The sequence below is a fragment of the Theobroma cacao genome, chromosome 6, assembly GCF_053813885.1.
Source record: "Theobroma cacao isolate CCN51 chromosome 6, ASM5381388v1, whole genome shotgun sequence".
Taxonomy (NCBI): Eukaryota; Viridiplantae; Streptophyta; class Magnoliopsida; order Malvales; family Malvaceae; genus Theobroma; species Theobroma cacao.
Genome location: NC_142644.1, coordinates 10,625,835 through 10,697,923, shown reverse-complemented (window position 1 = coordinate 10,697,923; position 72,089 = coordinate 10,625,835). Strand labels below are relative to the sequence as shown.

At 31.4% G+C, this 72,089-nt stretch overlaps 1 protein-coding gene across 2 annotated transcripts; it reads left to right on the top strand.

Moving 5' to 3' along the window:
- The first annotated feature begins 39,961 nt into the window (after positions 1–39,961).
- Positions 39,962–65,821, top strand: ACA9 (autoinhibited Ca(2+)-ATPase 9). 2 transcript variants are annotated; one of them, XM_007023748.3, is made up of 34 exons: positions 39,962–40,338; positions 40,739–41,019; positions 44,073–44,189; positions 44,272–44,311; positions 47,300–47,415; positions 47,505–47,636; positions 47,736–47,825; positions 48,582–48,651; positions 48,864–48,934; positions 49,028–49,111; positions 49,192–49,269; positions 49,346–49,417; positions 50,759–50,842; positions 50,926–51,008; positions 51,094–51,202; positions 52,407–52,462; positions 52,590–52,632; positions 52,739–52,822; positions 54,186–54,323; positions 54,800–54,865; positions 54,946–55,044; positions 56,999–57,109; positions 58,352–58,519; positions 59,614–59,673; positions 59,882–60,046; positions 60,168–60,284; positions 60,787–60,885; positions 61,018–61,155; positions 62,172–62,272; positions 63,279–63,324; positions 63,503–63,640; positions 63,857–63,964; positions 64,917–65,008; positions 65,338–65,821. In XM_007023748.3, the coding sequence occupies exons 2-34, from the start codon at positions 40,846–40,848 to the stop codon at positions 65,441–65,443; spliced, it is 3,255 nt and encodes a 1,084-aa protein (XP_007023810.3). In that variant the 5' UTR covers positions 39,962–40,338; positions 40,739–40,845; the 3' UTR covers positions 65,444–65,821. The 2 variants fall into 2 exon arrangements, with proteins under 2 accessions (XP_007023810.3, XP_088663722.1); XM_088807596.1 differs by having other exon boundaries at positions 40,689–41,019.
- Positions 65,822–72,089: the final 6,268 nt, after the last annotated feature.

Genomic DNA, 72,089 nt, shown 5'->3' with positions numbered 1-72,089 from the left:
TCTTAACTTGTTTATTCTTTAATTTACTCTTCCAATTATTATTGACACACTTTGATAGAAAGACAAATTTATGAAATTTATTTTTAGCTTGACTTGATTAGAAGCTTGTGAAAATTTTACACTAGTGCATTTGGCCTTAAAGAGTTTGAAAATTTATTTTCAACTTGTTTGGTCATTACTTTGCTTAAATTACTTTTGGCATGTTCTAAAGTGAAAACAAATTTGAGAACTTGTCTTCAAACTTGCCTCCATTAAAAGTTTAAATTTGTTGAAAACAATTTTTCAAAATCCAATTCACCCCTCTCCGGGATATTTTTCTCATTATTATAGAACTAACACTTTTAACCATTAGTATCAGAGCTTGGACTCAATTTTGTAGGTTTAATAGCCTTTGGGTGATCCTTGTTAGTTCCAAGACATGGTCGTGAACTCTATTACAACAATTATTGGTGAAGGGCAATCAATTATATACCCTCTTTTATCTAGTGGTGAGAACTACACCTATTGGAAAATTAGAATGAAGTTCTTTGTTCAAGCCAACAATTATGATGTTTGGAGTATAATTGTTGATGGTTCATACAAGCCAACCAAGGAAGAAAGAGAGTGAGATACAAATGGCATAAACATGGTACAACTGAATGCTAAAGCCATGCACATTCTCCTTTGTGCACTTGAGGATAAAGAATACAATAGAGTTTCTAATTGTAAAAGTGCCAAAGAGATTTGGGAGAAATGAGAAGAGTTGTATGGGGGAGCAAAGAAGGAAGTGGAATTGGATGAAAAGAGCTATGAAGGTCAATGCTCAACATGTGGCAAGGCAATTAGAGATGAGGAATCAAGTGAATTTCAATCTTCAATCCAATTCGAATCATGCCTGATGGCTCTTAAAGAACTCAAGGTAAACTTATCACTTTGTGAACCCTTTTTATGTTCTTTTGGTGAATTGCAAAATGCCTTTGAAAAATTAGCTTGTGAATTTGAGAAAATGAATTTAAAACACAAGAAAATAATTTCAAAACTTAGCATTGGAAATGAATTTTTAATGAAGGGAAAAGATGATTTGAAAAAGAAAGTGAAAAATTGAAAATTAATTTTGAAGCTTGCTAAAAAAAATTGACGTTTTAAAAAAAAAGAGAATTTAGATGCAAAAATGAAGCTTGAAGGATTGACAAATGAAAAGCAAAAATTTTTCACAAATTTCACATTTTTAAAGATGACCAGATGCAATTATTGCAAATTTTATGGTCATTATTCGTGCACTTGTCCAATTAGAAAATGTTTATCTTATAGGATTAGACACGTGTGGATTCCAAAAGGAACTATGTGTAATAAGACTAACTTTCAAGGATCTAAAGAAATTTGGATACCAAAAATCAAATGAGAATATTTCTTGTAGCTGTGCTAGAGAAAGGAGGAACAAACTTTTGAAGATTGAAAGCTCTCTAGACATACAAAGAAAAATGGGTGATTTCTTTACTAAAAGTCCTTTATTTGTTAAATTATGAACTTTGATTGTTTGCTCTTTTTTTTTTTTATTGAATTAATTTAACTTGATTTCTCAAGTTGTTTGCTCATTTTTTTATTGAGAATTTTGGTTGTCTATGTTGACTCCATGAGTTTTTTATGATAACAAAACATTCTCATTTATTAATGTCTAACTATATTACTTGAGTGTGCAAGATAAAAATGAAAGTCACTTAGTTGAATAATCACTTGGAAACAAACATCAAAACTCATCAGAATAAGAGATCACAAAATGAGTTACAAACAGAAGCCTTTTATTCAGACAACCAAGGAAGTTAGTCAGCTAAAATCCAAAAGTGAAGTTAACTACTCCAAAGACAGTAAGCTCTTAATTGGTTAACGTCTTACTTAACCGATTAACAGAGTAAAGCAAACTGTGAGACAGAAAAGATTTAATCGACAAAAAAGTATGGTTAGCCAGCCAAAAGCTCACTGTCAGAAAATTTGAATTTGAATATCTGAAGACAAACTAACAGCTAAAAAGGATTTTAAACTGTTTCCAACAGTCTGAAGCTATCAACATCAATCAGAGTTTATTTTTCAAGTATAAAAGACATTTCCAATGGCTAAGAAGATCATGAGATGCTTCCAAGAACAAAAAGAGCACAAAAATAGAAAAATCCTCTCAATTCTTCTTGTGCTTCACTCTAATCTTTGTAATAGTTTTTAACACCTCATTTTGTACCATTCAGATCAACTTAGTGATCATAGTTACACCTTCAAATCTATATTCCTTGATTACTTAGAGTGTGTGAGACACTTTAAGGGAATTAGTCAAGCTTAAGTTAGCTTGGTTGTTTTTAGGTTCTAACTCAACCTTAGAAAAGTTAGATTTTGGGTTTTGGTTGATCCCATGAAAAACCATTGATGAAAGGTTGTGGCTGAGCCTATGAAAAGCCATTGTAAAAGCTTGGTGGATGCTTGGTAAATCAACTAATTCTAGTGAATTGATTTGAAAATCCTTGATTAGAACAACAAGTTAGTTGATGTAGGTCAAAAAGACTAAACCATTATAAATCTTTGTGCATTGTCTACCTTCTTTTATTTCTTCATTTCATTCTCCTTTAAATCATTCTTCCATCTCGTCCTCAACTTTTCATCATCTACCTTTAACAAGCTTTTAATCAGAAGTTAAGTTTAGTGACATTTGAAAGTGCTATTCATCCCCCCTCTAGCACACACTTAGGGACAACAGCATATTCTTGCTTGAATATTAAGAACATAGCTCTTTGTTTACTATCCTTTAAGCTTTATTGATAAATCTTGATTATGCAAAATTGATTTTGTGCTTAAAAGAAGCATAAGCCTAAAGATTGATTATGTGCTTATGTTTGATCTTGAATATATCATCGTGCTTACTTTTGGAAAATTGCTTTGTTTTTCCTATTTATTTGAGTTTTATTGCTAGTGGAAAATTGATTTGATATAATTTCCTCATGCTTTGTGAAAATAATTTCATATTATTATGTTTGAACAATAATGATTTTTGACCATAAAAGGTTTCATGTTGATGAAATGTGAAGTGGCTAATATGATTAAAATATTGATTTACAAAATTGCTTACTCTAGTAGCATAAACAAGAAAAATTGAGTTTGAAGAGTTGACATTTTGATTTCCTTGTATCTAAAATAACTTAACCACTCGAACAACCTTGCTTTGTCATTTAAGTTTTGTTTTTTTAATGTATCAAGTTGATTAAAATTGAACATGACAATTTTTGACTACTTGAATTGGTTTTTCAAAAGCCAAATGAGCTTATATGAGAAAAATGTTTTTCATCCTTGTGTTTATAATGATTTATAGTTTGAACAAGTTGACTTGTTTTTAATGGATGTGCATGCTTGCTTGTAAGTTTAAATGGTCAAAAAGGCATTTTCGGTACATAATTGTTGGATATTTGAAAATGACCCTTGGCATGTATAAATATAATTCATTATGCTCAGTACAAATTTCATAAATCATTTAAAGTATAATTGAACAAAATTGAGTGACATTGAGCTCATGATTGTACACAAAGCATGTCTAACTCAAACCTTGTGTATTTCATATGTAAAACCTTTTGTTCCCTTTGATTTAAGTTTGTTTATTAATTCCTTGATTTTGTTAATATAGCTTGCTTGAGCAAAATTGGTTTGATATATATAAATTGCACAAATTGCTTTTTGCTTAGTATTTTTCTTATGATTTGTGAAATTGATTGAAAAGGTTTTCTTGAGCATAATATTGAGTATGAAAAGCTAACATTGATGACATGTTTCAAGCAAAATGAACAAATTTATTTACAATGCTTGTCATCCTTGAGGTTACAATGATTTCAATAATATAAAACTTGAACAAGTGTGCCTTGTGTTGAAAATGATATTATAACTTGTTCTTGTTGCAAATGAATGCATGATTAAATGCTTAAATGACCTCGAGGACATTTTTGTTCATATGTTGAAAAATGTTGAAAATGTTAAATTTGATGCTTATTATGCTTAAACAACTCCCAAAATGTGTGTTGTACATTTTTACATCATATTCATGCATCATGATGAAAATTGAGCATGCTTAAGCATATTAAAGGCATAATGTTTAAATGAGCTATCCAACGTCTTAGTGTTTGAGCACAACGAGCAAAGATTAAAAACAAAATAAAAGCCAAATTTTGGTTTCACATTTTTTATCAAAGAATCTTAGGCTATACATGTCCAAAATGATGTTTCAAGTGTTTTTACCAAACATTTCAACTCTATTTTACTCAAAAGTCAATTCTTGACCCTGTCACAAGTCTTTGGAAGTCAAAAAATCTAAATTCTTAAGCTACAGCAGGTCATGTATTGATATATCCTTACATGTATCGACACATGCAAGAGCATGTATCGATACATATCAAAATCTATCGATACATTTCGTTTAGTAGCCAAAATGGATAAGTTTTAAAGCCGTAAAATGCCTCATTACTTCATTTCTTGTTCTTGTACTAAATTCTTTCATGAATTTATTTTCAAAGATAATTCTTGGTTTCTTAAAACATGCATTATGAACACTCTCATGATAATTTGGTGCAAACACATGTTTTATGAAGCTAAAATTTAAGTTGATAATGATAAGCTATTGAATTGTGCTAGTTAATGAACTAATGGTTGAATAGTGCATATTTTTAACAATGAAAAATGCTGAAAATTAATAATCATTGATAGTATGTGCACTTATATCTCAATGCTTGAAACTTGGCTTAAATTAAAGCATTTAACTTTCTTACCTCAAGTCAAAAATTATTTAGACTTATAACTGACATAGTTGAATTTAAAGCACATTTACATGTTAATTATGTCTTTCTTGAGCTAATGAATGCTTGAATTGATCTACTTCTAAACATGGTACTCATATTGATCTTATAATTTCTCATATGCTTACAATGATAAAATTGGAAAATGAGAAATTGCTAGCGACTGTAGAATTTATTTTTTTATCATTTCTCATATGCTTACATTGAAAAATCATTTTTTAAGAACTAAAATGTTTAAATACTTAATGTCACGACCCAGAACTCCCATCGAGCCCGTGACAACCATCGCGAAGCCTCGACAGACATTCTTCACCCCGAATGCCGATCGAAACCTCGCAAGACTCTCATATAAGCTTTCGCACTTCCCCGGTGAGCAATAGTTATCAAATATCGTAATTTGAAGGATTATGAGTCATTTCCAAATCAGAACATAACATATTGTTTTCTAGCTCACAGGGGCATTTTCGTCATTTTTCATCAAAAATCTCAAAAACTTGCTAAAAATGTAGTAGGTAAGCAGAAAATATATATTTAGTGATTTGAAAACAAATTAAGTATCTAAAACGTTCATTTGAAGTGAAAATTTGACCATTTGAATATAATAAAAATATTCAATAAAATAAACTATTTTCTTGTAAAATAATTTTTTATAAAGCTATCGGTAAATAATTCTTATAGCGTAAAAGTTAATTATATTCATATATACTATAAAGCAAATATTCAAAGCATAAAATTTCTTGTACAGCGACACGTGGGCCCACATCTAACCAAAATGTATCGAAAACTGAAAACCTACAGCTTTTGCCGATTCAAGTCCAAATGAAGGTCTTTGTCAAAGTCAGCTAACTATGAAACTTCCCGAGCCTGAAATGTGAGGAAATGAGGGTGGTAAGATTATAAAATCTCAGTGAGTAAACAGACACCATCTAAACTATCTAAAGGCGAGTAAATGGAGACGAATTAAAATAAGTCATCATACTGTAATTTCATTACCTTTCAACTCATTTCACCCAAATAAACAAATAGGCTTATGATTTCCTGAAAAGCTTATCTCGTGCCAAAAATCATTCTCATACTCAGTTATCAGGGATACCTTGATCGAGGGTTATCCCAACCGAGTCCGCCAAGGCTGTTAAATGTCTTTACATCCGAAATTTTAGTCATGCCTTGGCGTTGGCTGAGTCTCACTCTCACGTAGTGGTTCACGTGAAGTGCACTCAAATCTTTACCTCAGGAGATACTTCATCCAACATCTCCCCCCGGAGGTAAATATATAATTGGGTTACCGTGCCCCTCTCATAGGCAGTCCATGGAAACCCCCATCACTGTAGTGACTATGGATTATTTTATCTACCACCTGATTTATAAAATCTTTTTCTACATGACATGGCAACTTATCTAAACCTAGCCTCTCAAGGCTAAATACACACAGTACAAATAATTCTAACACCAAAAATCAGTTGAGCCATTCATGCTCATATATTGTCATAAGCCATTCAATTTAAAACCATAAATTTACAACACAAGCAGACAGTCTCCAATTACTCTATTTTCAAAATCAGTATTCAATTTTTCAGAAAATTTATAAAATCATTTTATAAAATCACAGTTTCTCCTAAAATATAGCAATTTACCATTTAAACCCATTTTCCATAAAATCACACAATTGTATAAAACTACTCTAGATAATTAAGACGATAATAAGTTTACTCACAAGTCTAGGAGTCGATGTACTCCTAATCCCAATCTCCAAGCACAATCTCTGTACTTTTACTAGTGTAATTTACTCACCACCTATCCACAATGTACAATACATAATTCACCACATCAATGCCTGACCATTATAAAATCAATTCAGGCTCGATGTATATGCATGATATGATATGCAACTTATCTGACTACCGCTTAAATGCGGTGCTGACCTAATTCGGCCTATTACCCGATTAAATGACAATTGTGTCCGATTTGGCTCCAAATTGCTCCATTTCATTTCTAATATTTCAATTCACTAAATATAATTCCAATAATCTAAAATTCAGCCTAACAACCCTCACAATTCTTCTTGAAAATTTCGGCCATTGTGGTGCACTATCACTAAAAATTTTCCCATTCCATTTTCTCACCATAAATCATTATTTCATCAATTTTTCAACCAATTCACTTGATCACAAAATCAATTCATTACTTCTACACTTCACATAGGGTTCGGCCATTGAAGGTTCATGGGGAAAATAGATTCTTTTCTTGTTGTTTTGTTTCTAAACATGCTTAACTAACTAAAAACACTAACATAACTTAGAATCAAATCAATCTAACATCATTCTCTCTCCATACCCATTCCAACCAGCCATGAATTCATCATGAAAATATGTAATTTAACCATGGAAAATGAGGAGAAATGCATGGGAAAGGTAGATCACAAGTCAAAATCAAGAAATTTTACCTTTTGTCACTTGTTTCCTTGAATTTTCACCAATTTTCCCTTGAATTTCTCCACCTAGGGTTTTTGTTTTTCTTTTCTCCCTTTGTTCTTCTTTGCTCTTGGTTTGGCTGGCCATATGAAAGAAATGGGCTGATTTTCATGCCTTTTTTATAAAGAAACAATAAAATAATTAAAACATGACACATGGCATTTCCTTATTGGTTCAAATTTTAAATATTTGACTTTTAATTCTTTAATTCTCCACCACACATTTCTCATGTTTATCCATTTCCATGATGAATAAAATCCCTTGGTCTTGACAAGTGTCGGGGGTGAAAATTTACTGATTTGCCCCCGGGTGACAAAATTACCATTTCACCCCTATACTCCAAATTATACCGAAATTAAAATTTTTTTCACTTCTAAACCTCAAATCATACTCCAATAAGTCCAATGGGGCCAAAAAAATCTTTTCTAAAATTTTCATTTTGTCCCCAAGTGGTAAATGACCATTTTGCCCCTAGATAGTGAAAATTTCGATTTGACTCCAAATTGATCCTCGAACTCCGAATTACTATTTTGAGTCATCCCTGGGCTGTGAAACTCTTAATTTCACCTTAAAATCCCTATTTTAATTAGTTCGAGGTATAAATCGACTTACTTGTACTTCTAAGCACAATACCGACTTTTAAATATTCTTCTAGGGCTATTCAAATATACAATCACTCTATCAATCTCATGTGTAACATGGTAGATAATTTAGGGATGGGCTTGACACTTAATCTAGGAACAATCCTTGAAATATGCTTTATGTGTGTGCTTAAATGATTATTTCAAAATTAATTTTCTTGATTATGCATATGAATTTGATTAGGATGAACTCATTGAACTTCATGAAAAATATTTTTGGTTCATCTATTGTTTTGGTCAAGTTACATATTTACATGATTTTAGATCTTGCTTGACCTCAATGATTGAAGTCTACAGACTTGACTTAAGTGATAAAACTACTTCTAATGCTTAATTTCATAACTCAAGTCAAGTTTGATAACGAAATATATTGTGTGTTGACATAGTTAAAATAATTCTTAAATATGTACTTGAATGTTGACTATGTCTTCCATGAGCTGTATTGTATACATAATCTAAAAGGTGGATGCACAGCAATTGGTCACTTTAGCTTATAAGTTATCCTATAATGACTTAGAACTTCAAATGAAATATGACCTATAGCTTGAGTTTGAAATGGATGCCTAATGTGCTTAGAGTGAGTACTCATTTCTTGAATCTTGAAAATTGGTATTCATTGATACTTGGATGTTCACCTTGAATATATTTTTAAGTTGAGTGCTTTACTTTTTAATATTCCATAACAATTGGTGTCACTCATGAATTATGAGAAATAACATGTACCACATTGAATTTTAATGCTTATATAATTTTTGATTGGTATATGTCTAATTTAAAAAAAAAAAATTGAACTTATGCTTGCATTTCGTAAAACAAATTGGAATCATGATTAACGAAGGAAGTCGTATTTTTTTCTTGTAATCATGCTTGTGCTTAATTCGTCATAATACTCTCTTACATGATTGCAACAAGTGTAAAATGCATTGATTAATAATGATATTTTTTTGCTGTGAAAATTCTTCTTAAATTGCTTGTGTAATACATGATTTAAAGAATATTTCTTGGCATGCTTGCTTGATAATGACTTGGAAGAATGCTTGCTAAAGAATCATTTGATGGTGATTAAGAATGTTTAATGATGATATTTGTTTTGGAATTTCTCCTTGAGTTGCCATTTTTATATGAATTGGAGAATTCCTTGAGAATGCTTGATTAATATTTCTTGGTAATGCTTGATGATGCTAAACGATTGATAATGCTTGATGAAAATTTAAGAATGTTTAATGAAGCTTGAAAATGATTAGGAATGGTGCTTGATGACTGATGATACCTTGGACATGCTTAGGAACTACTTTGCTAATATTTCTTGAAAATATGAGTATTTGATGCATATGTTGAACATCTATTTAAATGCTCATACTCATTTAGTTTCATGAATACTTGAGTACTAGATAAACATGTTGAATATCTACTTAAATACTCATTTATTATGGACTCATGATTTCTCTCCTTACAATAGGTCTTTTAACAGTTGGTAACATATTGGTATAGACCTTAAGATCTTATGTTTTATTAAAGAGGAGTTTATCATTGACATTTAAATATGTGTTGTCCAATGTTTCATTCAATCAAAATTGGTGTCATTAACACTTGATATCTTGAACAAGAATTTATGGTGAAAATCCAACATTTAGTGTTTTTCATCTTTGGTAATATCTTTTAACACTACAATTGATATTGTGCTTTACATGAAATCTATGCATCTCACTTATGCTTTAATTTTGAAATCAACAATTGATATCAAGTTTTTAAGTTCATTTCAAAATATTGGTATCATGCTTTAAGCTTGCTCAATTGTTATCTAGCGTTAAATTAGCATCAAGCTTTATGTTGTCTCTTCTCACTTAAGCTTTAGAAATTTATTAAATCCTTCTTAAATGTGTTTGAGCCTTGCAATTAACAAATTGATATGCTTAGTACGCTCAATGTCTTTTTTAAAAAGGAGCCTTTACTAGTGTTTAGCCAATTGATCTAATAAGCTTTAAAATGATATTGTCCCTCACAATTGATATTATGCTTATTTGTTTTTACAAAGAGGGAGCTTTTACTTATATCAATCAATTGGTATATTGAGCCTTATATTCATTTCTAACAATTGGTAATGGTCAAAATACTTGAAAAATCCTTGTACTAAGGTGTTTTCTTTAATTTAGTCCCTTTACTCAAAATCGTAATATTTTAGTCCCTTGATTTTGAGAATTGCTTCAATTTATTCCTTCTAACATTTTTTATTTAAATTAATTGTTACGGTACTGACATCAACACTAACATGGTGCTGATGTAGCACTTAATGCTGACATCGTTTTTTAGCCTTCTTTCTTAGAAAAGAAGGCTTCAAAAGGTTTTTATAGCTAGGGTTTTTCGAAGTGTAAAAATACTTCAAAACGATGTAGCTTTGAGGAAAGAAAGAAAAAAAAATAAGAAAGAAAAAGAGAAAAGAAAAGAAGAAATAAAACACAAGCAAATTACAACTGTAATTAAGGGTTTGGGTGTGGTGGTAAAGGCTTTAATATAATTACTGGAGGTTTTGAGTTCGAACCTTAGCAAAAGCACATCTTGTTTTGAATAATAATAGTGCCACATGATAGCCTCCTAGTGTGCCACGTGTCAACATCATGATGTGCCGCATGGAACCCTCTTGTTATGCCATGTGGCATCTCGAAACCAAATGTTGACATGAGCTTGTCAGGGTAACGTGGCAATGCCATGTCAGCACTTGAACTCAAGTGTGATGTGGCAATGCCAAGTCACTTTTTGTGATGACGTGATAATGCCACGTCAGCACCGTAACGGTTAATTTAAACAAAAAATGTTAAAGGGACTAAATTGAAGCAATTTTCAAAATCAAGAAAGTAAAATGTTGCAATTTTGAGTAAAGGGACTAAATTGAAGAAAACACCCCAGTACAAGGACTTCCTAAGTATTTTGAAAATCGGTGTTTATGTTAAATATTTGTGATATTATATCTTTCAAAATTGGTATAGTGATTAATGCACTTATTGAATATTCACTTTTAACAATTGGTATGTTCCTTATTGTGCTTATTGTGTTTTGCAAATTGTGCTTACTGTGTTTCTGTCTTCCTTTTTGATATAACAAAAAGAGGGAGAGATATTGAGAAAATCTGCATTTTCCAAAAGGAATGATTGATCTTGTAGCTTGACTCCAGTTTTGAACCTTGCAACTATTAAGGGGGAGTTTTTGAATCTTTCAAAATATTTTAACCTTTCTCAAAGTTTTATAAAAGCTTAACATTTAAAACCAAAGTACTTCATGATTAAACTAATAGGGAGTATTGTTTTACAAACAAATTTTGCTCAAAGTTTTGTCATATCAAAAAAGGAGAGATTGTTAGCTTTATTAGCTTTAAAATGATTATAGTTTTGATATGACAAAAGTGATCAAAATTGCTCCAATGATCTTTGAACTTGTTTGAGTGATCCTTGAACTTGGTTGAATGATTTTTGAAGTTGTTTGAATATGTTTTTGAGCTTAATTTATTAATGTTAAAAACTTTCATACATATTCACTTGAAGTACATAAGTGTTTCCATGTGAAAAATTATCAAAATTACTTGAATGATCTCTGAACTTGTTTGAATGATTTTTGAAGTTGTTTGAATGAGTTTTTTAACTTGTTTGAATAGTTTTTTAAACTAGCTTAATTAAGTTTTGAAGATCCTAAGTGTTTCCATGTGAAGAGGTTTAAAATTATTTGAATGAGTTTTGGAATTTCTTGAATGATTTTTGAACTTGTTTGAATAGATTTTAAACTTGTTTAAACTATTTTTAAACCTCTTTTGCCTTTAATTTTGAAATGTCCAAGTATTTGGCATCAAATTGGGTTCAAAAAGATGAATTTTCTATGTTTTAAGCTATGAGTATAGATACTTTGGTCAAAACTATCGATACATTTTAAACAAAATGGTTATGCCCAAAATGTATGGATACATTTCCCAAATGTATCGATACATTTCAAAATGAACTAGCAGTTTCACATGAAAATAAAAAGAAAAATAACTATTTTATTCACCAAACCTTCTCTAACAGCTCCAAAACCTCTCCAACTATAAAAAAGACTTCTCCAATAGATTTACTAGGCAAAATAAGTGGAGAAAAACATCTTTTGATCAAGAATCAAATCATACAAAGAAAAAAAAGACAAAAAGAGAGAAACCACACTAGAGCAAGCAATTCACGCTCTTCCACCAAGCTTTTAAGCTTTCTTGTGCTATAATTCTTTTGTGCCTTCATTCCCATCTTTTGTAATCATCCTTATCAATATCATACTCTTCCAACTTTATACTTACTTAGCAAAACCAGCCTTCTAGAGCTATCCTTGCTATTCAAAATTATATTTAGAGGTTGTGTTTGATCCTTGTAAGGCATTGTTAAGGTTATGCTTGAGCCTTAAAAAGTATTTTTTACAATGGATTTCAAATTCGTTAGTGAGCTAAGGGAGAGGACATAAGCAAAGAGGCGAAACCTCTATAACAATATTGTGTCTTCTTTCTTTATTTTTCACTCCTTAAATTTATGCATTTACATTAAAGAATTTAGCAAATTTCTTCTTAACTTGTTTATTCTTTAATTTACTCTTCAAATTATTATTAACACACTTTGATAGAAAAACAAATTTATGAAAATTATTTTTAGCTTGACTTGATTGGAAGCTTCTGAAAATTTTACACTAGTGCATTTTGCCTTATACAGTTTGAAAATTTATTTTCAACTTGTTTGATCATTATTTTGCTTAAATTACTTTTGGCATGTTTTAAAGTGAAAACAAATTTGAGAAACTTGTCTTCAAACTTGCCTTCATAAAAAGTTTAAATTTGTTGAAAACAATTTTTAAAAATCCAAGTCACCCCCCTCTTGGATTTTTTCTCATTATTATAGAACTAACACTTTTAACAAAATTAAATTGTTTATTCCAAATTATTCTTAAGGGTAAAATACCCTTACCCCCTAAGGTTTAATTGAAATTACACAAAGATCCATTAATTTCCGAAATGGACACTCTACCCTAAAAAAAGATTTTACGCTGGACACGTAGGTCCAGCCATTAGTCAATCCTTAATAATTCTCTCAACTTGCTGACATGGCAAGGCTAAAAAGATAATTTTACCATTGCTTAATTTTTATAATTACTATTATATAATTTTATTATTTTTTATTAATTTAAAAAAGCTCCCATCTGGGGAGTATCAGAACTCCCCTAGGGAACCCGATCAGGACTCCCTAAGGGATCATTAGGGAGCCCCAATCGGGCCCAAAGTGAGCACCGATCTGGTGCTCCCCTCTCCCTTGGCCGATGCTCCCTTTTCTTAGTGAGTTAGGGAGCACTGATTAGTGCTCCTTTATTTTTATTTTTTTAAAACATATAATAATAATTTTTTAAATTAATAAATAAAGAAAGGGCATTTTAGTCTTTTTATACTTTTTATTGATGGTGTTTGCACTTTTGGGGTAGAGTGTCCATTTCGAAAACTAATAAACTTTCGTGTAATTTCAATTAAAACTTAGGGGGGTAAAGGTATCTTACCTTATTCTTAATGCTTTTAATTATTTAAAGACCAAATAAATTGATTTAGGAACCTAAACATAACTCGAAAGAAGGAGTTTCGTGTAGACTAAGATTGAAATAGCATATGATCATATTAATTGATTTATGTATAGGATAGGGATATACCTATATGCCATTTATAGCCAGAATTAAAGCATGAACTTAATGAGTCTATTTCAATTTCAATTCACATAAGGATATAGTGTTTCGGTTAAAATAAATATTTTTATAAGACAAGCCGGGAGACCTTTATAAATAATTGAGTACTCTAGGTTAGAAATTAAACCTATTGAAACAAGTTAAGGAAGACAATAAGATTTAGATGAAGTGTAAGCGATATTGTAATCATAGGTTTATTTCTATTGATTTTTATAAGATTTTATTTCTGCTTTGATTTTTATTCTTATTAATTAGTTTTGTTGATTTTAGTTTAAATAATTATTTACTTTAAGACCATTTGGATAAAATTAAATTGTGTTAATTTTAATACTTGGTAAAATTTTTAGAAAAAGTTTCTGTGGAATCGATACTCTATTTATAATTATACTATCCTTACGATACGTATACTTACGTGAGTAGAATTTTAACATATATAAAAAAAATATTAAAAAATGAAAAAATAAGACAAAAGTGTTTTAATTTAATATTATAAAAAAATATTAAAAGAATAATTGTGTTTTATTCTTAGTTATGTTTTCTTCCCCTATAAATTTGAAGATGAAAGATAAGCAAATTGAATTACTAACTTTTTCTTTTTTTGGGAGAACTAAATATGCTACGGAAATCTCAATCTTCAAAAAAGATAATAAAATTATGCTGTGCACTTTGAAACTTACATGTGAGAGGAATAACTCAAGTTGTAGTATAAATTTTGTTATGATACCCAAAATAATTATGTATCCATTCAAATTTATAAAATAGTTAAATTTTTGTTGAGCAATGAATTCACAATATTTAAAGTGAAAAGTGAAATTTAAATACATTTCTCATATACTTTTTTTAAATATATATGTATATTGAACTATTACTAACATTTATGTGAGGATGAAAATGGATAGCTTTCGATCTTCAATTAAATTCAATTACCTATGATTTGGGATAATTATATATAGATGTGGGTAAGTTTTTGAAAATAAAATTAATAGTCAACGTGATTTCGAGTGGGGTTCTAGTTTGGGGATTATGACACCCTCTATTCGAAATCATTTATATAATAATTGGTTTTGACTAAGTACTAGGATAAAACACATTTAATGAAAGGAATTTACTTTTCTTAGTTTTTTTTATTTCTCTAAGTTCCTATTATTGTATTTTTAAAACAATTTTATGAATTCTATAAACAAATTTTGTGTAATTTTATGCGTGTTTGGGATTACAGTTATAAGTTTATCAAACTTATTTTTTTTGGTTGATGAATGATGAATTAGACTAGACACTATTGTAATGTGCAGATTCAAGAACTAACGGTTAGACGTGAAAATTTAAAAGTTGCCACTAATTTTTTTTATCTAGGTGCAATGGCCACTTATTAAATTTGTTCTATTCAACGAAATCTTAAATTGATTTTAGATCCCTCTAAAGAACAATAACTTGGTTTACGAATTTTAAAGTTAGATTCAGTAGCACGGTTACACAGGAAAAAAATTAGCAACCCCGTAACGCCCATTCCTCGATGTTGACTCCATATGTTTTTTATGATATCAAAACATTCCTCATTTATTAATGTCTAACTTCATTATTTAAGTATGTATTTAAGTGTGCAGGATAAAGTAAATGAAATATATGATCAAAAGCAAGATTATATAATAAAATAGGCTAATCAATTAAAGTGAAAAGTTAGAAAGAGTTAGTGAAGACATGGCTTTTATAACTGATTATCAAAATGCCTTGATCAGTTAAGGAATGGCTAGGCTACAAGATAAAGTGAAACAAAAAAATCTTAATCAGTTAGAACTAGGCTTAATTGATTAAGTAGGTGCTGGATTAAATCTTGATCAAATAGTGGATTTCAAACTTCTTAGTGAACCTAAGGGAGAGGATGTAGGCAAAGAGGCCATACCTCTATAAAATTCTTGTGTCGATTTCTCTACTTTTCTTTTTACTTGAAATTTAGATTTCTTCTATTGATCAAAAGATCAATTAATTTGTTTATTTTCAAATTGAGCATTTGAATCAAAAAAGGAATTTTGTTTTCTTAAGAATTTTAAAAAGTTCTTCCAAACTTTCAAAACAGTCAAATTCACCCCCCCTTTTTAGACTTGTTCATATTGAGCTTACTAATCTAACAATTGGTATCAAAGCAAAGACTCAATTCTGCAGGCCTAACAGCCTTGAGTGATTCAAAAAACAAAGCTCACCATATCAAATGGAATCCACTTTAGTTGTTCTTGGTGAAGGGCATTCAACTCAAAAACCTCTGTTTTTCTCAACTAAAAGTTATCCCTATTAGAAGAAAAAAATAGAGATGTTCATTCAATCAATTGACCTTGATGTTTGGAATGTAATCTTAGATGGCCCCTATGTTCCCACTAAGGAAATAGATGGAAAAACCATTGTAAAAACTAGGAAAGAGTGGGATGACAAAGAAAAGAAGTTAATACAAACAAATTGCAAGGCATTCAACACACTTCTTTGCTCTCTAAGTGCTAATGAATTCAATAGGGTATCCATGTGTGAAACCGTTAAACAAATTTGGGACAATTTAAAGACAACATATGAAGGAACAAAACAAGTTAAGGAATCCAAGATAGGACTCCTTACACATGATTATGAGCTATTTAGGATGAAAGAGAATAAGACCATAAATCAAATATATGAAAGATTCACACACATAGTTAGAGGATTGAAGGTCTTAGGAAAAGATTTCCCAAATGCTCAATTAGTCAAAAAGATACTCTATAGTCTTCCTAAGTCATGGAAACCAAAAAGTAACAGCCATAAAAGAAGATAAAAACTTAAATGATTTCAAGCTAGAAAAACTTATAAGATCTTTACTTACATATGAGATGACGTTAAAACATGAAAATGCTCTACATGATGAGAAGAAAAATGACAATAAAAAGAAAGGAATAGCCTTAAAATCTAAAATAGAAAAAGAAGAAAAAACATAAGAAATGAGAGTGAGGAAGATGAAGACATAGCAATGCTAACTAAAAGATTTAGTAAATTTATAAGAAAGAACTATAAAGGTGGGAGACCTCTTAGAAGAGATATGCCTAATGGGGAACATAACGAAGACCATGAGTGTAGAAAAATAGGACACATTAATTATGAATGTCCAAACAAGAAGAGTGTCCCAAATAACCATAAAAAGAAAGCCATGATTGCCACTTGGAGTGATAGTGATGATTCTCAAGGTGAAGAAGGTGAAGTTGCCAACCTTTGCTTCATGGCACTTAAAGACTCCAAGGTATGTTCTATCTCTCATCACTTTAGTTCATACACTTTAGATCAAGACTCATATTCATTTGATGAACTACAAAACACATATGATGACTTGGTATTTGAATTTGAAGAAAAGGCATTAAAATACAAGAACATCATATCCAAACTTAAATAGAAAGTGAAATCTTGAACAAGACAAAGGTGGAACTAGAAAACATAGTCAAGGACTTGGAAATTGAAAGATATGAGCTAAAAATGAGGAATGAGAATTTGCATGCTACATTTTCAAAGCTTAACATGAGTCAACAAAAATTGAATGACATGCTAGAAACACAAAGAACCTTCTTTGACAAAGAAGGAATAGGCAATGATGAAACTCAAAAGGAAACTCACTTTAAAAACTTCTTTGTTAAAGAAAATGTGAAATTAGAATATTTCATGAAATGCATTTATTGTGACAAAGTAGGACATTCTACTTGCTCTTGTCTTTTAAGAACTACCACCTTTAGAGCAAAGAAAATAATAAGTGTCTGTTTTCCAACAGGAATAAAACCTCCACATGGCAAGGTAATAAAATTGGAATGGGTCCAAAAGGAACAAAAAACACTAACTTATATGGACCCAAGAAATTTTGGGTACCAAAGTCAAATGTTTGAATTTCATATTTGTAGGAGGAGCTTATTTGCTTAAAGTAAAGAGCACAAGAAAAAGAAAAATGGTATCTTGACAGTGCATGCTTTAGACACATGACCGGAAGCAAGGAATTCTTCAAGGAGTTAAGACCAAAGAAAGGAGGAAATGTAACCTTTGGAGACAACTCAAAAGGCCACATGGAAGGTATTGGTACCATTGGTAAAAATTCTATCTCTCAAATTGAAAATGTCTTATTTGTGAGTGGTCCAAAACACAATTTGTTAAGTGTGAGCCAACTTTGTGACAAAGGGTTTATTGTCATTGTTGAATCATTAACGTGTCATGTTGTTGACATTAAAACAAATAAAACCTTATTTGTTCGACATAGACAAGGTAATACATATGTTTTGCTTTTGGATGACTTATCTTCTAACAATGTATGTTTCATGGTTAAAAAAATGAGGATAGTTGGTTATGCCATAGGAAACTAGGATATGCTAGCGTGAACAAAATATCAAAACTACAATCTCTAGATCTTGTGATAGGGCTTCATAGGTTAATTTTGAAAATGATCAACTTTGTGATGCTTGTGCTAAAGGCAAACATAAGAGAAACTCATTTAAATCTAAGAAGGATATCATAACCATTAAAGCTTTACAATTACGACACATAGACCTATTTAGACCAACTAAGACCACTAACTTAGGTGGAAAGAATTATGGCTTAGTAGTTATGGATGACTATACAAGATTCTCTTAAGTTTTCTTTCTTACACACAAGGACAAAGCTTTAAAAACCTTTACTTCCTTTTGCAAAAGAATTGAAAATGAAAAAAGATATAAAATAACAAATGTTATGAGTGATCATGGAAAAGAATTTGAAAATCTAGGTTTTGAACAACTTTTTGATGAAAATGGAAATAGCTATAACTTTTTAGCTCCAAGAACTCCACAACAAAATGGAGTCGTAGAATTAAATAAGACTTCCAATGATAGTTTATCTTGCATTGTTAATAATGCGATTGGATTCTCTTCAGGCATAGGAATAGAATTAAATTTTGGCATGATTGTTAGTCTGATGGTTTACCTCTTAAATCAGCTTTCCTCGAATTTTCGCTATCTCTTTATCTAAAAATGGCTTTCTTAATAATTATGGTGAGTGGGATGATGAATCTTGGTGCTGGAATATTCCTTTAAGAAGAGTGCACCTTGATTGGGAAAATGGACAATGAGATCTTTTTATGAAATTATTATGTAATTTCTCCTTTGTCAAAGAGGAACCAGATAAAATAATTTGGAAAATTGAAGTGGTGTTTACTCTGCTAGTAGTTTTTATCAATCAGCTTATTGTGCTCTTGGTGCCTCTGATGGGAAAGTAAATTTTAGAATTTAATATGGGCTAATCTTGCACCACCTAAGTGTTAGATGTTTGTTGGCAAGTCATGAAAGGTTGTGTTGCTGTGAAAGCTGAGTTACTAAGAAAAGAATTATCAACTGTAATGCTACCCTTTGTCCAATTTGTAGTTCTGAAATTAAGTCTATTGACCACCTATTTATTGAATGTCAATATGTTTAGAAAGTATGGACTTTGTGGCTTAAAGCTTAGGGCATCTCATAGGTTTTTCCTAATAAGATGTCTGATCTTTTAATTGCTTAGAATGATATATTTTCTTGTCATAATCGCAACTTTGTTTGGTGACTAGCTTTTTTTTTATCCTTTAGACTATTTGGATTCACAAAAATAATTTTGTTTTCAATGGTAATCATTGGGATCATGGTTACATTTTGATATTGTGAAGCTTAGAGTGAGCTGCTGGGTTAAAGCCAAATGGCCACAAGTTAATTCTTCTATTAATGAGATGTTTTCTACACCAACTTGTATTAATGCTCCATGTTCTTTGTAGAAATCTAGGAAAAAGTGTGATTGGTTTAAACCTTCGATGGGTTTTATGAAGTTCAATGTTGATGGCGTTGCCCATGGTTGCCCCGATCTTTCTAGTATGGGCGGTACAATGCGTGATCATGAAGGACATGTTAAAATCCTTTTTTCCAAATCTTTTGGCAATGGTGATTCTAATATGGCAAAAATCCTTGCTATTAAGGAAGCTTTTTATCTTTTTACAGCTTCTTCATGGTGCTCTACTCATTCCCTCACTATTAAATTTGATTCATCTAATGTTGTTTTATGGGTCAACCAACTAGCTTATGTTCCTTGGAGATTTAAAGGGATCATGAACCATATCAGTTGTTTGAAGAACAAAATCAGGAATTGGTCTATTATTCATATGTCAAGAGAGGCTAATCACCTAGCTAATAGACTTGCCAAACTGGTAGTGGATCGCTTAACTGATAATCTTCATGTCAAGCCCGACTTTATAAAATATTAGCCATATTATACATGCGATTAATAACATGTTTGTTTACTTGGGTACCTCGAAAATCGTTAAAGGACGGCAATGTACCAAATGGTACAATTAAGTTGAATTAAGCCTTGAACTAGTCCAAATAGAGATTTTAAGATGAAATTGAGAATTTTAAAACCCCAGAATGACTTAAAATGGTGCTTCAGAGTTTGAGGACCGATTTGGAGTCAAATTGGAATTTTCATGACCCAAGGGCAAAATGGTCATTTTGCCACCCGAGGTTAAAATTGGAATGTTGGATGAAGTTTTTGATCAAGATTGACTATTTAAAACATAATTTGAGTTTGAGAAGTGAAAATTTTTAATTTTGACATTTTTTCGAGTATAAGGGTAAAATAGTCATTTTACCACCCCAGGTGCAAAATTGTAATTTTACACCACCCAACACTTGTCCAGCATATGGATTTTACCCAATATTATCATGGATAATTGAGAAAATTTAAGTGATGGAGAGAGATTACTTAATGGCTAAGTATGACACATGGACTAATGGAATGGTGACATGTGTCAAAATCTCATCCATTTATTATTTAGCTTAAAAATCAGCACATAAACTCTCCCAATTCATTTCTCATGGCCGGCCATAGTAAGAACAAAGGAAGAAAAGAAGAACAAAAACCCTAGGTGGAAAAATTCAAGGGAAAAGTGTGAAAATTCAAGTAATCAAGCAATCAAAGGTAAAATTTCTTGATTTTGACTTGTGATCTACCTTTCCCATGCATTATTTTGCATTTTCCATGGTTGAATCACATGATTTCATGATGGGTATCTTACTGGCTGAACATTTAGAGAGAAGTTTTGATGCTTGATTTGGTTAGATTTTAAGATATTTTAGTGTTTTTAGTTAGTTAGTGATGTGTAGCATGAACATCAAGTAAGAAAAATTCATGTTCTTCCATCACCTATCATTGGCCAAATTCTCCATGTGGAATATTGAGGATGATTTTGATTTTATTTCAAGTGATTTGGTTAGGAATTAGTGATTTATGGTGTGAGAATCAAGTAGGAAAAATTATAGTGTTGATGCACCCACCATGGCCAAATTTCTCAAGATAAAATGTGAGGATAATTTTACCATATTTCAAGTTATTTAATTTGTATTTGATGATTTGGAGTATTGGGAGAAAAATGAAATTATTTGGAGTTGAATTGAACGTATTGGCCAATTAATCGAGTGATAGATCGAATTAGGCAAATACCATTTAATGTAGGTACAGAATTGAATTTGTGTAGAACACCATGTTTAGACAATAATCCGAACAATTTGCATCCCATTTCATACATTAGTATAAAGCCTGAATTGGTTTTATAACAATTTAGCACAATATTGCAAATGGTTTATTGTGCATTATGTCTAGGTGGTGAGCATTCTGGCAAAAGTAAAGAGATAGTACCTGAGGATCAAGAATCGGAGTACTTGGAATTTGACTCCCGAAATAGTGAGTAACCTTAGTATCGTTTTAATTATCTAAAGTATGTTTTATTCGATTTTGTGAATTTTATGGAAAATGAATGAAATGATTAATTTTTTTTCAATTTTATAGACAAAATGTGATTTAATGAAATGATTTCATAAAATTGTTTTAAAATTGAATGATGGTTTGAAAATAGAGTAATTGGAGACTGTTTTTGTGTGTTGTAAATTCATGATTCTAATTGATTGGCTTATGGCAATATTGGCATGAATGGTTGATTTGATAAATGTGTTGGAAATGCATAAATTGTTGATTTACCTTGAAAGGCTGTAAAATAAAATAAAATAAAATAATTGTCATGTCATGCTGTTGAATTTTTATTATATGGTGGGTTTAACTTGCTACAGTGGGCGGGTTTTCTGTGGACCAGCCTATTAGAGGGGCACGGAATCCCATTATATTTTACCTCGGTTGGAGAGGCGAGTAGGATAACTCCTGAGGTATAACTTTAGAGTTCACTTCACGCCAAACCACCTTGTGATGATGAACTCCGCTAACGCCAAGGAACGACTATGTTTTTAAAATAAAAACATGATTTATGCGTACATAACTTTTTAACAGCCTTGGCGGACTCGATTGGGATAGCCCTTGATCAAGGCATCCTTGATAACTGGGCATGAAAATGATTTTGGCACGAGCCAAAGTTTTAAGAAATTCATAAGCCATGTTGATTACTCGATTTATATGAATTGATTTTATTTGGTTAAAACAAGTTGAAAGGTGATGAATTAGAGTATGTTAAACTATTTTATCTGTCTCTATTTACTCGGTTTTAGATATTTTAGATGGTATTTGTTTCCTCACTGGGATTATATAATCTCACCACCCTCTTTTCCATCCATTTTAGGTTCAGAATAGGCTGTAGATAGCTGATTTCATCAAGGCTACCATTGGATTTGCATCCTCCAAACTGTAAGTTCACAGTCTTCCTTACTTTTAGTTATTCGGGGGCCCACTGGTTATTGTAAATTAAATTAAATACTCCAGCTTGCTGTATTACGATATATATGAATTTATTTTGCTTTTACGTTGTAAAAATTATTTATGTAGTGTTCTAAAAATATTATTTTATGAGAAAATTGAATATTTTATTCAATATTTTTATTTTATTCTAAGAGTCATAATTTCATTTTAAACGAATGTTTTAGACATCCAAATTTATTTTTGATTATGAAATATGTGTTTTGCACCGGTATACTACATTATTAGCTGGTTTCAAAATTTTCAAGGAAAAATAACTAAAATAACCCTGTGAGACAAAAATTATTTTTTTTATTATTTTAAGTTGAAAATAGTTTAAAATCTTTTAGAACATGATATTTGGCAACGGTTACTCACAGGGGAAATAAAAAACTGATATTAAAACCTTGCAGGGTTCCGGTTGACATTCCAAGTAATGAGTGTCGAACGGGACATCGCGGTGATTATCACGGGCTCGAGGGGAGTTTCGGGTCGTGACACTTTAGGTGTTTTTTGAGTGTTTTTTTTTTTAACTTATGGGTTCCCCTGGTGCTATTTCTATCTCCTCTCAATGACTTTTCACCTGTTTTTCTTGTCTTTGTCTTTCTTTTATTTTTGTCCTATGTTGGTCTTGAGAACTTTTTCAATTTGTTGTCTGTTACTATTTGTGGCACCTTGTATTGAAGAGTTCTCATCTGCTGATGAGGCTCTGTCATTTTTATAATATACGATGCCATTCAAAAAAAAAGGAAATAGGAGAAGGAAAGGAATCAAAGAGTGGTTTTTTTTTAATAATATATGATCCTATTCAAGAAAAAGGAAATAGGAGAAGGAAAGGAATCAAAGAGTGGTTTTTTTTTTTTTTTGGTGCTTCTAGTGTGTTAATCAACAATTGACAATTTTGGGTTTTCGTCTTGTTCATGTGGTCATGTCATTAAGCCATATGTACAGAAAATACTAGTTAGCATTGGATCAACGGCAGTTAATTTTCTATTAAGGTTAAGTGCTTGTTTGAATGTAATAAAAGGTGATGGGCTTAGTTAAATATACAAGTATAATAAAGGTCCTTTTTTAAAGTTTAAGCCTAACTAAAACTAATAAAGTATATATTAATCAAAATTTTCATTAACATGTAAAGTTTATCCAATAAGCAAAATATGTCAAATTAACATAAATTTTATTACTTTCAACATTAATGTGAAATTAAAACTTCGAAGATAAAAATATTTAAAATCTAAGCTTTAACTCTTTTTTGTTTATCAAATAAATCCATTTAACAAACGTCTTTCAATAGAATTAGAATTTTTATTTATAAATGGAGTAAATCTTATTAATATTTATAATATAAAATATTTAAAATGACAATTTAAAAATATAATAAACAACCATGTTAACTCAAGTGCCCATAAGTGATCCAAAAAGGTTGAATTGGATTGAGTCCATATTTCTCAAAATTAAAGTTGAATAAATATTTATGAGAAAATAACATCTAAGAAATATATATAGAAATTTAAGAACAAGTTACCTTGAAACTAAATAGAGAAAAAGAGATACAGAATTCAAACACAATGATTTATAGAGGTTCGATCCTTCCTCATGGCACCTAAGTCCTCTCCTTGGTTTCCTCTGGCCAAGAAGTCCAATTGATAACTCTATTTCATAGAGTTATTTTGTTATATTTTGAGTATTAAATTGGTTAAGTTCTTGAGATATAGGTTTGGGGTTAGGTGTGTTTAGTTGCTTTTCTTAGTTTAGTTTAAATCATGTTAAGTTGTTTTAATTCAAGTTGTTTTAATTTAAGTTGTTTCATTTTAGTTTTATAATTCAATTGCTTTTAGTTTAGTTAGTATTGAATTAGTTTTATGCATTTGTAGATGTACAAATGGAAAGGCTTCTATTGGTGAAGAAAAGTGCATAAATGGTCAATGCTTCTCTCATATATGTTTCAGTATTTTGAACATAATTCTCATTCTATTTGTTCAATTGATGTGATTCTTCAGTTATTAGAAAGCTAAAAGATAGAGCTACAACTTTTATGTTTACCACTTTGCCCAATTCAACCCAAATCTATGAGAAAATCATGTCACAACTTGATTAAGTGTAGTATAATGCACATTGGAGACAGCAAAGGTGGCCTCACGGCACCAAGAAAGTGAGGCCACGGTGCCGCACTAATATCTCAAGAAATTTGTTCCAAACTTTATCAAAATCAGGTCTTTTTAGAGGCTATTTAAAGGCTCTTTTAAAGTAATTGAAAGACAAGTTTAAACTAGGGTTTCTCTAAAGAAAAGTGGCCACCAAGCACCCAAGAAAGTAAGAAAGATTGTGAAATATTAAAGATTGAAGATCAAACCAATATTTAGTTTTCTATTCTTTTCTTTTCTTCTTTTTTTGTTCTTGAATTGTTACTATGGTTAAATTTCTTTGGGTTATGTTTTTATTATTCATCATGAACTAAGTTTCTTTATCTATAATTGCAATTGAACTTAATATGTAGTTTGGATATTTAATTTCTCTCTAGCTTATGATTAATGGAATACGAGTTGTTTATTCCAATCTTGTGTTTAATGCTTCTGATTGCCTGATCACCAATTGGATTGATCTAGAAACCTAAATGAAACTTGGAAAAGGGAGTTTAGTGTAGGCCATGAATGGAATAGCATAAGTTCAAATTCACTTAGTTGATTAGTTAATTTGATTTGCGTATAGAATAGGAATATATCTATATGTCTTATGTAGCCAAGATTAAAGCTTGAGCTTAATGAGTTTGTCTTCAATTCAATTCTCATAGGAATATAGTGAATTGGTTAAGATAAATATTTTTATAAGAACATCGAATGAGACTTATAAATAATTTGGAAACTTTATATTAACAATTCAATCTATTTAGAAAGTCAAGAGAGAGAAAGATAAAATTCAAATGAAGTGTTGAGGATATTGTAATCTTAAGCTTGTTTATTGATTAATTGTGAACTACTCTAATAGAAAATAAGGTTACTTATGCTTCCATGGCCTAGTGCTAGCTAAAGGTGAGACTTTTAGATTCCTTGTTTCCCAAGGAGGAACCGAAAGGCTCAACAAAAGAAAAAGTAAACTAAAACCCAAAGTTAGAAGGTTTAAAATTGATATCCAAGAATAAGGAGCTTTGCCAATTTCCAAGGTTTGTCACACAAGCCCGAATTTTCTCCTCACTTACCGCAGAGAGTTTTGGATGTGTTGTAGGTTTTTTCTCATGGGCAACACGAGCATTATGGTTATAGGCAATTGTATTAATCCTAATAGGATTTGTATAACTTTTATGCTAATTGCAAAATAACCTCTTAACTAAATTGAACCATTCAATTAAGTTCTTGAAGTTCTTAACTTTTTTCAATTAAGTCCAACCTAATTTTCCTATTTGACATTTTCAATTATCATTCTTTAATGTATATGGCCTATTAGGTTTTTAATATATTTGTAATAAATATAAAGTACGTATAATATACAAAAAAACCCCTTAACTATTCAAGAAAATTTAAATAAGCCTTTATATTTTTATTGTATTCAATCAAGTCCTTATACTTTTATTTTGAACTAAATAAACCCTTATACTTTTTATTTTGAGTCAAACAAATCTTTAAGACTAATGATTGACTTAGTTAAAATGTCATTTGTTATTCTATATCGTGTGACGTTGATGTGACATAATAAAATATCATAATTGATTATGATATGATATGTTGGCATATCATAATTGATGATGACATGACATGTTAATTTGACATGATAACAGGATCATATAACATTTTTCACCCTTCACATTAATGTTATGTCAGTGCCATGTAGATATAAAATGATAAATGACATTTTTACTAATGAAAATCAGTCAATTATTAGTCTTAAGGGTTTATTTGACTTAAAATAAAAGTACAAGAGTATGATTAACGCAATAAAAGAATAAAGGCTTATTTGAATATTCTTGAATAATTTATAGACTTTTTTGAGCATTATGCCTATAAACTATAATCTAAACTGAACTAGGATTAGATGAATCAAACTCCTCTAGAATTATATGAATCAAACTCATTTGCATTCATCATCAATTCCTTAATTGGTTGGTTCATATTTATAAGTTACGATTGGTATCTAGTAATGTATCATAACTACTCAAATGTTAAAAAGAGTCTTAATGATTGGTTGATTCGTGTAATTATTATCTTTTAATCGTCTAATATCCCAACAAGATATAGAGCATAGTTCAATATCTACTCTATCTTATCTTTACCACTTTAGCACTTGAATCTAGTAAACAAACTCATTATGAGTGAGTGCATAAGCCCTTTTGTTGAATCTCCAATTGCCTTGCAAAGGACTTCCTTAAGTTATTACTTTTCATGTTGCAATGGGATATTCTTCTTAAATCCACTTAAGGTGATGACTGCTTTATTGATTATTGACTTACCTTTATGTGTTTCATGGTATACCCAAAAACCATACATTTTCAGGCATCAAACTAAGACCACTTTAGATAGTATCAAACAATAGCATTCCACACATAAGGTAATCTTATAATATCAAAATCAAAGATAACTTACATAATTGTCACATAAAAATTTATTCCATAAATACTAGCATGATATGCCAAATGAAGTTCCACAGACATTAGTCTAAGGATTTTATTTTCACATACAGTTTCTCTTTTTCAATGCAAATTTGATGCATTTACTATATACTAGTATATCGTTGTGTGTGTTGAATGTGAATGTTTTTTTTTTAAACATATGTTATTAGTATATTTTAAAATTATAATTATAAAATATAAATAAGTGAATTATTTTATTTAAAAAATCCTATTTTGTGAAATTAAGAATCTTGTATTAAAAGAAAATTTAATTATAGAGTGAAAATTTTCATCAAAATAAATTAAAACATAAAAAATATAACAAATTTCAAACATATCAATGCAAAGACACATATTGTTAATTGAAGAACATGCAAACTAATTTGAGAGATTAATTGAACATATTTTAAATTCAAAAACCCCTCATAGTTTTGAAATCAATAAATCATTATTATAAAGACAAATTAAGAGTACCATTATTTAGCAGGAGAATGACTTAGGAAGGCATTTTCCTTATTTTCATGCGTTCTCTCCAACCAAGACAAAAGCACTGATCTGTTTTTTTCTCCAAAATTTGCTACTCAAGTGAAATATAAATTTGACAAAAGCATTATGTTTTCTTCCCTTTTCAATTTTCTTTCACAGATTTTTTTTATCAAGAATAATTTTGGTCTAAAAATAATACAAACGTATTACTTCAATCACATATAAAATTATCTACATATTGTATAAATATCCAATTTAGAGACATTTTTTATATTTGGTATAGATTTTTTTGTACTGTTTTATCATTAAAATTGTTTGAAAAATTAATCTTTATATAAGATTTTTTTTTTTTGAATTCTCTCAACCCTTAAATGGGACACATTAAATTGTTCATCATTTTAGAATTTTTTTTTGAGAAAATATTGTCACAAATTTTCATGAAAATTCTATCATTGAGAAATTTTCAAAAAATCATATCAACCAATATTAATTAAAAATATAGAAAACACAGTTTTTTTATTAATTGGGTTTGACTTGAACTTAATTTGAATGAACACCAAGAGAGGGAAGGAACACTAAAGAGTATGCTGCTGTGTTTTTGAATTTTTCGGAAGGAAATTTTGGAACAATTTGTGGTGGGATTGTTATTATGAGATGGAAATGAATTCAATCGAATATAATTTAATTTATGGCCTTAAAGATTTAATGGTCTCTTGAATAGAAGAAGTCTCTCTTTAGCTGGCTTTTGGTCCTACATTTGGCCCATTTTTATGGGCCAACCAGAATAGGATAAAGTAGGGCATAAGAAAATTACTAATTTGTTAATGATAATGAAAAATGCATAGTTCAATATAATAACTTGTGGGCTTGGTTATGTTTCAAATGCTTTATGGATATTTATCCACATTAAGAATTCGTGAAAAATTTAAATGATAATAATAATTTTCAAAAATATATTTTTTGAAAAAAATCTTCACTTACCAAACTTTTTGAAGTTGTTATGATATTAAAACCAAAGTTGTAAATATATATAATGATACGAGATTATTAGTTACTCATAAGCAATGGCGAATTTAGAATTTTACATGAGAAGTGATTAAGAGATAATTATAAAGATAATTATATTATATTATATTATATATATAAATATATATCAAGTTTTACACATATAATAAAAAAAATTTTAAAATTGAGAGGTGACCACTGCTTATAAGTTTTAACCTCAAATTGTTTGATGAAATTTAACCAATTAGGAGTTATCTAAAGATTTCGCTAACTCATTATTCAAAAAAAATTTATTCTAACGACAGCAATTTAATATAATTAAAATTCTTTTATATCTATAAAATAAACCTAAGAATCATACATTATAATAAAAATAATTTAAAATACTAATTTAGAAATTTAATCAAGGTGAGTGTTCTTATTTGTAAATTAAATATCTTACCAACATCCGTACTTATATAAAATATAGATAAACTATAAATTATAGATTAATTCAGTGGAGGCATGATATTGGGTTGAAGAAATCAAGATATGTGTGAATAGAATATGAGGTTTTTTATGCTAATCTTACTTAAAGTCAAGACTTGAAATTGATATAATAAAAATATAAGTAACTCATTATCAACATTTCAATCAAATCTTTTCCATGAAATTGTCTTCTTTTTGTAAAAAAAGAAAAACCCACGTATCGTGTGTACTAATGGGACATACAATATGAAAATGAAATGATACACACATATACAAAAGTGACTAATGCCAATCAATTGTCTTCCTTTCAATCAAATTAAGTTCAACTCAACTCCAATTAAATAAAAATAGTATAGATCCTCACAAGAAAATTAGTGCAAATGTGATTTAGTCACCAAACTTTACAATATCTTTTCACATACTATGCTTTGTACCGAATATTCTTCAAAATGAAAAAGCAAAAGCACTTCATAAAAGAATCTGACATTAATTCAAAGATTCTTGATTTCTTGCTTGGAAAATAAGCAGCACAGTATCCTTTCTTACTTAATTTTATTCTGTCTTTGTGTCTATGCAATGACCAGAGGATTTGCAAGGAAGTTTACAGTGATTTACTAAGCTATTTTCTCTTTCCTATACAAGGATTTTGTGATACTTATCTAATGCCAGCATGCGGCAAATCAACTAAGGATAAAAGATTTAAGCTATACACTAAGGAGATAGTTGTTCTCATCTCATTTATCTCATCCTCTTCCCTTGGAGATGATATCCCTTAGTTGTAGGAAAGGATAAGTCCCCTAAATTTTTTAAAACTAGTTAATTTATTCATTAAATTATTTTAACATTTTATTTTTATATATTTTTTAAATTTTCTCATATTACTCACTTATTAGTCACCTTTTTCTTCTTTTGATCTCTTTGCTTAATCCTTACATATTCTGCAAAATTTTGATACAATCATAGATATTTTAATTTTTGAAAAATTCATCTTATAAATTATTCATTTTGGTTCTCTAATAATAATAATAATAACAATAACAATAACAATAATAATAATAATAATAGGTACATATAGAAGTACAAATGTATGTCTAAGCGTCAATTTTTGTAATGGATTGTGGTATCTTATTTGATGATTAATGTGAATCATGAATTATTGATTGCTAATATTTAAGTGAGTAAATGAAATCTAAGTTGTTACCCCCAGTTTATCTCCAACGGTATTTTAAACAAATGGCAGATCTGATCCAAATCAGAAAACAATATGAACAATGTGTTTTTAGATAATAATTAAGCTAGTTTTACAATAATTTTATCACAATATTGAAGAATATATATTGGAGCCCCTTTTTCACGTTTAGGAATACAACCATTGAATCTTAACCTTCGTCTTTGATGTTTTCATAAAAGTAATACGCGTATGTTAAAGATGGAGTGTTTGTGTCACCATGCAAGCGTACAACTTCTTTGTATACATCAGAGCACGAAGGATGAGCTTAAATGGCTTTAATCCAAGCCGAGAAGAATGAGCACGAGCAAAAAGTTGACTGAGTAATCAATTTATTCTCAGTGTGTGTTATTTCAAGGATAATGCTACTGCTATAACTTTCCTATATTTAACTTTGTGTATTGTGGTAAAATTAATTTATAATTTATAATTTTATATAAAAAGAAGTCTCAATGGGATTCTCAAATAATGCCACATGGATAAATCGGTAAGAGAGTGCTGCAGATTAAAAAAAGTGATTTAAGTTTTTCATATGAAACCATCAAGGAAAAACTGTTATGGGATTTGACCTTAGGTGGAGATCACATCACTGTGATCTGTACGAGTGTTGGGTCACAATTGACAAGATTTGCCGAATCAAATTCTAATTAGCTTAATTATTATTTGAAAACACATTGTTGGGATTATTTACTGATTTAGATTTACTGTTGCAGATGTGTAACAGCTCCCTCCATTAAGAGAATTTTTTTTTTTAAAAGGAAAAAGAATGAACTTTATTTTATGATCAAAAAGTTACTTTGTAATTTAGCATTCACTTTCGAGGCATGCAGCATGCATCAGATTGAGACGACATACAGCATGCCTGTGGCCCTCCTTACACGTCGCTTTAATTGCTTTGAATTGCTTCAATCATTAGAACTACTTTGTAATTTACCATTCATTTTCCTTGCAAATTTTTTTATGAGTTTATATGTGATGCACTTGTAGGAGATGTTGTCACCTTATTAATTATCAATTCTTTAATGTAAATAAATTTTTTTATATATTTTTCTGAAACTATTGCAGTGGACAAGTTGGAAGAGAACATTTTTGTTGATAAAAACAAAGGTTTGTTTTAACCAAAGCCAGCCAAAATTTAGTAAATAATGAATAATCCCAATTGCCTTCAATGATTTTTATTTTTTGTAAAGTATTTGTTTCTACCAATAATAATTAATAATAATAAATTTATTTACTGATTTTTATTTTCTTTTTGGTATATAAGGATTTTGGCAATATCTAAAGCCAGGATGTGGCAAATCAACTAAAGCTAAGGATTTAAGCTATGCACAAAGGAGATAGTTTTTTTCTTTTTTTTTCATCTCATTTTATCTTATCTTTTCCCATTAGAATATTTTCATTTGAGATTTCAAAATGAATAGTCAACTTCCACTCTTTGAGGTGTTCCCTTGGGGATGGTATCTATTAGTTGTAGCAAAAGGAGAAAGAGTTTTTCTAATGGTACGTTTGGTTGGCGGAATAGACAGGAATGGAATACAATAGTTATTATGTGGGAATAGAATGAGGTGAGAATAGAATAGAATAGTTATTACTTAGTTTGGTATGACAAAGGGAATAGAACAGGAATAATTATTATGACTTATTGTAGTGTTTGGTTGGTAACAACAATTTTGGAATAAGAAAGGAATAGAAAATAAAAAGACAAAAACACCTTTTATTATTTATGTGACATTTTATTTTTATTAGATTTTTTAAATATTAATAATCTAGAATTTAATTAAAATATTAATAATAAATCATTTAAATATTAACATTTATTTAATTTAAATATTATTATGATTAATTTTTATTTTATTTTATTTTTAAAATATTAATAATTGATAATTTATTTAAAATATTAATAATTGATAATTTCAATATTAATAATTGATGATTTAATTATTAATATTTTTTATCTAATTTAAATGATATTATGTTTATTTATTTTTAATTTATTTTGTTTTTAAATAGGAATAATTTATAATTTATTTTATTAATAATTGATAATTTAAATATTAATATTTTATTTATAATTTAATATTAATATTTTATTAAAAATTGGAATCAAGTGAGAGAAAGAGGAGAGAGAGAAAAATAATATTTTATACTAATAAAGTTGTAAATTTTTAAACTTGTAAGGGGTATTTTTGTCTTTATTAATTTTTAAATTTATTCCTCAACCATGGAATAGCTAATACCATGGGGAGGGTGGTATTAGCTATTCCTTGGTTTTGAAGGATTTTGAAGAATAATCATTCCATAGGAATGGCTATTCCTTGGATCATTTTGCAACCAAACAAAAGAATAAAAATTTCATGGGAATAAAGGGGGAATGGCTTAGCCATTCCCCCAACCAAACATGCTATAAAGGTTTCATTAACTCATTATCCAAAATATTTTATTCTAATGACAACAATTTAATATAATTAAAAATTTATTGTATGATAAAAATAATTTTAAATGACAATTTAGAAATTTGATTATGAAAATGTTTGTTTTCATAAAAAAGAAATTTTACCCACATCCATACTTTTAAATATATTATATAGATAAACTATAAATTATAAATCAATTCACTCAATGCATGATATTTGGCTGAAGAAATCAAGATATGCATCAAAATACTATCACCCTCTTTTATGCTATAATCTTACATAAAGTCGAGCCTCAAAATTGATATAAGAAAAATATAATTAACTTATTATCAACATTTCAATCGAATCTTTTTTATGAAATTGTCTTCGTTTTTATTAAAAAAAACCATAAACAAACAAGGTGAAAATGAAATGATGCACACATATCTAAAAGGTGAAAATAAATTTTATTTTTTTATTACTCAATCAAACTTTTATACTGTAATTACTCAATCAAACTTTTATACTTTTATTTAGATTAAATAAATCATTATAATTAACAGTATCATTTGTTATGTTATGTCATATGACATATCATAGTGGATGATGATGTGATATAATGATATGACCATATGATATTTTCACCCTTCACATAACGTCACATAAATATAAAAATAACAAGTAATATTTTTTATTAATAATAGTTCATCAACCATTAATCATAGAGATCTATTTAGTTTAAAATAAAAATATGAAAACTTGATCAACTATAATAAAAATTAAAAACATATTTCAACTTTCTTAAATAATTAAAAACCTTTTAAAAGCATTCTGTTTTATTAAAAATGGGAATACCCTCTGTCAAAAAAAAAAGGGGAATAACCCACTATTGTCATGTGATAAAAGATTTAACCATAATAACTATTAATCATCAGCTTTTCTTTTCAAATTTTCTTAATTAGACAAATCTAAAATGATAATTAAGATCTCAAATTGATAAAAAAAAATATAGATCCTCACGAGAAAATTAGTGGAAATGTGATTTAGTCACCAAACTTTACAATATCTTTTTACATACTATGCATTGTACCGAAGACTATGCAAAAAGAAAAAGCAAAAGCATAAGCGCTTTATAAATATCTGACATTAATTCAAAGATTCTTTTATCTCTTGCTTGGAAAATAAGCAGAAAATAAGCAGTGCAGTGCCTTTTCTTTATAACTTGGATCATTCAAAGGACTTTTTTGATTAATTTTTTTCTTTCTTTGTGTATATCTGCACATGCAATGAATAAAGTGTTAGGCGATTAGCAAGTAATATATTTTCTTTTTCCTATACAAGGATTTTGTGATATCTGTTGCTAAGGATTTAAGGAGATAATTCTTCACATCTCATTTATCTCATCCTGTTCCATTGGAGATGATATGTTAGTTGTAGGAATTGAGAAGTCCCCTAAATTTCTTAACTTTTTAATTTATTCATTAGATTTTTTAAAGAAAAATCTTATTTATTTTTATTTGTTTTGAAATTTTCTCATATTAGTTAACCTTTGGTTCTCTCGATCTCCTTGCTTAATTCTTACATATTTTTCAAAATTTTGATTCAATCATAAATATTTTTTTTGATACTGGGGAATAAAATAAGAATTAATTACATCATTCTAAGTTAGAATGGACAAAATAAATAATCCTAGTAGGCGAAGAATCAAAAATATGAAGACCTGGAGATAAATCCTCATTGTGTATCGCCATCCAATCAGCATGTTGATTGGCTTCATGATGAACCTGGGTTAAAGAGCACTCCCAATTATTCTAATATTTGTGTAATTTAATCCAGAGAACAAAGCGAGTAATTTTTTTTTTCAACACACACTTCTTACACGAGATAATAGATGTGATATAGAGGTATTAAATATCTGTTTCATTCGTTGTCTCAATATCATATCTATTTAGACGAATATCTTTAAAACTTAATAAACAATAAACTTTTTTAAGACTTAATAATACATCTTCTATTACAAACTTTATTCCTCAAGATAGTAAAATATTAGCTCTTTCGAAACCTTCAATTAATCTTATACTACTAGATATTGTATTGACATTGGTTTTATCTATTGTCAAGAGAGAAAAATATTTCTTGCCATTAAATATAGTATGCACTATAGCAATGTCTGCTAAACATATATTTACATCATAGATCTTGGATCCAACAATATGAATATTCATATTTTTCTTCAATAATAAAAAAGTAGGTATATACAATAAGAAAATTGTAAATTAACGTAAAAGAACATTAAATATAGAATTAAAACTCATAATAAGAACATATCATTTAAATATAATGAGAATATATAAAAGCATCTTTATAATTGAGTAATACTAGAATGTACCAACAAATTATTAAAAAAAAATTATTCTTAATATTTTCATTACCAATTAAATGATCAATTCCTCTCTCAGGGTGGATAAGAAAATCAACAACGGATATTTCCATTATCAAACATATGATCAATTCCCTTTTTAGGGTGGATATGAAAATTAACAATATATCAACTTGGCCATGGTTAAAATTATCACAATATGTTTTAGTTTTTAGTAATACTTTATAAAATTCAAGATATACAACAGGTACGTGACCAATGATCTTTCATGCCACATTAATGACAATACGTTTTTTATATTCTTTTTATATATTCTTTTCATTTTTGTCTTTTCATTATTTATTTACTTTTGATAGGATAAAAGTTTTCATCTACTTTTGGTAGGTTACAAGTATTTACCCATTTCTTGATGGGTTATCCATTTATGGTGGGTTAGTGGGTTAAGGTATCCATCCACTTTTGATGATAAAATTATCCATCCACTTCTGGTAGTAAAATTATCTATCCACTTCTGGTATCAAAATTATCGATCCACTTTTAGTAGCAAAATTATCCTTAGAATTAAAATAGTGAAACCTCTTCTATGTCCATAAATCATAATTATTAAATGATGTTGCGTTTATTTCATGAAATTCATAGATTCATGACTATGACCATAATTATTAAATGATGTTGCATTCACTTCAAAGAATGAACATTCATGATTTTTCATTAATAGCTATATAATAGCAAATTCACTTTCTGATCAAGGGACAAAATATAATATATACTACATGATAGCAAAATTCATATTAAGGTTGATTTTTAAGGAATGAAAATACTAAAGGGATATCAAGTCACTTACCTAATTTGTTACAATCAGAAATTAAAGACCAACTATTAAAATCCTTTTAAAGCTTAGAGATGATGAAAACAAAATAATTTCAAAATTTTAGAGATCATATGATAGTGCTAATAACGTGTTATGAAATATAACTGAAAAAATAACTATAAGAGAAAGTATTTAGAGGGAGTAAAAAGATTTTATTTAAGTGTGTATTTACAAATTAAGTGATGGACCTATTTATAAGTTAATAACCCTTTATCTTGATTGAATTTACAAGATGAAGATAATATTAAGGGATTAGATGAATCAATTAAATCATAATGTTCAATCAATCAAATTTTCATCTAAATCTAAATATACATAGTATAATTAAATATTCATAATATATATATATAGAAGTACAAATGTATGTCTAAGCACCAATTTTTGTAATGGATCGTGATATTTTATTTGATGATTAATGTGAATCATGAATTATTGATTGCAAATATTTAAGTGAGTAAATGAAATCTAAGTTGCTATGGTCGGGCTTTTAAAAATGTTACCCCTGATTTATCTCCAACAACATTTTAAATAATTAGCAGATCTAATCCAACAACCGAAAAAGTAATCATGGCGACACAAAATACTTCATCTTCAAAAGATAATGCTTCTTTGTAATAATTTCCTGGATGGTTGTAGCAAAAGGTGAAAGAGTTTTCTAAAGGTTTCATTAACTGATTATCCAAAAAATTCTATTCTAATGACAACAATTTTAATATAATTAACAAATTCTTTCATGATAAAATAATAATTTAAAAATTTAATCAAGGTGATCCATACTTTTAATAAATTCTTTCATGATAAAATAATAATTTAAAAATTTAATCAGGATGATCCATACTTTTAGTAAATTCTTTCATGATAAAATAATAATTTAAAATTTAATCAACGAAAAATTACGTTGAAAATAGACTGTGTTTTTGTAGTGAGTCAAGAAGTTTTTAGAGCATTTTACCTTCTATCATGTGGTAAAAGATTTAAACATAATAATTATTAATCACCAGCTTTTATTTTCAATATTTATTAATTAGACAAATCTAAAATGTTAATTAAGATCTCAAATTGATAAAAAAAAGTAGAGATCCTCACGAGAAAATTAGTGCAAATGTCAGTTAGTCACCAGACTTTACATCATCTTTTTACCTACTATGCATTGTACCAAATATTCTGCAAAATGAAAAGGCAACGCTTTATAAAAGAATCTGACATTAATTCAAAAGATTCTTGATCTCTTGCTTGGAAACTTTTGATTATTCCAAAGCCCTTTTTTAATTTACCAAGTCGTCACACAAGTTAAGTCCTAATCGCCAACGCAGCATAATTTTATTCTTTCTCTGTGTCTATCTGATCATGCAATGAATAGAGAATTTCCAAAGAAGTTTACAGATTAATTACAGTGATTTACTAAGTTATTTTCTTTTATCCTGTATAAGGATTTTGTGATATCTAAAGCCAGGTTGCCAGCAAATCCACTAAAGCTAAGGATTTAAGCTAAGGATAATTGTTCTCATCTCATTTATCTCATCCCCTAAATTTCTTAAAACGTTTTAATTTATTCAATACAATTTTTTTAAAAAATTCTTATTTATTTTTATTTGTTTTTAAATTTTCTCATATCACTCGCCTTTTTCTTCTTTCTATATCTCTCTTTGCTTAATTCTTGCATGCTCTTCAATTTTTTGATTCAATCATAAATATTTTAATTTTTGAAAAATTCATCTTATAAATTATTCATTTTGGTTCTCTGATAATAGTTACATATATATTGTTAGAATTGTTGTTTCAATTTAATCCTTAACTTTGAAATGACAACAACAAGTGATCAAAATGGTTTTTCACATGTTTAAACAGGTTAAAAAGATTCTTGATTTGATTAAGTAATCAGTCTAAGTGTTGCAAAACAAAAAGCAACTCAAAAAGACTTCCAAAAAGCTTTCTACCACAAATCTATAGATAGATTGCCCATATCTATTCATAGGTACATGTATTTAACGATAGATGTTCTTCTAAAAGTCTGGGTTTTAAGATTCTAAAGCATCTATGAATACTTTTCTCAAATTCAAATATATTGTAGCACATCTATCAATAGATTACACAATCTACCAATAGATGGTGACTATTGGAGCTTGAATTGAAAAGATAGACAACTATTTTTGTATTAAATGCACCTCCAACTACCTCAAGAAGTTTCAACAAGTATAAATACCAGCCTCTATCATATTTATAAAGGTTGGAAGATTTTGAAACATAAATTTAAGAAAGTTTAAGCTTCCAGCATTAAACATCTTTATTTCCTTCAGGTATACCGTTTGTTGTGCTTTCAATTCTTATTTCCTTTTTACCGAACAATTGTACTTATCTTACTATGAGTCTTTAGAAGACATTCTAGCTTTTCACTTCTTATTTATTGTAAACTCCTTGAGTGGTTATACCTCAACTAATCAAAAAAGTTATATTGGGAAGTTACACCTTTATCTAAGTAAAAAATAGAGTAGTTGTACTTGATCCATAAAACGTATTGTATTGAAAGGTTATACTTGATTCTTGAAAGGTATTGTAAATGTTATATTAAGTTTTAAAAAGTATTTTTCGTAGTGGATTTTAAACTCTTTAGTGAAATTAAAGGAGATGAAACAGGTGAGGAAGCTAAACCTTTATAAATTCTTGTATTCTTGTTTCTTTATTTTCTTAAGCAATTTGTGTTTTGAATTCTATTTTCATTGCAAGAGATTTATTGCTTTATCTATTTTAAAGAAAGGATCTAGTTAAGAAAATTCTATTTTCTCAAATTTGACAAGAATTTTAAAAAGACTCAAATTCATCCCCTCTTAGAATTATACATAGTTAGATTATTGCACTAACACACATATATAGAGAAGTACAAATGTATGCCTAAGCACCAATTTTTGTAATGGATTGTGGTATCTTATTTGGTGATTAATGGGAATCATGAATTATTGATTGCAAATATTTAAGTGAGTAAATGAAATTTAAGTTGTTATGTTTGGGCTGGAAGTGGATGTCTATTTCTTTACTAGATAGAGCTAAATGTTACCCGTAATTTATCTCCAACAACATTTCAAATAATTAGAAACTCCGATCCAAATCCGTAAATAATCTCAACAATATATTTTTAGATAATAATCAAATTAATTTTATCACAGTACTCGAGTATAAATATCTGAGTCTTTTTCAACTTTATTCTCCAAGAGCACGCTTGAGAATAAAATGATTGCTCAATCAACTTTGTTCATGTTGTAGGCTTGTGCTATAATTTCTTGGATGGCGACACAGACACCCCCCTGATCTTTGGAGTGAAGCAACGCGGCTGAAGAACTCAGTCAAATGGAAAAAGTGATCAAGAAGCAATATGACAATGCCTTCAGAGCATGAGGGTTGAGATCAAACGGCCCTAATCCAAGTTGATATTGATAGGGAAAAAAGCTCCTTTAAAAATAGTTTAATTGTTATCAAAATACACTCTGCTAATATTTATTCGAGAATTGGAGATCAAATAGGGTTAACATTTAGCTCCTCCATTAGGAGAATTTTTTTTTTTCAAAAAAGAATGAACTTTATTTTATGATCAAAACGTTACTTTGTAATTTACCATTCACTTTCGTTGTAAAAAAAAAAAAAAAAACGCTCGAAGACATCCCTGCAACAAAAAATGAAGAAGAATATATAATTATAAAATTTAAACAAAAGCAAGCATTCTTTGGCTCATGAAACAATGGTTTTATGCAGAGGAAAAACCTCCCAAACCCAGCAACCCAAGGATGATAAGAACGGAGACCCCATGGCTGAGCTTGCTTTGGAAGCTGGTGATGATTTAAGGGATCTCTGCAACCCTCCAACAAAGAAATTTGTTCCTTTGTTCCTTGCCTTTTGTGTAGCCTTGTTTTCGCGAGGAATCTTTGCAACGGTAGGCTGATATGGAGGTACTGTGTGAGTGACAACTATCCATAGTTTTTTTTTTTTTTTTTTTTTCTAAGAGGGTAATGATCAGGTCTGCGCTGTTTTCAGGTAGATTCACAAGTCTAAATGCTAGATCAAATTTTATAAAATACATATAAATCAAGTATTTACGAGATATTTTAATTATAAAAAATGAATAAATTGTATGTTTATAATATGAAAGATATTTTTATTCTATAGACCAATGGTCATTCCAAAGAAATAGTTATTGTTAAAAAAATGAAGAATAGGCGAATGACTGTTCCAAGTGTAAGAATTCCTAAATTGCGGAGCGAAGTCAGTTGTTGGTACAAAAGTCAATGCGGTGCCTGTGAGTGGGTAAACTCGTATTATTATGCACTATCAAAATCGCGAGGTAATGGTACTAATGTCAGGACTAATGTTGCCTCTTTGGTCAAGCATCAAGGAAACTTCGCAGAAACTTCGTGTTTCCCTTTTGGAATTAATTAAAAAAAAAAAAAAAAAAGAGTAGTTTTCTTGCACTCACTCGCGGTCGGGCGATGACTCGTATGGGAAATCAACTCCAATCTCTTGACGTCGTTTCTTTCATCTACGAACCCATCGGGAATCTTCCCTGCGTTTCTGGTAACTGTCTTTGAATTTTTTTTTTGGTTCAATCACTAGGGAGTAGTATTTTTGTTTTCCCTTGCATACAAAATGAGATCAGTTTGTCCACAAAAACGATGCTATGGTGCGCTATCCTCCGGGGTTTGCGATTCCCTGAAACCACAGGATTAGGCATTTTCTGTTATTGCCACCGAATGGTAACCGAAACAAAATCCTCCGCCTTTTGTGGATTTCCCACCAATAGGAACACGCATTTGGGAAATACGGTTTGGAGGCGTTTGATTTTCTTTTTTCTTATTGATTTTTATTTTGTTTCTTTTAAATTTTATTTTAGTTTAGTTGGAGTATTTAACATAGACATAATATAGATTTGGGGTGTGATTCTGAGAGCTCTTGGCTTTTTCTGCTTGTGCTCGAGGTGGCCCACCTCCGTATAAGGCGATTGCGCCGTTGTTTTGTGCGGGTGTGCCATCTCCCTTGCGACAGTTGTCTCGTGTTTTTGGGTGATTTGGGATCAACATCGCCATGAGTAGTGTTTCATCGGGCAATGGTCTACTCCACCTGGAAGACATGGAGGCCGGTCCTTCCAAGGACAATGATGACCTCAACAATCACCTTGATCCCGATGCCGACCCCTCCAATCCCTTCGACATCGCTCACACCAAGAATGCTCCCCTCGAGACGCTCCAACGCTGGCGGGTAATCTCTTTTTCTCCTCTCCTTCTTCTTCTTCTCCTCTCCCCTGCCTGTGTCCTTCTCACTGTAATAACAAAGAAAGATTAAGGGAAAAAATTGTGATTTGTATAGGATTTAATGGTTTTTAAATGGATTTCCGTTTCAATTCTATATGTAAGCTGTTGTCCTTTTCTCTTGCTATTGGTTGCAATGGATGAGGGGGATTCTTTAGTGATGGATTAAGCAATGGTATCATCACATTGCAGATTTGTATCACTTATTTCGATGCCTGGATGAACATGAGAATAGAGGATGCATTATGTCTGGCATTTGCCTTTCTTTTGTTTTTGTATGAAACTTTTGCGCAATGTGCCGTCATTTTATAAATTTATATGTGCAGCCAGAATGAACTGAATTGTGGGTGAAAAAGTGCGGCTATTTTCTTGATATTGGGCTGCATTTTTGAATCAATCATTGTAATGAGCAGTTAGTTTGCAAAAGGATGCTATACGATCAGTCTGAAAAGTGGTTGGTTTACAATTAGGTGGCCTTTTTTTCCTGGATAATTGCAATTTTATTTATCCAAAGAAAGCAGAATGCCCCATGACAAAGTTAAACTTCCCGCAAAAGCATTGAAGCAAACAGGATAGAAACAAATGTAGGTCAACCGACAGCAAGCATACAACTGACTACTTGAAAAAAAAAAGAACTTTGATTATTCTGCTATGGTTTCTTCTGCTAACCCCATTTATGGCATAGAAGCTTGTTAGCACATTTGCAGCATTTTCCGCGCAGTTAAGCTTGAGCTTGATAACCTCTTCTAAGTATGCCGTTGAAGCATTAACAGATTGAGGAGCTTTGCCATGCCATTTGTTGTTTCTTTCCCTCCAAACTATGTAGTGACCAAGCTAGTGTTACAATTGGGATGCAACTGTAATTTAACTTAAGTTTCTCCCTTCTCAGCTTTGATGTGCAGTTATGAGGATGTAAATCTATGTTAATTTTTTTCGAAGTGCATTTCTAAAGCTTAAGGCTATCTGGGAATATCTCGTTATTGAATCATCTGATGTTCACTGAGAAATTTTATAAGTGATTGTATGATGACAAAAACTGATGATGTTATTGGAAGTTGGAAACTTGACTATGCAAGGTTTGAGATTGAGATACTCAATGAACTCAATTCATGCACTACTTTTAGAAGTAAAATTAGAAGATTGCCTTTTGTTGTTTTAGCTTTGCAATGTCTAGCAGCTAAGCTAAGATTCAATTTTTGTTTTGGATGGGAAACAAGCAAGTCATCCTTGCAATTTTGTCCCCCTTTCTTTATGAGTTATTGATAAAGAGAATGAGCCTCTATGCTTTGCAAGGTGCTTAAGAAATTTTTTGGTCTCAATGAGGTGCACCTTGCAGCTCAAAGAAAACTTTAACTCACAGATATAGTGAAATTAATCTGAAAAGATAATACAAGAATAGTGAGTAATAACAGAGTGCATTTTTAAGGGAGTCAATAAGTCCCATGTAGCATATGGCGCTTTGAAGTAGGCAGACTTGAGGGAGGGTGTTGAAGTCGGTATGCTACAAGCAGGAAGCATCTTAATGTGTCCTAGAGGACCTATCATGAGATTGTCGGGGAACTCCTGAGTCTTTACTGTGTTCAAACCCTAGGAATTAAGCAACAATTTCGACAAGTGCTCGTTGTCGATATTGCTTTATGATACTCTCCATAACCTTGCAACTTGGGGCAGTTATCAATTGTGGTCATTTATCAGTAATCCTTCATGTGTGTGTAGAATGCTCCCTGACCTTGTTGTAGAGTGTAACTTTTAATATTTCGTAAGTGATTGGCAAAAGATACACATGCAGCCAGCGAAGGAGATCATATCTTTATGTTCAGTTACCTCATTTTCATTTGTGTATGGTAGACCCAACTAAATTTTTATTCATCGAAGAAGGTAGTATTTGTTTGAACTATTAGGGTGACATTATAAGTACAGTCCTAGTTATTATTGAGGTACAATCAATGTTTCTAGCAGAAGAGCAACCCCTAAAGGCTGGATTCTTTGCTAATCCACTGGAATTAGTTTTCTGAGGATCTTCCTTTTTCTTGCAAGTTTCGGTATATTTTAGAAGGTGCTGGTATTGCTCCTAAGTTTGTGACTCTCTGTCACCTTGAGATTTTTCTTACAGGGTATGATTTTAATTATTTTGTTTGAATTGGGTGTCCTTTTGGTTTGTTGTTGCATAGATCATTGAAAGGGTGGCATATCTTGTAGTTGCAATCAGTGACAAGGTCTTCTTGAGTATCTTCTGTATGATGTGGTTGTGTGTTCCTTGAAATTTTTGAATATTTACCTCATATTCCAGAAAAGCGGTAATGGGTAATTGTAGGTTTGGTTGGCTGATTTGATTATATAAAGGTAAAATATGTGGGAATGCCTTATGCAATATTGTCCTCGTAAATCTGCATCAACCATTTGTGTCAGGCATGTTGTGGACCTCAACAATATTTCTTAAGAAGCTTGCAAATAGATCATAAACGTTGCTCTCTTGAATTACGGTATTCATGTTTGACAATTGGGTGTGTTTTGTATTATTATTATTGTCAATTGACCTTATGTTATGAAATAGTGCTTTTGACCTTTTTTGTTATTTTTTGTAACATAAGGATTTTGAACAACATAATGGGACGTAGCACTCTCCCATCCCATGATCCCACCTCATCCCTCCTAGGATTCTAACTTGAGACCTATAACTGGAATCCCAAGTTCTAGTGGTTGAGGTGTCTCCTTGCAAATGACCTTTAGGTTATTAGATATCTTCTTAAGAACTTTCTGACTTAGATGGACTTGATGGGGCCTTTAATTATGGATGCCTTATCTATTTTACCTACAAAAATTTGATGCCTTTATAACCAAGCATTACTAATTAATCTAGCTTTTTGTTATTTGCAATGGTCGATGTTGAATTCATGGTTTCTCTGTATGCACTAATTGGTTTTTTATATATGTTCTTTGGCGAGATGAGGAGGGGGGACTTTTTTTTTCTTAGTTTGGACTAATTTTTATTTTCTTTTATAGCAAGCGGCGCTTGTGCTAAATGCTTCTCGTCGATTTCGGTACACTTTGGACCTGAGAAAGGAAGAAGAAAAAGAGCAAAGAAAGCGTATGATTAGAGCCCATGCGCAAGTCATAAGAGTAATGCTAAATACTTTGATTGACATTTCACTTAGATATTTTTATTTCAGTCAATGCTACTGACGTGTGCTTATTGCTCCAGGCAGCGTTGCTCTTCAAATTGGCTGGGGAAAAACAAATTGGTAAGCTGCTTTGCAAAAAATATTTTGCTATAGTTTTACTAACAATTCTATATTTGAGCACTTTCTTTGTCTATATTTTCAATCCATTTTCCTATTTTGGGAAAATAGTAGAGATATAGTGGTGACCTAGAAGTTCAGCTTGCATTGTTTGGAAAGTGATTGGAGAAATATGAATGTGGTATAGCATATAGGATAGAAGAATCTTTTCATATTAGAAATTCATAGCTCAATTAGAAAGAAATCGATTATGACTTCTCCATTTATCGGTTGTGGTATAGTTGGACTCTTATAGTATCTAAACACTTCCCTTCTTAAGTTAGAAATCCTAGCTATAGCTATGTATTTTTGAGTGGAACATTAAGATAATTGAGAGCTATTTGGGCTTGGCCTAATATAAACTTGAGCTCAATTGATGTACCATTAAGTCGAGCTTGAGCTCAAGTACCTGCTCAAGTACTTGCTAAATGAGTTGAGCCAAGTTCAAGTATTTTAATACTCTTCTTGAGTAGCTTGCAAGCCTAACTTGACTTCTGATTTTTATATTTTCAACGTGGTATACATATATGTACCAAATGCAAATACCCCTCCAATCCTATTTCCTTTATTTGTCTCCTCTTTTTTGATGGCCCAAAACCATGCTATATTTCCATTTTTTTAACGTAATACTCTTGTTTTTTTTAATATATATTTCAAATTTTATTGTTGTGATTCATTTTTTAGCATTAAGAACCATGAAACATCATTTTAGAAAAGGAATTTTAATGTAAAATACACTAAAGTCAAAGATTTTTCCTTGATCTCTGTAAAAGCTAAATAGGGACATACATCATGGATTGAGTGAGTATAATATACACACACACACACACACACACTATAATATATATATATTTTAATTGGGAGAAGAGGGATTCGACCTCTGTTATTTAGACAGGGAGACCATGCAGTAACCAATGAGCCAAATGCTCAGATGCCACATGCACTATAATATTTATTTTACTTTTTTATATAATTTTATTTGAGTGAATTTGAGTTTGACACCGATCTCTAGTCAAGTGTTGGTCCCTTATTTGAATTTGATGTTCTCCGGTAGATGCACTTTTCATTTTGGGTTAGTGTGTTGGTGTCGGCAAGACTTTGACACTAATATGGGTAGGATATCTGTGATTGATTGGGCATTGAAAACATGGACACGGCCTTTGTTCCCTTTGGCTAGCTGTAATTTGTTGCTAGAAGAAGAAGATAGAAATTCAAGTTTGTAATGTGCTGTTGGCTCGCAAAAAAGAATAAGATAAAGGAGGAGAAGAAGAGAATATAGTGTAGCCATAGCACTAAAGAAGAGGTAGAGAAGGAGAAATTAGGGCTCTCTTTTAATCATAACTTGGACGTCTACAAGGAGCTAATATTTAGGCCCACATTCCATTGCTGTTAGTACCCAAAACGCAAAAGGGTTATGTCTTGGGCTTTTGCCAAGCTGATACTAATAATATGGGTTTGAACCTTGAGATCATTAAAGTAACAATTAATTATTTTTTGACGGAACAAAACTATTTAAAATTATTACTTGTAATTAAAAATGAATTTAATTTGATTAAAAATTTTTAAAAGAAAAGGTTATTTTTTGGTTTTTCTTTTTTATATATCTTCGTTATAAAATGTCCCAATGTGTCCAATTCCTACATTTTGGATCATTTTTAGCCCAAGCCATGAGTCTAAAACTCTGAGCAAAAGGCAAGCCAAACATTTAGACACATACTGGTGTAGGGTACTCATAGCTGAGTTTATGTTCTTAATTGATGCTAATCAAGTCGACCAATCAAGTTGAGTTTGAGTAGCACAATTATCTTTTGACCTAACCTTTAATATAGAAAATAAAGCTTGCTTGAGCTTGAGCTTGAGCCTTGCCTTGCATTGGCTTGGCTTGATTACACCTTAATTCTTGAACATTAATTCCTTAGAATCACGAAATAAATTCTTAGTCAGGTGAAGTAGTTGATGCTTGACTAAATTGAGTATGTTATAAGTCTTACATGTTTCTCATGTGGTTGCAAAGTTGCATGCAAAAACTTCTTGTCATATTTGGTGTCTGTTTTTGACAAATTAGCTATTGTTTGGTTCACCTTTAAGCGGAATGGCTATTCTTATCAAAGCAGCTATTGCCGTCAAACTTGGAATCTCAATTCCCCTTCAACCCTGTGGGAGAAACTATTCTTGGTTCACTAGGAATAGAAGCATTCTTCATTTAATGTTTTATTATGTATATTTGAGAAAATTCTAGTGTTGTCCTTTGTCTAAGACGAGAAACTTTTTGATGTCTATTGGTGTATGATTGGCGCTAGACCAAATTTGGCTGTGATGGTTCCAGGAGGCTTGCTGGTGGTTAGGAAAACCATAACAGTGCGCCAACAACTAGATAGTGATGTCGGTGGCTGATTGGAGAGGAAGGAAGAGTCCAAGGTAAAAAAGTGAAAGTAAAAGGAAACGGGAAAAGGGAGAAAGGGGAAAAAGAAAAGAAGAAGAAAAAGAGAAAAATGAAAGGGGAAAAAATGAAAAGTCAGGCAAGAGAAGAAGGACAATAAATAGGAAAGACGTATTGGAGTTTTATGAATAAATTGTTATTTTCTATTAAACGTTAATGGTACTTTTATAATTATTCCCTTCATATTCCTTGAAATTATTCTAATGAATCAAATATATTAACAATGTTTGTACTCTATTTTATTTCCATGAACGTTGCTGAAATACTTCCCATGGATGTGCTAATGTAGCTTTTCATCCATTTTCTCTTTGTATAATTTTTGGGCATTTTTCCCTTGGGACTCTTAACTTAAAATTCAAACATAACTTGACTTTCATTGCGATCTCAATAAAATTTTTTATTGTGATTTTGTTTGGTATGGAGGATCATATTAACTCAATTCTATGATAGTTTTCTTGGCGTTATTCCTAAGGTTTCTTTATCTTCATGTTAACCTATTTATGCTATTTCAGTGCCTGGTACACCAGTTGCACTGCCAGTTGCTGGTGGTGATTATGCAATTGAACTAGAACAACTTGCTTCAATGACCCGGGATCATAAGTTATCTGCTCTTCAACAATATGATGGGGTAAGTTACCTATGAATGTTTTTTTCTCATTTTCCTTCGTGTTTCTTTTATCATTAATTTCTGTAATTCATGGTGGATTTCTCCATCAGGTTAAAGGGTTGTCAGGTCTATTGAGAACAAATTTAGAGCTAGGAATTAATGAAGACGAGGCTGATTTGTTAAAGCGGAGGAATGCATTTGGATCAAATACATATCCACGGAAAAAGGGACGGAGTTTCTGGGTATATTATTTGCTTCTTAGTTCTTATTCCCTCTTCTGTTCCTGCAATTATGGTAGGAATTTATTGCTTGCTGGTATTGATTCCTATGCTGTTTCGCAGAGGTTCCTTTGGGAGGCATGGCAGGATTTAACCCTTATCATATTGATTATAGCCGCTGCTGTCTCATTGGGGTTGGGAATAAAGACAGAGGTGTGATTTGTCTTCTTATCATTGTATTTACCTATGTTTGTATCTTTGGCAGTGGTATCCTTGCTAGGGTGTTAACTCCCCTCTTCTTCTTTGGGTGCTAAAGTTTTAATGATTATAATTGGTTTTTGTCTTGACTAGGCTCTTTGTTTTATGCTATGACATTTTATCACAACCAAAGAAGTTAAAATGTAAAAGCCGTAGAAGTGCTAAATATCTGTATGGTGTGAGTGATTATGTATGGCAGAAGTGTAATATTAAATTTTATATATTTTCTTTCAGCAAAAAATTTTATATATTTTCTGGTCATATCTTAGATCTACTTCATGCGATGTTGTGAATGAATTGCAGTGTTCTGGTTTTTCTAGATATGCAATTTTGCATCTCACAGTATGTAATGTGTTATGATGTTCATATGGATATCAATGCATGTTAATTTGGTAGGGGTTTATTCTTAGTTCACAGGTTCCAAAGTGAAGAAATCTGTTTTGGTCCAATTCACTCATATGAATATCAAATACAATCCCTACTTCCATTTCTTCCACTTGAAATTTATTATTTTGTTTATTTTTGTTTACTACTTTTTTACTAGTAACTTTATTACCTTTTGCTGGTTGTCTTGGTCTACTTTGCCTTGACTTTATTTTTCTTTGTTTCTCTGTTTCTTAGTTCTTCTTTGTTGCCCCTGTCTTTTCATACTGATACTCATTTCTCTTTTTCCTTTTTTTTTTAAAATTTTCTAATTGATATTCTTTCTAGGGTTTGGAAGAAGGATGGTACGATGGAGGTAGCATTTTCTTTGCCGTTTTTCTTGTTATAGTTGTTACAGGTATGAAATTTGGTACTTCTCCATATATAGAATGCAAGTAGTATCTAAGCCCTTTTTAAAAAAGAAAAAGTATAATTTAAGCCCTGTGTTCCATTGCAGCATCCTGTATTCAAAATTTGCCTTGTCTTATAAAATATTGGTGCTTTTATAAGCAATGTAATTCATTCACTGCAGGATGATCTTTCCTTACCTTTTTTTTACGTGTTTAATAGCTACTAGTGATTATCGTCAATCTCTTCAGTTTCAAAATCTGAGTGAGGAGAAGCGCAATATCCAGATAGAGGTGTGTGTTCTTGTAGTATGACAACATACATTTTTATTGTTACCTTAAAATTTGGTATATATATTGATTTTTTTTAAAAAAAAACCTTTCAAGGTAATGAGAGGTGGCAGAACTGTGAAGATTTCAATATATGATGTTGTTGTCGGTGATGTTGTGCCTCTAAAAATAGGTGATCAGGTGGGTCATTCAGTTTATTCTTCAGGGTTGTTGATATTCATGTGCACTTGTACTAAATAATAGTTGGATGCTTTGGTTAGGTCCCGGCTGATGGAATCTTAATTACTGGCCATTCTCTAGCCATTGATGAATCTAGCATGACTGGAGAAAGCAAGATTGTAAGTTGCTTGGTTTGGAAATGCATTCATCTAATGCTCAGGCTTCATTGTTTTCAAGCACTAGGTTTTCTTGTAGGTTCACAAGGATCAGAAAGAACCATTTTTGATGTCTGGCTGCAAAGTTGCAGATGGTGTTGGTACTATGCTGGTAATTTATATATTGCTCTTTTCTTTTCTTGGTGCCCGTGTTATGCATTCTTATGATCACTGGTAATTTATTAGCTTTTATGGATGTTGTTTGCCATGTCCGCTAAACTGTTTATTTTTGCTTGTTATGGAGATTGTGGAGAAATAATAGGAATTGATCTGTGAACTGTTACAGGTTTTTGTTTTGGCATTGCACTTGTGTATTTCTTACTGTTACTTGAATCTGTCTGTTATATGGTGATGTGTTTAGTTTCTGATTCGAGATAATGGTTCTTTTTATCTTACAATTCAAATAATTATTTATGCTTCAGTTCATTATCTGATATGAATCTTGTTTAGAGATAGTAGTTTGAGAAAGACTGTTAGTATTGCTTTATGATTGCGAACTAGATTTTGATTGTTTGTGTGTGCTATCACAATGTTTTTGTTGGATTTGAAAAAAGTTTGGTTGGCCTGCCAATAAATGTACAAGGTTTATAGGATAAAATGTGGAATGCTGTTTCTTTTCCCTGTTAAGAAGAGCAAAATTTCAACAAACTGAAGCACCAGATTTTACATGCTCAGACATGTGGCACCTGTTGGTCTGTGTCAATACACAGCCTTTCTGGAGTTTGTCTTGAGAAGGGATAGACTCTTGTAGATTCTGATATTCGTAATCCCTTTCTTTATTGTGGCTCTATTTGATAACCAGGAAAACAAATTCCAGGAACAAGATATTTTCTATGGAAGGCATTTTTCTTAAAGCATAGTACTTTTCTGTTGTTCGGATAATACTATAAAAAATATTTTTTATTGTTTGGTATGTAATGGAAACTTATTGAATTTTATTGGAGATTATATGCCTATGTAAATAAAAAATAATACTCCATACTGTCATTATAATTTATATTACATCCCTAATTTTATATATTTATATATTATCCTTTATTTATCACTGTTTGGAATTATATTTTAATTTTTAAAAATTTATAATTGAAAATTCAAAACTTTATAAATAATGCAATAACATAATATATAATAATATTGCAATATATACAAAATATTATATAAAATGATAATATATTAAACATTGTATAGTATAATTGTCTTCTTTCCTCAAATTTGGGCGACACTTTCCATTGTTTTTCATGTTTTCTTTGTTGACGAGAAAATTTTTGTTGACCAAATTTTCTTGTGTCTGTCAAATATCAGAAAATCCAGAAAATAACTCTAGAGGTCATTTTTCTGGTTACCAAACAGAGTCTGTATATTTGATCTTTCGTTATCAACTTGGATAGTTTACCCAGGTTCACTTTTGCACTTTCAAACCATTGAGAAGTCATCTTTGTTAAACCATTTGTAGGTGACTGGTGTTGGAATCAATACTGAGTGGGGATTGTTAATGGCAAGTATCTCTGAGGATACTGGTGAAGAGACCCCTTTGCAGGTTTCAGCTTAATGTTCCTTAACTGAACCTAGTTCTAATTCTTATGATGCATCCTTAAGCTTATTATTGATAACACACTATAGGTGCGCCTGAATGGAGTTGCAACTTTTATAGGCATAGTTGGGCTTGCTGTAGCTGTTTCTGTGCTTGCTGTTCTTTTGGCCAGGTATGTTAAAAATCAATAAATTATTACTTTCTTGATAGATTAATTGTGATGTCACCTAATGTCTTACTATTGATTGGTTTTCTAGATATTTCACTGGGCATACAGAAGATCCAAATGGGAACCGTGAATTTATCAAAGGACAGACTACAGTTGAAGATGCGTTTAATGATGTTGTTAAAATTTTTACAATTGCAGTAAGTATGCGACAGTCCCTTAGGTCATGTTTGTATTGAGAGGGAATGAGTTAGTTATCATAAAAAATAGAATACAGTGAGAATAGAATCGTATGACTATTACTTAGTTTGGTTTGTTAGAAAGAAATACATGTATACTTTCATAAGATGGGAGTAATAGAGTATGATGTCTCAATTTAAGTAATACCAATTCAGTTGGTGAAGTTACTAAAAAACAAATAAAGTAATAGTAAATATACAAAATTAAGGATATAAATGTTAATTTACCTTCCTATAAATGAGGATTTGGGTCTCATTTTTATTTAATTTTGTTTTCTAAATTTCATTTCTACATGCAACTAAAAAACTACTCATTTCATATTTTATGTGATTTGTTGTCTGGTTCCACCTAAAATCTAGTTGGAATAGTATTAATATGTGTAGTTACTTAGAATAATGTTAAGGAATATGCAATAATAAACATAAAAAAACCATTTTACTCTTTAATAAAATCATAACAATTCATTTATAATTATTTATTTGTTCCCTTCTCTCTTTCTTTTCTTTTTGCTTTTGTTTTTCTCTTTTCTTGCTTCTTCTCCCTCTTGCTGGGACCAGATCTAGTGTCCGGTGCACTATTTTGGCTCTGCCACAGGCCAGATCCAGCCCCAGGCATGCCTTAACATGTAGCCATGGCCAAATGTAGGCACGGCTGACTGGCTCACCTTTATGATATGCCTTTGTGGCATTGCCAGGGCCAACTTTGGTCACTGTTGTGCCATTTAGGTGCTGCCAGGAGCTGGATCTCACTGCTTGGCATGCCTTTGCAGGGCAACCACAGCTAGAATCATTTTTTGTTTTCTGGCCACCGTCTGCTGCTGGATTGTTACCACCCGGTGATTTTCTCCTGCCATACTATTGGAAAAAACTTAATATTTCAAAATCTTGTGGGGTAACATTATCAACAAAATAGTGTTTTCCAGTGCTAATGGGCCAGGAATAGCTAAATACGATGGGGGAGTGGGGAAAAGCTATTCCAAAAGTGACCGAAATAGACTTTGTGTCTGGAAAAGCAATAGCTATTCCTATTCCAAAGTGGGAATTACTAATCCATCTGAATTAGACTTGGAATGGAGTAGCTATTCCCATGAAGCAAAGATAGTTTTAATATTTTTATGTTAATTTAACTGGAAGTCCAAGATTTTCTGACTCCAGAGTTGTTCAGGTTACAATTATCGTTGTTGCAGTGCCTGAAGGGCTTCCTTTGGCTGTTACCTTGACGTAAGTTTAAGTCACAGCTCTTGGTTCCTATTGAACTAACAATTCAGCCATGCTGTTGAGTACATTTTCCTATACTTTCCTTACTCTTTGATTTATGGTTTTGTTCTCTACTTGAGAACTTTTACAGTCTGGCATACTCAATGCGGAAAATGATGGCAGATAAAGCTTTGGCAAGTTCATTAGTTCTACTTTTTATGTGTTTTATTTTCATGATTGCTTCTGTATCAAAGTTTTCTGGTTTAATAGCATCTTTATCTAACAGACACAGATATACAGGTGCGTCGGCTTTCAGCATGTGAAACCATGGGCTCTGCAACAACAATTTGCAGTGATAAGACTGGAACATTGACTTTGAATGAGGTTAGTTCTACCATAAAGAGCATGGATGTGTCTGAACTTGATTGAATATTAAGTATTTTAAGACCAAAAGAATGGGTATCTTTTATGTATGATGATAGATATTCATATATAAGGGTTGCAAGCTGATCCTCCATAATCTATGCGCCGTTTCTTTTCACTACTATGATTTTGTGCTTTATATTTTCATACTTGATAAATGGGCATGCGGAAATGTTTCAAAATATATTAAGCTCCTTTCATTAGTAAGAGAGTTACAGGAGGGAAGTGGCAAGTGCACCATTTGTAACAAAATTATTGCTTCCTTTTTATTAAATGAAATAGGGTTAAGACTTACATAACCTTAGTGTTCTAAGATTCTTCTCTAGTTCAAGTTTTAGTTAAAATATATTGCAACTTAGTAAATCTTAAGTCTAAACTATTTGGATTCTACTAAATAAATCGTTTTCTTCAATTCTGCTTTATTTTATGGCCATACATTCTGAAAGGCATTGGCTTACCTAATCTTTCCTCATTCTTCACAACCTATGGTTTATTTTCTCCCTCTACGCGATTCGTTTCTATGTTTAAATCACTCTTACTTTAAAATGTTTTCTTATGTCTGTGGTGTATGCCTTAAAACATCTAATTATTCTTTGTGTATCATCGATAGGCCCTCTTCTATGTTCTTAACAAAGGTTTCATTTCTTATTCCATTTTCTTCCATCACCATATTTCCTGCCACTCTAATTTGAGCTACACTATCTTGTTGTTAGCTGTTTCCTAATTGCCTAACGCATGGATTGATAAGTATAGTTGATCTTAATGTTTTTTTTTTTTTTTTTTAATTTTCCCTTTCTGTTTTTTTTTTTATTTAGTTATTTAGTTATCTTCTTCATCCACTGTACTCTCATTCATGAACAACAGCCTATTTGTTACTCCTTGTGGATGATCAATTGTCTAGGGACTTCTTGACTATGAATTCTCGCTCAAATTCTAATCCATGGCTCTAAATTTACTAAATTGCTTCCCATGCATTTTATTATGAATTTTCTTAAATGAAACAGGTGCTAAATGTAAAAAGTTTCTACATTTGCGATACTTGATTGCAATATTTTCATCCCTTTCTCATCTCTATCTTTTACCCTGTTTTATGATTTTGGCTACATGATTGACATATTCTTCTTATTGTGCCTTATCTTTTTTTTTTTTTTTTGCCATATTTCTATCCTTAATACATGGTTTTGCCTCATCAGGATTGCTCTTGTTTGGTTAAATTTTTTCTCATGGTCTTTCCTAGAAGTTTGGGTTTCTGAAATTTGTTTAGCAGTTACAAACCAGTTGTTTGAAAGCTATTAGATATCAGTCTGATTAACTAGTATCACAGATGACTGTTGTTGAAGCTTTTGTTGGGAAAAAGAAGATAAATCCACCAGCTGATTCTTCCCAGTTGCACCCATCAGTTGTGTCCCTGTTGAGCGAAGGAGTTGCACAGAATAGCACAGGGAATGTTTTTGTGCCTAAGGTGAGATTAGTTCTGTTATTTATTCATCTAATTCTTTATGCTAAGGTCAAGAGATAAAAATTTATTGATGCATAAGAAAATATTTTTTGTTTCTAAGCTTAACTGTTTTGCATAGGAAATGACTGTTCTTCCAATAAAATATTGGTGTGCATGATTTTTGGATGAGGTCTAAGTAATGGGTAATGAGTTATTAGGAAGCATTTTTTTCCTGTTGTGTCACATAGTTTCCTAATGGAAATGTATTTTGGGGTCTTTCTCTGTACTTGTTGCTTCAGTTGACTTAATTTCCTTAGTGTCGTATTTTCTCAAGTATCTACATTTTCCATATACTTTTGTGTGTCTGTTTTTTTATTTAAATAATTCTGGCCTATAGCATACCTTTAGCCTCTTGCGACTTAGCAACTGGTTCTGCTGATTGCCATTGTTATTGCTCATAAGTCACAGGAAATCACATTGAATTGCATTCATTTTTCCAGGATGGTGGAGATGTTGAGATTTCTGGATCTCCCACAGAAAAAGCCATCCTTTCTTGGGCGGTCAAGGTACCCCCAGAACTTGTTCCATTGTCTACTGTAGATGTACTTTTGTTTGTACATACTAGTCATTGAAAATTGTGTTGCAGCTAGGGATGAAATATGATGTTATCAGATCAGAATCTACTGTTCTTCATGTTTTCCCTTTCAACTCAGAGAAAAAGCGAGGTGGTGTTGCATTACAACTGGTAGTGGCTTTAGTCTCACTTCTTGATGCTTTTTTACTTTTTTGATCCTACTATATTGGGAAGATTTAAAATGCAATTATCAAAAGTTATTAAACAAATTACATTCTTTGTTCATGGGAAAAACACTAATGACATTACGAAACAATTGATGATTTCTGTCCTGGGAATATTGAAATGATTGTGCATGATTATTGTACAGATATTGGATGTATATTTCCTTAATTCTGTTTTTTTTTTTACTTTTTCTGAGAAGATGAAATTGGTCAAACTTTTGACAGACTGGTTTTATTAAAGCATGGATTTGAATAAGCAGATTTGGCTGCTGTATACAACACCAGTTTCTGGTTTCAAACATATCAAAGAAAATTTTGGCCTCTTTTAACTTTAGTTCAGATGGTGGTGTATCCATGATATTGATGGCATCTTGCTGTATGATTTCATATCATGGTTAGCCTCATTTTCAAAATTTAATTGGTACCCTATAACATTCTTTAAATCGTGTAGAGTGACAGATTTTTATTTCAGTTTATATTTCATTTCAGATGGTGATGAATTTGAATGCTGGTGGTAATTAATGTTGTCTTGCTATATGAAAACATATCCTTAGTAATTGTGTTGCATCAACATTTCAGTGGTACCCTAAAATATTCATCAAATCTTGTGAGCGACAACATTTTCATTTCTATTGATAGTTGATATTGTTAGTGTATTATCGGACTGGATTAAGGACATCACTGCTTGGAAAATTTGTTGTCCAAACTTTTTGATTGGGGTATGCAGGCTTGCCTTTTGTTTGTTCAGCTGAGGGATTGGGAAATGAGTTGGCTAAATGTGGGCTCGTTTATTTAATATATTTTGGGAGTCATAATCTATCTATTTATACTAAAAGTGAATAGTAAGTCCTCTGCCTTTACTTGATAGTTTAAACTTGTGTAATCTATTTTGGTTTTTTTTGTCTTTTTATGACCCCTTTTTTCGAGTTTTCAGTGTTAAAAATTTTAGAGAGAAAAACTAGGAGAGAGGAGAGAGTGAAAGGGGTGGCAAAGCTTGAGAGGTGGCCTAAGGAGAGGGGAAGGGAGTGGGGAGAGGGCTAGGAGCTGGGGGAAGGAGGTCCAGTCACTGGTGGAAGAGGGAGGAGAGGAGAAAAAGAGAGGGAGGAAGAGGAGAGAACTCTTGCAGGGGAAGTCTAATCTGGAGCTCCTTATGTCGAACTGTGCTGGGCAGAGCTGGATCAATCTAACCCCTGCTGTGCCGATGAAGGTGGGAGCCAGATCTGGCCCACCCGCCAGTGGAAATGAAGGAGGGATAAAGAAGAAAAAAAGAAAACTGAAAAGGAAAAAAACAGAATAGAAAAATGGAAAGTGGGTTTTGAACTTTTGGGAAGAAAGAAAGAAAAAGGAGCGAAAAAGGGATAAGGAAAAAGTAGAAAGAAAAAGTGAAAAAATGAAACTAAATATGAAAATTGTTATTATTCTGATTTCTTTCTGATTTACCTTGTTTTCCCTTTATTTTTTCTTTGCTTTTTATATATTTTCTTATAAAATATTTATAAATTTAAAATAATTTGAAAAAATTACCAAATCAAAAAATTTATTGATTTATAGTTTTAAAAATGAAGAAAAAATTTTCCTGCCACAGCGAAGAGAGTGGTTAGTATTTATTGATTATGCAGCCTATGTACGAGATATGGTAGGAAAACAGTGAATTCTTAGCTGCTCTAAATATTGAACTTGCCTTCGTACTTTGATGCTTACTTGATCAAGTGTTTTAACTTGGTGGGAATATTGCTGAAATGTCCAAGTGCCTTTTGGTAGAACTTATTTAAGGTGCTGCAGAATGTTTAAAAAAAAAGGAAGCTTTTTTTGCCTAATATTTTGAACTTGCTGGACTATTGATATTAATTTATACAATGTCCTTTAGCGTAATGAATTTTTGCTTTTTGTCTTTATGGCAGTCTGATTCTCAAGTTCATATACATTGGAAGGGAGCAGCTGAGTTAGTTTTAGCCTCATGTTCTAGATATCTTGATTCAAATGGTTGCCTGCAATCGATCGATGAGGAAAAGGTTAGTGATTATGTAGATGCAGGGTAAATTTTTTTGGGAAGTCATTAAACTTATATCCTTTTCCCACTTTACTCACCAAACTTCAATTTGTTCAGATTTGATCACTAAACTTTTTAAATTGTAGTCAATATGGTTATCTTAACTGATTTTATATGCAAATAAGTGATGTAGTTATTAGGTAGTAACCATCGTGTCACTTAAAAATTTTTTTGAAGTTTTTTCCCCTTTTTTGTCTGCTCATTATTCTTTCCTTCTTTTTTGTCTATTTTATTCATTATATTTATAGAATTGTCATTTTAGCAAAACTAAGAAACAAATATGGGAAGAAAAATAGGTCACAAAAGTTAACATGGATTTTTTAAATGATATGGCCATTATGTCATTATTTTGTTATTTATTTGGATGAAAGCGCTTATAGTGACCACATTTGGTATGCTTAAAAAGTTAGTGACCCAATTGAGACGAATTGAATTTCAGTGAGCAAAATGAGAAAAGGGTAGAACTTTAGTTTTCACCCATGAAGTTTACTTTTTTATATTCACGCACACAAAAACACACAAACGCTTTGAAAGATCTCCAGGGAAAAAATGTTATGGGAATTTTCTTCTCATATTTGACACACATGCACACACTTTTCCAGAATTAACTTTAGCTTTTAAAATTGTTATTTGTTTAGGCTTATTCCTTGTTGTATTGGTAGATATAGATGATATGCAGACTGATTATTAATGTATGGAAACCGTGCGTGAATACATTATGAATTAATGGTTGTTCATTACAACCGTTAAACCACGTGTATAATGCATTAAAGAAAAATGATTCTGTTATCCAGAAATATATTGCATGGTTCATAATATGTCTACAATTTACTATTGTATGATCGAAAACTGGGACTTTGTGTCCTCCGATTCCTTCCAGAATACATAATTATTTTATTATTATACATGTCCACACAATACTGTTGTAGAGTTGTTTCTGATTCCTACATTCCTTTTATCTATTTCGTAATTATTGCTTGAAATAAATCATTTTCTGCTATAACTACACTCATGATGCGGCCTATTTTTATACCAGTTTCATGGCTATTTACATGCTTCAGTATCAGCATTGCATTTGGTAATCTGTTTTTGAGACAATTTGTTCAAGGCATCAGTTTGACATGCGTGTCCCTTTAACCGTAAACAATGGGCAGTGAGTAAATATCAGCATAAACCAATTTTATTAATTTCTGCCTTTTTACAGGATTATTTGAAGGCTGCTATTGATGAAATGGCTACAAGTAGCCTGCGATGTATTGCCCTTGCATACAGATTGTGTGAAAAGGAAGAAATTCCTACTGATGAAGAGAGCTTTAATAGATGGGTCTTACCTGAAGATAACCTTGTCTTGCTTGCTATTGTTGGTATAAAGGTACCTATCTTTTTTAGTTATGGTATCAATATCCACTATTGGTCTTTTACCAAATGGTATTTGTACACAGCTGATTATTATTCTGTTACTAGCCTCTCTACCTTTTTACCTTTGACTTTATGTTTGATATCTATAAATGAATTTATGTGAGGCAGCTCTAAATGGCAATATAAAGCTTGTGTCAGAGACTGAAACAACTCCTCTTTTCCCTTTGAGTGTGAATTTTTTAGTGAGATATATCACTAAACAAAGTCTTTCATGCATAGATATGCAAGCATGTCGATCTGTCGTTAGAACGAAAGTCACTCTTTGAAGTTTATTTAGGTAGATTAATTCTGCCAAAGAAAAAAAAAACAGAAAATTTGGCAATGGTGCATTTAACCTTCATACCATGACATTTCTCCCTGTTTTTTCCCCACTTTATAACATTATAGTGCCATTATTTGTGTGCGTGTCCGAATTTAGGAGTGCATTATGTATACTTTGTGCCGCACAATGATTGAATGCTTCTTCTATCTTCAAATCATTGAATATGTTTCTGTCACTAGATTTTAATACTCAGAAAGACAACCATTGTTGAGACTTTGGTGAGTGCAAAGAATTTAGTGACCCATCAATGGTTTTATGCTTGTAAGAAAAGAAGTCTTACATTTGATTCACACAGATCCTCAAGTTTAATGAGAAATATGCCAATAAATAAATAAATGGTGTGCTCCTGTATTAGATTATAATTATTTATGGAAAAAAGGTGGTCTCCTTATACGCATAAAAGAAGAAAATTTTTTTTCTTATAAAGCTGAACTATGCTCTTCCATTTTTTTTATGGTTATTAGTTTGGATGCATTGTTCAAATCTGTATGTTATTTTTAGTGCCAAATTCTAGACTTCTTTTTTCCTTTGTAGAGATTGAGTTAGGAAGCTTTCCATCTTCTTTGGATTTAATTTGCAATTGAGCAAAAGCTGTCCCTTGGGGGGTTTTGCCATTTTTCTTCAATTATTTTAATTAATCATGAATAGTCCAGCTTAATTGTGAACTAGATTTCTTCACAGTGAAACTGCTGCCATTTTTAAGCTAATATAATTTTCACCTGCAGGATCCTTGCCGTCCAGGTGTAAAAGATGCTGTGAAAATATGCATGGATGCTGGTGTTAAGGTAATTTGATGGCTTCATAAGATTAGCTTCAAAATTAATTCTACCCTTGGTACCTAGCAAAGCCTTTACTCTAATTAGTATAATTGTAAACAAATACTTGATTTGTTGATGAATGATAATGATTTGTGCAAAACTATCTATTTTCATATATTATGATTAAATTACTTGACAAATCACTAATTGGAACCATAAAGTTATGAATCTTTAGGTACGCATGGTCACTGGGGATAATATCCAAACAGCAAAGGCAATAGCTTTGGAGTGTGGGATACTTAGTTCTGCTGAAGATGCTACTGAGCCTACTATCATTGAAGGAAGGGTGTTCCGTGCTTTATCTGAAAAAGAAAGAGAACAAGTGGCCAAGAAAATAACGGTATCTGTTGGCTATAATTTTTTGATTTTTACCTTTAGTTTCTGTTACTTAGTCTCAAATGTCAGTGACATGTTTTGTTGATTCAAACATGAAAAAATGGCTATTTTGGAGCGATGTGTAGGTAATGGGGAGATCGTCTCCCAATGACAAGCTTTTGCTTGTTCAAGCCTTACGTAAGGGAGGGGATGTTGTGGCTGTGACTGGAGATGGTACTAATGACGCTCCTGCACTTCATGAGGTTCGTTGTCTCTATATCTCTTAAGTTTTCTAGGTTAATGCCGTTAGAAGTTGTTTTTTGGTGTGATGGTGCTTTATGATACATCTTATACTATTTACCCTATCTGCTAAGTATTGGCTTAGTATCTATGTGTATCCTCAGTATATTTGCATATTCCACTTTCATACTCCTTTAGAAATGCCAAATTGGTATGCCCTTACCACACTAATTTTGGACCTACACCAATATTATTCTATAAAAATTGTGTGAATGTCAGTGATAAGTCATCAAACATGGAAAATAGTTCTAGTGCTTAGTACCAGCTATGTGAACTATCATGGACCGATTCTCTCCCATTCAAACAGCTTTGTTTGTATATGTAATGAACCCTTTCTCTGCCTTTGATACTGCATGGTGACTACACCATGTTTTCCATCCATCCCTTTGCTTATCTCCCCTTTTTGCGTGTACTTTTTCTTTCCCATTCAATGTTGATTGCATTTTTACTTGTTCTGTATTTTAGGCAGATATAGGTCTGTCTATGGGTATTCAAGGTACCGAAGTTGCCAAAGAAAGTTCGGATATCATTATTTTGGATGACAATTTTGCTTCCGTTGTGAAGGTTAGTATACATATTGCATGCTTTTACGTGGATATTATTGTTACCTCTCTTCCAGTATCCTACTGCTTAAATTGAGGAAGGCTTGTATCAAATTTCTAGCTATTGAGGCTCACCTTTGTATCCTTAACGTAGGTTATTCGCTGGGGTCGTTCTGTCTATGCCAATATTCAGAAGTTTATACAATTCCAGCTTACAGTTAATGTTGCAGCTCTTGTAATCAATGTTGTAGCAGCAGTATCCTCTGGTGATGTTCCTTTAAATTCAGTGCAGGTACAGTTCTTTCTCTGCCCCTCTAATGTCCCTACATCTTTTTTTTATATAATTTGACTATAGTTCAAAAGTTTAGACCTTAGTAAATGTTCTCTAATTTTTCAAAAAAAAATAAAGTTAAATAGAAAATGGTTAATACCCCAAATTACCCTGACTTTTTGCCTATGAAATTTGGTTTTTTCTTAACTGTCCCATAGATTGATGAAAGTTACACTTTTCACATTAGTACCATTTTGTCAGCATAGGGGGTGTGAATAATCTATGTATTTCTTTTGTTGCATGCATCCTTGATGGTGTATGTTTTGTAGATAGGCAGGTTTTATCAGAAACACTTTGTATGTCTTGGTTTGTGATATGGAAATGGGAACTGGGTATGCTAGTTAGCTAATTTTGTAGTATGAGGGGTGGGGGGTAGGCTTAATTGGTAGCTATTTTGGGTCGTGGTATGTGGTTGCCTATACTTTGATTTGGTTGATTATAAGTGATTATAAGCGATATTCTTTTTGGAAGAAATAAGTGATTTAATATATTAGAAAGAAGCTGAAGTGGGAAAGAAGTGGTTTTTTCATTTAAAAATGAAATGAGCTTTTCTTTTTCTAGAAAATTGTATGTGGGCTTTTAAATTATTGATTCAAAGGTAAGCTTTCAATGTCTTTAAAATGGGTATTACAGTTTAAAAGCCTGAATAACATTTATTTTTTCAAGTTCAGACTACGGGGAGATAGACAGCAGAGTGGAATTCTGTTTTTATTTAATTTACTGAAATATTCTTTTGGGGGTTAGGCCATGAATTAAAATTTTTCACTTCTTGTCTCTGTCTGTATGTGATGATGAAACCACAAAATTAGTGGAGTTTGCATGTAGAATTAGAGTTCAGACTTTGTGTTGTTTCTGTTGGGGTAAAGAAAGGAGAAAACCAAAAGTTACTGTTATTTGGTCAACCTAAGGAACTATGTACATTAAAATGTCTCTTTATGATGACTGAAGTTTGAATGTTTTAACTTTTTTTGGTACAGTTATTATGGGTTAACCTGATCATGGATACCCTTGGAGCACTTGCATTGGCTACTGAACCACCAACAGACAACCTTATGCATAAGACACCAGTTGGTCGAAGGTTTGTTACTTGTTTGCTTATGAGAATATTTCATAGCTAGTTTGTAGTTAGTATCATGTATGCTGTCATAAATGTTAGTATCATGTATGCTGTCATAAATATGGCAACCATCTATTGGCTTAATTTTTGATTAGCAGACATTTTTCTGTTCTGTTTTGTTTGATGGGTAAAATACCATGGTTTTCTGGTTCTTGAAAAAAAATTAATCTGAGAAAATATTCTAAGGTCTTTTTGGGGAATTTTAGAAACTTTTAATTTTTTGGTTATCTTTTCCAATATCACTGTGCTTGACATTCTAAATCTTTGATGGTTTTAGAATTATTCTTTTTTAATTCTTCTCAATTCTGGGATTATCTGGTTTGAAAGTAATCAAAGTTTCTGGCCTCAGGTCTTCATTCAATGTTGTCAAATGTTTGAGGCTTTTTTTTTTTAATTATTATTAAAGGTTGCCAACCCTCACTTTCTGGTTATCGAGCATATACTGAAATGCTACTGATTTCATTCGCTATAACTTACTTTCTCAAATTGTCAAGTGGTCCTGTCTCCTTTCATTGGAATCTTTCTGGTGATTTCAGTTTAGCAAGTAAGTTTCCAGCTAAAGAAAAAAAATCTTTCGAGGTAGCAGTATTTTTCTCTAAAATTGACTTAAAAATGCAAGCATGTTTGCTTCTGCAGACATTTCTGAGAGGGTACAATTTTTAGCTTGTTGAAGAGGAAGGGAATTCAGTGGACTGAAAGGGAAGGGCTGCTGAATCACCTTGTTTTTAAAAGTCTTTCTTACTCTTTCTCTGCTCTCTTTTCAGCTTGTTTACTCTTTCAAGCTCGTGTAACGATTGTGGTCTGGTTTACTTTTAGAAAATTGAAATGGAGTGGCTCCTTGAATGATTTGAATGCTTTTGCAAACATAAATATTTATATGATTTGATGGAGCTAAATTTACCATTGTTTAGTTGATATATATATATAATGGTCTTGTGGTGTTCATTTGAATGTTTTATTTTCTCAGGGAACCTCTGATTACAAACATCATGTGGAGAAACTTACTCATACAGGTATTTGTTCTCTTGGGTCCTCACAATATGACTAATTATTTTCTCCTGTTAACTTTGCACTTTTCGTAGCAGTCTGTTCTCTTGCAAGTTTATTTGATCAAGAGTTGTTAACTCAGATAGTCTGGGAATATTGCTTCATGATTCCCTGTTGTCTTATCATCTTTTCACGTCTTTTCAGGCTTTGTATCAAGTTACTGTCCTCCTTGCGCTCAACTTCGCAGGCTTGAGCATTCTCCATTTGAAGGATGATGGTAACAGGGCACATGCTTTTGAAGTGAAGAATACTGTGATATTCAATGCATTTGTAATGTGTCAAGTAAGTACTGGGTGACAAGCCTGAAATTCTGGGGGTCGATATTTGGATTTACTGCTATTAATTTTACTTCATTGATTAGATTAAAGGCCTTCTTTATTCCAATCTTATTTGATTATTTTTATGAGGCTTTGAATTAATGCTGAAGCATACCTATTTAAACCATATTTGCATTTAGTTTTAACTAAAGCTTGAGTTTGATAACTGTTGAAATCACAGATATTCAATGAGTTTAATGCTAGAAAGCCAGAAGAAATCAATTGCTTCAAAGGAGTGACTAAAAACTATCTCTTTATGGGAATAGTTGGATTTACATTCATTCTTCAGGTGATCAATCTTACTTTTTTTTATTATTATTATTTTTGCTTTTCGTGGGCTGTGATGTTTGATTTGAGGTAAAACAATAAAAATATCTTTTATTCAACATTTATCAACTTAAAAAATAAAAAAGAGACATATAAGGATGAGAAAAGGAAAAATTAAAAGAAAGAAATAAATTATTTAGGATTATTTTAAATTCAAAAAATATTCATAATGTTTGAAGTGAAAAAAAAAATCTAAAAAATTTTACTAATAATAAAATCGTATGGAATATTTCAACCAAAGCATTTCAATAAAAACGTGTGTTAGAGCTCAAGTTCGTGATTCTCTTACCCCAAAAACAGCAAACCCAGATAGATTTGTCTCACTACTACCCCAAGTTTCCTTTACCAGAAACAACCCAAAACTCAAAACCAGCATATCCTTGTTCTTTATAAAAAAAGGCAAAAAAATTCAATAGCTAAGACCTCAAAGATGGTGTTTTGGGTATCTATGGAGCTTGAAAACCAGAGGATAATGGGTACAGAAAGCAACTGGCAATGTTCATTATCTGACATATTGAACGTTAGGCTAGTTGAAATTAATTTCCTGTTTGTGTACAGAATAAAAAAAGAGAAAAACACTCACTTTGATGGTTAAGAACAAGGAGGAAAACAAAACAAGAAAGGGAGAAAAGTAAAAGTTTTTATATATTAATGTAGTATCTTTTGCCATTATCAAGAAATGGAAACTAAGTTTAATGAACAATGAAGAAGAAAATTCAAGAAAGATTATGACTTTTCATATCTCTAAATAACTGTTGATTAATGGTAATGAATGGTCACAGGGTCTAATAGTGCGTTTTGAAACAAGAGGGGCCAAAGTATATTCAAGGGGGTTTTTGTATTTTACCCGTTTTATCTGTACTGATCTTTTTTTACTTGGTTTACTCAAGATACTAAGTTGAAATGTTTCATAGATAATCATCGTTGAGTTCCTGGGAAAGTTTACCTCAACAGTTAGACTTGATTGGGAGCTATGGCTAGTATCGGTTGGCATTGGCCTTGTCAGGTAGGCTCTGTTCCTTCCTCTTGTCAATTTTAGTCATCCAAGTAGCTTGAGGGAGTGTCGAAATGTCCATATTACTCTATATTGCTTGTGGTAATTGATGTGAGTTAAGATTTGACACAACTCAAAAGTTTGTTTTTTCATATATTTGGGTTATTGCAAGAATGGTTGAAGTTTGGAAAATAGCCACCAGTTTTTGAGCCCTAAGCTTGAAAACTATCTAGTTCTGATTAGTTTTTGCATGGCACATGCTTCACAAACTTATTGGCCATAAAAAAAAAAAAAAAAAAATTGAAAATAGAACCGTCACTGACTGCTGTTATCTTTTGAAGCTGGCCTCTGGCGATGGTGGGAAAGCTGATTTCAGTCCCCAAGACTCCACTTGCGGCATACTTGACAAAGCCATTTGAACGATGCAGAGGATCTCAGAATGCATGAATTCGGTGTTTCTGTTGTTCCATGCAATAAGTAAAAATTTGACAAATTGGAGGATTGTTAATGCTTTGTAGATAGGGTTGTCAAAGAGCAAGGAAGGCGGTGGCACTAGTACCCTTACATGGCTTCAGGCTAAGCACAAGCTAAGCCTGTGTGAAGGCACTAACTAATTTTCGAAAGATAATTAATATTATTTAAGGCAAAGCAACTCAATGAATTGTATCATACAAGCTCTGGGTATATGATTTTGTTCATAAACCTCTAAAAGAGTTTGGTCATGAAATAACTTCATCAAACGTGCTTCAATTGTATCCATCGGTTTTATTCTTTTAGAGAGAGCTTGAGAATAATAGAGCAGGTGAAGTCAATCCTGTTTCGTAAGAGGACACTGGGGTCTCTTTCATTTTAAAATGATATTTTAGAGTCTAGTCTTTTGACTGGTCCAAAAAAATTGTAATCCAATATTGCATAAACATTTTAGACACAAATATCCTCATTTGCTTAAAACAGATATGCTCATCTCCTTTTCTCTTCCAAAAACTTTTATAAAAATTAAATAAAGACATCTCGAATTTTTTTCTCAACTTTTTATTTATGGCGTTTCGGTCATCCTGAAGAACGTATGTTCTTCGAATATATTTTTGTTTTCTGTCGCAGGAAGATTCTTTTTCTCTTTGAATTTTGATTTTTTTTTTATTTTTTTCACATTTAAAAGAATTTTGATTGGAAAAGAAAAAGAACATAAAAAATTTGTTGACGTTTCTTGGCCACTGCTATTTGAAAAGAAGATTCACTAACATTGATCTCATGGAAGCTGCATGCGTCAAGGTTTTTTATTTTTTTCTTTTATGTTCTTTTTATAATTTTTTATCCATTTTGGGTTCCAAATCTTATTTTTAATGATTAATTATCTGTTTCGGGTCAAAATTTTTTTTAAAATTTATTATTTTTTTGGGGTTCAAAATTTGTTTAGATTTTTCTTTCTAATCAAGGTTTTTGGAGGATGAACAAGTTTTTTTTTTTTAAATAGAATATGCCAAAATTGAAAAAAATGATGGGTATTTGTATTTTAAAATATTTATGTGGTAGCAGACAGATTGTCAAAAACATCAATTTAAAACAAGAGAGGTTAAAGTGTCATTTTCAAGGAATTAGATGGATTTTTTAAAAATATTTTACCCAATTAAAAAAACTCTTTTGATTTATTCGAATTTGAACTTATTTAACTCGATCTAATTAACACTATAAAAAATTTTGCTTATTTTGATGAAATAATTTTCATTGGAAAATTTTCATGGATTTCCAATGAATTTCCAATGGAATTAAATTTGACATTCTGTCCAAAATTCATTAGAATAATATATATTATTATTATTATATAAATATTTTCAATATAGAGATAGAAACATTCGCAAAAGGCCTGTGGGACAAGCTCAAAAGTATTTGTGAAGGCAAGTCTTTGGTGAACAAAATCTTTTTAAGGCATCAGCTGTATAACTTGAAGATGAGAGATGGAGATTCTGTGCAAGAATCTTAACCAGTTCAATTCACTTGTTAGTAAGCTTTAGGCCTTTGATATTAAGATTGATGATGAAGAAAAGCCAAATATCCTACTTTGTTCTATGCTTGATTTTTGGGATAATATTGTGAGACATCGACCTTCACAGACATATAATGGAGGTAGACCCTATGATGTGGAGTTAAGTAGTTTGGTCATTTTCTTGACGAGCTCCTAAAAGTGAGTTTTTTAATATTATTAAGGCCTAAGCAGGCCTAAGACATAAATGAATGATGAAAATAAAGATAAAATGATGAAGGAAATAGAAATAATGATGATTTTCAAGGTAAGGGCAAAATGGTCATTTTTCATCTTTTAAGTTTTCGTGAACCTGAGTATTTCTAGACTATTATGGACTTTGTCCCAGTGTTAAAAGAGTAAAAAGATTGCATAAAGGATTGGAAGAAGACAAAGCCAACTTGTTAAGGGCATTTTCATAATTTAAGTGAAGTTTGGATAAGCTTAGGCTATAAATATCTCATTTCTCTAGCAGCTTCCTTATTTTTCCAGCAGCTTCTTGTTCTTCTTCCTCCCATCTCACGTTTCTTCATCTTCCATGGAAGCTTCCTTTAAAGCTTCCATAACTCTTTCTCTCTAGCTTCAATTTTCATGCTTTTGAGCACTTTTTCATAGAACTTTTTGTGCTCTTTCACTCTCTCACCTTAAAACCCTCAAAAATCTTTTCTTAACACTTTCTCTCACTAGTTAAACATTTTAGAGAGAGAAATAGGAGACTTTCCATGATAGCTTGAGTATTCTTGAGAAGGAATTCAACTACCAATCCACCAAGGTGAGTAATGAATGAGGATTGATTTTAGGTTGTTGATAATGGCTAGTAATTAGAGTTGTGAGTTGTTTTGTTATTGAGGTTTGTTTATTTATTTCTAGAGTTACTAGAGTAGAGAGAATAGATAGCCATTTAATAGTAGTTGGAAGCTAGTTAGGGATGACTAGTAGGACTTGATTTAAGAAATAGTTTTTAGAATTGCATTTATGCAAATTGGGTTGGTTGTGATGTTGGTGTGTGGTAGGTTCTAACAAGACCTCACATCTTCATTTGGAGCTATAGTCAAGGTTGGAGTCGAGTAAAGATTCAACAAATACCGGTGAGTTTTTGGGGAGTGTCCACATGTTTAAATAAATCATTTGAAAGTTTCATTTGTTTTTGCTTCAAAAATATACTTGGGGAACAAGCCCTTGATGAAATGTTTCTATCTTGTGAAATGTGCAATATGAATAGTTCATGCGTTATCACATTATATTAAAATGTGTATTATGCTTTGGATGCTCCTTTGTGTGATAATGATGACCCAGCTATGTGTGATGTGGGAGTGCACATGAGCTAATGATGACTTGGCTATGTGCGAGTAGGGAGTGCGCATAAGTCGATGATGACTCGGCTATGTGCGAGTAGGGAGTGCACATGATGATGAATGAAGTGGGGTGATGTACGTGTTTATATATGTTTATATATGTATATGTGATAGAAAGTTTATGATTATAATATGTAATTGAAATGAATAATGAGAAACTTGATTATTTGTCAATGTGTTCACTTTGATGTGCAATATGGTCGGAATGGATTTTGTGTCATGTGAAAATCTCTTAATTGTCATTTGCCTTGAATCTCACTGCAGTGAGAAACTCTCAGGTGGTGGGGGCACAAACCAACCCTGTTTCTCACTACAGCGAAAAAGAATTCTCGTTGCAGTGAGGAATTTCGTTGCAGCGAAAATGGATTTTCGCTGCAGTAAGAAATTCTCGGGTGGTTCTAAAATTCTGATGCAGTTCTTTCACTTTTAAACTTCATGTTTTCAAATTTGGAGGCAGTTGAGACCTAAATTAAGTGTCCACACATGCTCATCTTCTTGGTAGGTACTATGGCATCTCAGTAGCGGTACCTTCACTTAAAGTCACTCCGTTGACGGTTGAGAGTCTTTTGTCTGTGTACACGTATATGTAATGTAAACTACTAAGAGTCATGTTATAAATGAAGTATGTATATGTTGGATTGATGATGATGCCTTTATGAGATGGCAATGAATGTTAGTACTTTGAGATAATACAAATATGAATATTCAGTTGCTATAATATATTATTGAAACATTCATCGTTGAGAATTACAACACATGGTTTTAAAGATGATGGATGGAATGAGGAACAAGATCTCATACAGAGGCTTGCTTGGGCCTAGTGGGCTATGCCCACTGAGCCCATGAGCCGGTCATGGCCCAGGATTTGAGCTGTGACAAATATGATTATGAATATAAGCCATGTGAAGGTTCTTGATGTGGATTCCATTGTAGCATCACTACTAACAGAGGAAATGAGGCATAAATTTACTTAATCTAATCTTGGTGATGCTATGTATGCTCTAGGTAGATCCATTGAAAGAAATTTTGGTAACAAAGAAAAATCAAGATCCAAGTCAAAGGGCAAGAAGAAATTGACAAAGTGTTGGAATTGCGGCAAGTCAGGGCATGTGAAGAAGGACTGCAGACACTAGAGAAATGAGAATCTTGCGACAGGTAATTCTCATGGTAACATGGTAGAAGACACTTCAATAGTAGAATATGGAAATGCATTAGCATCAACATTATAATAACCCGTACTTTGATATGGTGACTAATAAAACTTATTGGATGCCAATTGAGGTTAATTATAATGTTTAGAAATGATGAAAGATGAAAGGAATGGTTTGGGATAAAATATTCCGCACATGAGGAAATAATAATAAAATAATAAATTTTTTTTTCAGAAAAGAATTTGCGAGATAAAAAGTGATTCGGAAGTCAATTGAGGCATAATAAGATATTTTGGGTACTAAGGGGACAAGAGAAGACAAGAGGAAATTTTTGAAATAAAATAATATTTTATTAATAAAAAAATATTAAAATATTAATATTTTATTCAGTATCAAAATATTTCATGAAGAAGGAGTATATGGGCAACCTAAGTGGGGGAGAAGAAGAATGAGAAAAATTTCGGAGAAAAATGATGTTAATGGGGCCGCGTGTCATTATTAAGTAAAGATAACGCAGGTAAATGAATATTTTAAATATTATGGGGACACTGCATTGGAGTACAAACTTCATACTTTGTTTGTACATATGTAGAAGAAACTTAAATTAAAATGGGAGTATTGGGAGGACTAAATTAAAATGGAAATAAACTTAAAAGGTAAAATGGTAATTTTGCATAAAGTTTGGTCAAAGCTTCCAAAGGAAGCTTTGACTCTCATCTTTATCAGCCCAAAACAGTCCTTATCCTCCCAACAAGATATTTTCTTCTTCATTCTTGAAGCTTCCAACGTCATTGTCTCATTCTCCCATAGAAAGCTAATTTTCTTTCCTTGTTTTCTTTTTATTTCTTTTCTCTTCTTGCTTCATTCTTCTCCCAACTTCTTTTGCACCAAAGTTACAACTTCTAACCCCAATTTCCAGCACATATAGACTCTAGGAGAAGAAGAAAGAAAAAGAGAGAAAGGAAGAAAAGGCTTGGTTTTGGTGATTCAAGCAAGGAATGGTAAGAATTCTTATTTTTGGCTTGAGTAGTCTTTGAAAATGAGTTAATGACTTAGAGAAATCTCTTGTGGCAGCAAAGATTGCCTTGATTGGAGAAAAATTGATAACATGTAAGCCAATAAACCCATGGGTACATGAAAGACTCAAAGTGGAAAAGGAAAATGGTAAGCTTAACACTATGTTTTAAAGCCTAAGGTTAGTTGAATATTGCGTGGAATTATGGTTGTTGAAAGGATCTATTTGCATAAGCTAGTTGAAAATTGTTAATATTGTATGGCATGTCGTTTGAAAGAAATGAAAAAGGAATATTGTGGATGGAGGATTGAGAAACAAAGTATTGAAAGTTAGATAGATAACGATGCGTATAAACTAGGAAATAATCGAGTGAAAGTGAGAATGATTGTTGCTGCCATATATGTTGATTATGTGTGGAAATATAAGATGGATTTGGGTGGAAATTATTTAGAAAGGCTGAAGTAGACACGTGACATCATAATTAAGTTGCCGGTGATATAATTTAAGGAATTACATAAGCAATGGATATAAGTAATTTTAGTAAAAATGTATTAAGATGTGAGTTAATTGAATATGGTTTCATGATAGGAGGAAAAAAATAAATTTGAGTAAGGATTAATTGATTGAAGTACTGCTCGTATACATATGTAATTAAATATATTGAGTTCGTATTATTGCTAGGAAGTGCAAGGATAAAGTTAGAGTATTGTGGTGGTGTGCCGAAGTAAATAACGAGCGACCGGCCAGTGAAAATAGTTAGAGACACCTCCGAACAAATAACAACTTAATATCTCGTTGTTGCTAGGTGAGTGAACTTGCACAAAATGTTTTGGGATTAAGGCACATATGGTTGATTGAGACATTTTAATTATTTTTCTATAAAATGCATGGGAACAAGCCTTTAGTGAAATGTTTTTGGTGATGTGGAACATGATTGTGATGAATCTTTGTACCTTTATTTGATGCTGATATGTATATAAAAATATATGATATGTATTGCTAAGTAATTTTGTGTAATTGATGTAACCGTGCATGTGCGGAGTGGGCAGTGCATATGCCGGTTGAATGACGATGTTGTGACAACTACAACCATGCATATGCGGAGTGGGCAGTGCACATGCCGGTCGAATGACGATGTTGTGACACTTACAACTGTGCATGTGCGGAGTGGGCAGTGCACATGTCGGTATGATGCTGTCGTGATATTTACAATCGTGCATGTGCGGAGTGGGCAGTGCACATGCCGGTAATGATGCACATGAGTCGAGTGAGGTGATGGTGGTGTATGTGCTTATATATATATATATATATATATACATATTTACTATATAGAGATGCTTGGATTTAATATGTGATTGCATTGACTGTTGAAAACTTGAGTATTGTCAAAGTGTTCAATTTAATGTGCAATGTGACATGAGTGGATTTTTTCGGTGGCAATGAGAGCCCCTTGGATTTTATTTGGCCAGAATTTCGTTGTAGCGAGAATGCATTTTCCCTGCGGTGAGAGTCAATCTATTATGCTTGACTTGCTTGAAATCAACTAAAATTT

Bases quoted from the DNA above. Each gene is read 5' to 3' on its own strand.
- ACA9 (XM_007023748.3), top strand. From the start codon at position 40,846: ATGAGTAGTGTTTCATCGGGCAATGGTCTACTCCACCTGGAAGACATG. The intron at 44,312-47,299 runs GTAAGCTGCTTT...ATGCTATTTCAG, and splicing joins GGCTGGGGAAAAACAAATTG to TGCCTGGTACACCAGTTGCA. The intron at 49,270-49,345 runs GTAAGTTGCTTG...GTTTTCTTGTAG, and splicing joins TGACTGGAGAAAGCAAGATT to GTTCACAAGGATCAGAAAGA.